The following is a 72,089-nucleotide window of genomic DNA, read 5'->3' as shown; positions in this document are numbered from 1 at the left end:
GAATCAAGACTCTTACATTGCACTATATCCAAAACTTAATTGAAAATAGATCAAAGACTTTAACATAAAATCTAAACTATAAACATCTTACTAGACACGTAAGGAGAAAGTCTTTATAATATCAGATTTGACAGTGACTTCTTGGATATGACACCAAAAGCACAGGCAACAAAAGAAAAACGGATACACTGAATATCAAAATATTTTTCTAGAAAAATAATACTGATGGACCTATTTGCAGAGAGGGAATGGAGATGCAGATAGAATGGACTTGTGGACACAGTGGAGGAAGAAGAGGGTAGAATGAATTGAGAAAGTAGCATTGTCCTTATGCACTATCATGTGTAGAGCGGAGAGCTAGAGCGAAGCTGCTGTGAAACAAAGGGGGCCCAGCTTGGCACTCTATGACAACCTAGAGGTGAGGGATTGGAGGGGGGAAGGAGGCTCAAGAGGGAGGAGATATAAATATAATTGTGACTGATTTGAATTGCTGTACAACAGAAACCAACACAACATTGTAAAACAATTATCCTCCAATTAAAAAATAAAGAAAAAGAAAAAAGTCAAACCATTAGCAAATTTTTTAAAATTGTGTTCATCAAAGGACACAATCAACAGTGATATAAAGGCAACCCACCCAATGGTGGAAAATTTTTGCAAATCATATTTATAAGTAGATAGTATCTCGGATGTATTAAAACTTCTACAACTCAATACTAAAAATCAATCAACCTGATTTTAAAAACTGGGCAAATTACTTAGACATTCCTTTAGAAAATATTTAGTGGCCAATAAGCACATGAAAAGATGTTCAACATCACTAACCATTCAGTTTCAGTTCAGTCGCTCAGTCCTGTCCGACTCTGTGACCCCATGAATTGCAGCCTGCCAGACCTCCCTGTCCATCACCAGCTCCCAGAGTTTACCCAAACTCATGTCCTTAGAGTCAGTGAATCCATCCAACCATCTCATTGGGGAAATGCAAATCAAAACCACAATGAGATATCATCTCACATTCTTTAAGATGGTTGTTATAAAAAAAAAATAGAAAACTGCAAGTGTTGGTAAGGATGTGGAAAAATTGGAATCCTTGTGTATTACTGGTGGGAATATAGTATATTGCAGCTACTATGCAAAATAATATGATAGCTCCTCAAAAGATTAAACACAAAATTATCATATGAGCCAATAATTCCTCTTTGGGGCATATGCTCAAAATAATTGAAAGCAGGATCTCAATGAGATATTTGCACAAGCATTGTTCATTACAATATTATTCATGATAGCCCCAAAATGGAAATAGTACCAGTATCCATTGATAGATGAACAGATAATAATATCCTATAATAGCTTAACCATACAATGGAATATTATTCTGCCTTAAAAAGAAATGAAATTCCGGCCAATGATACAACAGGGATGAACAGTGAAGATATTATGCTAAATAAAATAAACCAGTTATACAACACAAACACTGTATACTTAAATTTATATGAGGTATGCAGTTTAGACAACTTTATCGAGAAAGAAAGGAGAATGGTGGTGGACAGGGGTTTGAGAAGAGGGAGGGAAATGTGAAGTTATTGTTCAGTAGATAGAGAATTTCAGTTTCACAGCATGAAAAGAATTCTAGAGATGGATGATGGTGCACAACAATGTGAATTCACTTGTTATATGAAGTGTACATTTAAAAATTATTGTATAATTCATACTATGTTGTGTTTTGCCACAATTTAAAAGCAAAACAATAATAGTGCTTCTGATATTTTTAGCAGTGCTAAATATTTAAAATCTTATATCCTCTCTTACAAGAGCCATTTCCCATCTATGGTTTGGATTCATGCCTATCAAATTAGATCAGTAATATGCAGAACACTAGAAGGCTTAAATTCGTATTTAAAAAGTTACCATTTTGCTCTGAGGTAAAAAGCAAACCTGTTTATTCTGGTTCTTATGGAAGGATACACTTCAAAGAAGTACTGACATGAGCAAAACCTCTTGAATTTGGGGAAGGATTAGGAAATGAAGGTCATTTCAGAGTAATCAACTGTAACTCTTTTTTGGTGAATGAGATTATGGGAGACCTAAATTGAATTTACTGTCTTATCGTGGCCAGTGTGTGTATGCATGTGTGGTGAGTCGTGTCCAACTCTTTGCAGCCCCTTGGATTGCAGCCTGCCAGACTCCTCGGACTTTGGAATTTTTCAGGCAAGAATACTGGAATGGGGTGCTATTTCCTACTCCAGGAGATCTTCCTGACTCAGGGATTGAACCGGCTTCTCTTGCATCTTCACGCTGACATGTGGATTCTTTATCACTAGAGCCCCCTGAGAAGTGTATATAAAAAGCTACATTCAGATCCAGGGATAACTATCAGGCAGGAACTAGAACACACACACAAATACTTTACAACCCAAGCTTAAGTCAAAATTTTCAACAAGGTATCCAATTAATTATTTGAAGATCTGAAGATAGTTTTATTTCTGTTTAGAATGAGATTGAGAAGTGTAATAGCTCTGAGCATTTGTGGCCTGAAATAACAGACTGTAAGTTCTGAATCAGAGTCTGTCTTAGTTTGGAGTAGCCTGAAAACAGAATCTTAAGATAAGGAATTAGATGCAGATAATTTATTTTTTGGTATTAATCCCAAGAATTAGCAATGAGGGAGTAGGAATAGTAGGATCAGAGAATGAGAAAAATATATAACTAAAGGTGCTTTCTCATTGTCACTCATGTGGGTTGAGGGACTCAGTTCTGCTTGAGACTTCCTGCACAGCATTCTTATCTGAACCTTTTGATCTTTCATGGCATCAGGGAAGGCCTTGGGTCGAGAGAAATCTGGGTGTGCTTGAAGCAGGACTTTATCAGCATAAAGGCAATATGAACTCATGGAAAGCTCCAGAGTTATGGTTAGATCAGAACTGCCCAAAAGATGTGAATGTGAGCAGTAGAGCTTTTCCTACAATCTGCCCCTTGCAATGTTTAGATAAAGTTCTAATTCTTAAGTACCTTCCGTTACCAACTCTTTGAGCTGATAGTTAGCCAAAATATCTATGAAAGATTTGACATCACCATGAGCTACGATCTTACTCACTGCAACTGTTCTCAAGTTTACAACTGACATTCATCATCTCTTCCACTTCCGCTGTAGGGCACAGATCTTCATCCCTGAAGGGGCTGGGTCCTGACAGTCTTGTTGAGTCATGGTTGCTTCAATTGCCCGTTCATGTCATCTCCAGGCATGCATGCACCGACAGATACCGGAACAAATGTCTTAAGTTTATGCATATGCTTCCTTACACCTAGTATATAGCAGCAATCCTAGCTCCTGATGATCATAAGGTTAGTTGAGAACCACCTTTTTTGACTTCTATTCAATCAGCATGAAGAACTCAAAGTGATTACATGAGAGTTGTATCTAATGGCTCAGTGGAAACATTCTTGTACCCTTGGTAGAAACTTACTCTCATGGGAACTAGAACTTCAAATCCAGCAGAACCTAAGATTAGAGTGATGGGAAATAAATTCAGAATTGGGCTGTAGTATGGGCTTCCCTGGTGGCTCAGATGGTAAAGAATCTGCCTACAGTGCAGGTGATGGGGCAGGGGCTGTGGGTTTGATTCCTGGGTCGAGAGGATCCCATGGAGAAGGAAATAGTAACCCAAAGCAGTATTCTTGCCTGGAGAATTCCAGGGACAGAAGAGGTTGGTGGGCTACAGTCCATGGGGTTACAAAATCACCACTGAGTGACTAACACACATGGCCTTGGCAATTTTGTGCTCATGCCAACATATCAAACAGACCAATTTATAAGGCAGGTTCAAATTAATTTCTTCCACCATGGTGAATTTCTCCATGAGGCCAATGGTTTAAGTTGAGGAAGAGGTAAGGTACAGTAGACCTAGGTTCTTATAGCATGGCGCCTTGCTCGTGTTCTCTAGTTCCACCATGCCTAAATCCAGTTGAATCATTTTCATTGTACACTGGGTTGCTGCTACATCCTGCTGATGCTAAGATTTAATGCACATGACATACGCAGTTTGTGATTAGCAGATCTGGTAAATCCTTCAATTCCTGCTGGAGCCCAGTAACTTAACAGGAGCAACTTTTGACATGAAAAGTTGTTTTATGCTACAGAAGTTCAGGAGCTTCCCAAGTGGCACTAGTAGTAAAGAATTTGCCTGTCAATGCAGGAGATGTGGTTTCAATCACTGGGTTGGGAAGGCCCCCTGGAGTAGGAGATGGCAACCTATTCCAGGATTCTTGCCTGGGAAATCCCATGGACAGAGGAGCTTGGCAGGTTACAGTCCATGGGGCTGCAAAAATTCAGACACAACTGAGCAACTGAGCACACAGAAGATATGATGTTGCTCTAGAACTTAAGGGGTCGCCACTGGAACTCTCCAACTTTGGTTTGCCAAAGACTCCACCAAGCATCCATATCTGCCCTAGATTCTCTATTATCATGATATTTGATAATGGCAGAGAAATTTTTGCCACAGCCTTAACCTGTTGTCAAATCTTCTCTTGGATCTTGGTTGAAACTGGGAGTCTTCTGAGTCATCCTATAAATAAGTTTGCACATTATTCCGTGCATACTGTTTTCAAAATTTCAAGATGCCTACTGAGCACTATGCATCTTTCTTAGTGTCAAGGAACACCCTAAGAGGGGATGTTCTGACATACTCAAACCACTGAACTTCTGAACACTTCATCAATAAGATTCTCTTCTGAATATTTGCAGGATTTAGTTCACAATTTCTGACACTCATGTGTTTTATTAGGGCATCATAAGGGCCTCACTTGTCATTTTGTATTTACCAGGTCAGGGTGTGATTAATATAGTGGGCAAAGATTATGTTCTGTATATGTCAAAACAATTAAGATCACTGTAGGCTATATTTTCTCAGAGATTAATTCTAACTCTAATATGAGTTATATACCCTGGATGAGAACTCCATCATATCAATTTTGTTGCTTGATACAATTATACCCAAACAAGTTGTCTGGCTTTCCTCAAATCAGAGCACTTTGGGGCACTTATTTTTCAGTCTTTCAGTCATGTCCCACTCTCTGTGACCCCATGGACTGCAGCACACCAGGTTCCCCTGTCCTCCACTATCTCCTAGAGTTTTTACAAATTCATCTCCATAGAGTTGGTGATGCTATCTAACCATCTCATCATCTGCTGCCCCCTTCTCCTTTTACTTTCAATTTTTCCCAGCACCAGGGTTTTTTTTCCAACAAGTCGGCTCTTCCGATGCAGGTGCCCTGCTGCTGCTGCTGCTGCTGCTGCTGCTGTTGCTTCTAAGTTGCTTCAGTCTTGTCTGACTCTGAGCGACCCCATAGATGGCAGCCCACCAGGTTCTTCTGTCCACGGGATTCTCCAGGCAAGAATACTGGAGTGGGTTGCCATTTCCTTATCCAATCAGGTGCCCACTGAAGGCAATTAATGAATATATTTTGGTCAAAAGAATTGTAGGAACCTTTCATTAAAGCTGCAGTCTCAGCTCTGTTTTAAAAGGGAGTTTGTGCAATAAAATCAGTTGCCAACATAAGCTTAGTTATTTCCCCCATTCCCACTCAGTCACTGTATTCTTTTTCCTTAAAAAGTTCCTTTTTAAAATTACATGTTCCCGTTATGATTGGGAAAAGACTATTTTAAGCAGAAAACGTTTGCTTACTTTCAGTGAGTGATATTTTCTATAATATTTGGAGCAATAAATATTCGTGGGATGCGCTAACGCTTGGATGAGGTTAGAGAAACATTGGGCTTCCCTGGTAGCTCAGCTGGTAAAGTCTGCAATGCATGAGACCCTGGTTCGATTCCTGGGTTGGGAAGATCCCTTGGAAAAGGGATAGGCTACCTATTCCAGTATTCTTGGGCTACACTGGTGGCTCAGATGGTAAGGAATCCACCTGCAATGAAGGAAACCTGGGTTTGATCCTTGGATTGGGAAGATCCCCTGGAGGAGGGCATGACAACCCACTTCAGTATTCTTGCCTAGAGAATCCCCATGGACAGAGGAACCTGGGGGGCCAGAATCCATACGGTCTCAAAGAGTCAGACGTGTCTGAGCAACTAAATACAAATCAACATGAACAAATGTGTCTGCCGTTGTGTGTGTATGCTTAGTCATGTCCAAGTCTTTGCGACCCCATGGACTATAGCCCGCCAGTTTCCTCTGTCCATGGGATTATTACTGGCAAGAATACTGGAGTAGGTTACCATTTCCTTATCTCCTGCATCTCCTGTACTGGCAGGCAGATTCTTTACAAAGGTGCCACCTGGGAAGCCCATTATTCCTACATAAATGTAACTTTCTCTTTATCTTCTTAACATAAAGATTGCAAATAATCTTTTAGATCAGATCATGTGTCAGAGATTCTGGTAATCTTATTCAATAAAACTAGAATATCCAACTTGGAATTTTTCAGGGAGCATGTTAATTAATTGAATAGAGGTAGGATATCCCCTTTCCCAGTTTTGAACCAGTCCATTGTTCCATACTCTGTTCTGTTTCTTCTTGACCTGCATACAGATTTCTCAGGAGGTGGGTAAGGTGGTCTGGTATTCCCATCTCTTTAAGAATTTTCCACTGTTTTTTTGTGATCCACACTGTCAAAGGCTTTAGCATAGTCAGTGAATCAGAGGTAGATGCTATCCTGGAATTCTCTTGCTTTTTCTATGATCCAACAGATGTCGGCGATTTGATCTCTGATTCCTCTGCCTGTTTTAAATCCAGCTTGAACAAAATTGGGAAAGGAGTATTTCAAGGCTCTATATTGTCACCCTGCTTATTTAACTTCTATGCAGAGTACATCATGCAAAATGCTGGGCTGGATGAAGCATAAGCTGGAATCAAGATTGCTGGGAGAAATATCAATAATCTCAGATATGCAGATGACACCACCCTTATGGCAGAAAGCATAGAGAAACTAAAGAGAATCTTGATGAAGGTGAAAGAGGAAACTGAAAAGGCTGGCTTGAAACTCAAATTTAAAAAATGAAAATCATGGCATCCAGGCCCAACGCTTCATGGCAAATGATGGGAAAACAATGGAAACAGTGACAGACCTTATTTTCTTGGGTTCCAAAATCACTGCAGAGAGTGACTGCAGCCGCAAAATCAAAAGACACTTGCTCCTTGGAAGGAAAGCTATGACAAACAGCATATTAAAAAAGCAGAGACATTACTTTGCTGACAAAGGTCCGTATAGTCAAAGCTATGATTTTTCCTTCAGTAGTCATGTATGGGTGTGAGAGTTGGACCATAAAGAAGGCTAAACACTGAATAATTGATGCTTTTGAGCTATGATGTTGGAGAAGACTCTTGAGAGTCTCTTGGACTGCAAGGAGATCAAACCAGTCAATCCTAAAGAAATCAATTTGAATATTCATTAGAAGGATTGATGCTGAAGCTGAAGCTCCAATATTTTGGCTCCAATATTCTTTGTGAAGAGTCAACTCATTAGAAAAGACCCTGATGCTGGAAAGATTGAAGGCAGGAGGAGAAGGGGGTGACAGAAGACAAGATGGTTGGATGGCATGACCGACTCAATAGACATGAGTTTGAGCAAGCTCTGGGAGATGGTGAAGGACAGGGAAGCCTGGCATGCTGCAGTCCTTGGGGTTGCAAAGAGTTGGACATGACTGAACGACTGAACAATAACAACAACAACAACAGGATATTCCCATTCAATGACTTCCTCTGTATCTTGGAAAGTTAAGCTAAGCTTGATAATTCCATTTGTGATGTGATATTGCTTCTGACTTACTATTATGGGTAAAGAAGAAATTCAGTGATTTCTCCTAGCCATTTCTACCTTAGTAACCTCTACCCCACAGATTAGAGAGCCAATGTGATCATAGTTTCTACCAGCTACTAAAAATATCCAACCCGACTGTATACTAAAGGACCAGAGAAACAACTATGGTGTTCTGAATGTCCTCTGAATATACTATAAAACTTGATGTAGAACTTCTTGTCTTCCCCTGCCTTCATAAGTCTCCACCCTAGCCAAAATGGGAGCAGGAATGGGAGCTTGATGGGATTTGAATCCCTGGTTATCAGTTTCAGTTCAATAGCTCATATATTTCTGTTTGCTAGTGTATACCCCATTAAGGTTTCTCCTCAACAGGATCCTGCTCCTGAGTCTAAAAATGTACTCATTTACAAAACTATGAAAGCTATGATTTTCCATTAATCTTTGGTTTACGTATTGTTAACATTGTTGAGTATATATGTAAATAATACCTTTGTTTCCTCCCCATTTATCTTGTCTCTGGTAACACACTGTTTGTATCGCCCCAGATCCCTGTAGTCAGGGTTCCCTAATTACCATCTTAGCTTCCCATTACAATAATTGCATTCATTTTATCTCTGGTGGTTACATGCTGTCACTTGGCTTGTGCCATTCTGGAACTCCATCATCCCACTGACTTCAGGGAGCCTGATATTTAGAAGCATTTCCTACTGTCTCATCTGGCCTACAGAGTATAGTCATGACTGAGATAAACTTGTTGGTATTCCCTGCTCCACAACCGCCATTTATTTCTTGATATAATGACATATCAACAGTGCTACACTCAATTTTATCAGAAAAACTTTAATAGTTCTCTTAGAATTGTCCACCAGAAGGACAGCAGGCTAGAACAATCCTCAGGGGCATTAACTGTCCCACACTTGTGGGCTGAGCTTTTATGTTAAGCTAGAAGGGCTTCAGAGGAATTGAGGAAGATCCTAAAGAGAAAGAAGATGGACACGTGGCACACACTCAAGATGGGATTTGTCAGCAGAAAGTGAGTCTGAACAGCTGTGAATCAAATTAGTCAAAAAGGCTGAAGGCATATGCTTGGAGTCCAAAGATGTCTCCTCTGGAAGTTCTGTCATAGGAGTGGACATCATGATACTGCCGAGGGGATGTCATATATAGGGGTCTGAATCCTGATGCAGGGAGATAAGACCTACAAGGGCACAGAATCACAGATTAAGAAAAACTTCATCAGAGATATGTGGTCAGAAATAGAAAAAAGTTTAGCTTTCTCCTCCTTTTTTTCCAAACTAGAATTTATTGGTAAATGAATAGATGAAATCTGGGAAGCTGAAAATCTGCCAAGAACATGGATAAAGTGGGAGAATCAACTGTGCTTCTTGTTTAAGAACCTCTGAGATGTCACGTGTAAGAAAGAATAAATTGCTCAGGATCATGTGACAGAGTTCAGCCCCCCATTCACACTTTTGCCATAGACAGTGGGGTGAACGGCAGCCTAAGGTTTGGGATTTGTTGATACAGGAAAGGTAACCTTGTTTAATTTCCTGTGTACCTGATTAAAACTTTGTCACATGTTGAAAGAAAATGAAAGTAAATTTGCTCAGTCATGTCTGACTCTTTGCGACTCCAAAGACTATACAGTCCATGGAATTCTCCAGGCCAGAATACTGGCGTAGGTAGTCTTTACCTTTGGGATAGTCTTCATGCTGGCTAGGATGAAGATCTCTAGGGGATCTTCCCAACCAAGGGATTGAACCCAGGTCTCCTGCATTCCAGGCAGAGTCTTTACCAACTGAGCTATCAGGGAAGCCTGTCACATGTTGCTTAATGTTAATTAGAATTGTTTGGAGAAGGTGGTTGAATAACTGTCAATTACACAAGTCCTATATAAATTATTTCTTTAAAAAAACATATTCAGATCATCACAGATGAAGCTTAAGCTGTCATCCCTTTTACTTCTGATCTGGTTCATGTCTGTGTCTTTCCTCCACAGAGGTACCTACTAATGTGAGGTAATGGTGAGTAATACATTTTTCTTACATTTATGCACATTAATGAGCTCACAGGAAATATATAACATTATTATGCTTTTTTATAAGCTTCTTTTCCAAGTACCTAAGCAAGAGTCCCATCCAGAAAGTACATTATGCCTTCTCTTTTGAGTTAGCAATCATCTTGGGAATGCCAGGAGATGGGATTGCATTGGAGAAGACAAAGATCCTGGAAAGCTATCTGGAGAACTTGTAGAAATGAATAATAAATGTATGTTTATTTAATGGATTTTATTAAAATATGAGGTCCAGCCCTGGACCTGGAAAACATGATGCTAAGTAAACTGTCAGACACAGAAAGTCAAATACTGTATGATCTTACTTGTATGTGAAATCTAAACTAGTCAACCTCATAGAAACAAAGAGTAGAATAGTGATTTCCAGAGGCTGACAGAAGGTGGAATCGATGGTCAAATGATATCAGTTTCAATTATGTAAGTTTTGAAGGCTTACTGTATAGCATAATGCCTACAACTATCAATACTGCATTATAAACTTAAAATTTGCTAAGAGGGAGAGTTTATGTTAAGTGTTCCTACCACACAAAATAACGTTAACAAAGAGAATGAGAGAAAACTTTGAAAGGTGATAAATATGTTTATGGCCTTGCTGGTAGTGATGGCTTCATGTGTGCACACTTGTGCTAAAACTTGTGCTTAAAACTCTTTAAGCTTTATATGTTAAATATGTACAGCACTTTCACATGTCAATTTTACCTCACTAAAGATGTTTAAAAGTATTTGAGAACATCTAGAGTTGTAAAAGGCAAAGGAGGAAGGGGTGGAAGAGGATGCTGCTGCTGCTGCTAAGTCGCTTCAGTCGTGTCCGACTATGTGCGACCCCATAGATGGCAGCCCACCAGGCTCCCCCATCCCTGGGATTCTCCAGGCAAGAACACTGGAGTGGGTTGCCATTTCCTTCTCCAATGCATGAAAGTGAAAAGTGAAAGTGAAGTTGCTCAGTCGTGTCCGACTCCTAGCGACCCCATGGACTGCAGCCCACCAGGCTCCTCCATCCATGGGATTTTCCAGCCAAGAGTACTGGAGTGGGATGCCATCGCCTTCTCCGTGGGAGAGGATAAGATGATTCAATAATATCATTGACTCAATAGATATGAATCTGAACAAACTCCAGGAGACAATGGAGGACAGAGGACCCTGGCAGGCTACAGTCCATGGGGTCATAAAGAGTTGAACATGACTTAGCAACTCAACAAAAACAATAGCAACAGGGTTGTAAATAAATTTAGTATTGATGATGTATTGTACATTCATGCTTTGTATTGAGAGGAAAGAATATAACTGGGTAGGTATTTATCATGTTGTGTGATGCAAAGAAGGAATTATGTATATGATAGAAAAACAAGCAAATCCCCCTGACATGAAGGTACATGAGAGTGAGTAGGAAAGATTACCTATCACCATATTAACATTTATCTTCAAAACATGAAAATAAGATTTAACAGAATGTTATTATCCTTTTAGCCCAAATTCATTATTCATATCAGACCAGGTTACATTTCCTCTCAGTTTATTAACAGTGCCTAGTAACTTTTGTTCTTCCTGAAATATTTATTTAGAATCTCATGTGTTCCAGCAATAATTTTTAGACACAGCTCTGCAAACATTATATTCTATAATTACCTCAAAGGGCAATGGGGGGATTTTAATACCTCATAGGAGGCAAAAATATGTGGACATGATTTAAAGCAAGAGTTGGCAAACTTTATCTGTAAGGGCCAGGGAGTAAATATTTTCAGCTTTGTTGGCCATATGAACTCTGTTGCAACTATTCAACTCTGCTGTTGTGGTGTAAAGGCAGCCACAGACAATATATAAACAAATAAGCACAACTATGTTCCAATAAAACTTATTTAAAAAACATTTGCCTCACAGGCCATAGTTTGCCAACTCCTGTTCCCTCTTTCTTCCACAAACTCTCCTGATAATTAACACTTCACAGTAATGAATTTACTTGTTTAATCTGGGAGTTTTCCCCTTTCTGATATCCCTTTATGAATATGAGGTAACAAATGAAAGGAAAAGAGTGTTCTGTGAGTTCTCAACTTCACACAATTAATTCCTTTAGCAATTACATGCCAAGAAGCATTCTAAGTGCTGACAGAAACTAAAGATTCATTACTGTTCTCAAGAACCTTCTAGTCATGTGATGACAGGTAAACAGAAAATGAAATTATCACATGCTAATGAGAGAGGTATGTTAAGGGGATTCAGTAGTGACTGCAGACAACTAGTAAAAGCTCTTTGACCTGAATTACTCCACACTTTAAAATGACTACTTTTGAGTGCTAAAGGGGTACACATAGAAGAGATTCACAGATTAGGAGAAACAGTCAAGAATAAAATTCATGTAACATATATGAGGCACTTTCACTTACAATGTCATGTGCAATCCCTACCACAACCCCATGAGTTAGTAGTAATTCTTTTTGATAAATGATGCTTTTTAGGCCCAGAACAGGCCACCCCAAAATGTATCTCAAATACACTGGCAATGGCATAATCAATGGCATCAAATAATCAATGGCATATTGATTATTTTAACTTAAAGTTATTTAAGAAATAGATCACACAAGAAGGACACTCTGGCTCTCCTTTCTGTCTCCCTGAAAGAATGAAATAAATATCTCAAATGAACCGTACAGTTTTTTGAATTTGGAAGTAGAACGACGTGCTTATCACCAAAGACTGGGGATTTGGAATGAGAAACCTATATAAATATATCCCAGGCCCAGACTCATTTCACTAGCTAAGCACTCAAAACCTAAGGTGCTTTGTCCTATGAATTCCTCAGAAATTTATTGGATTTTTATTCGAAAATTATAAGAGCTTCTGCTTTGGCCACTTCTTTGGTCCCATTTTTATGGGACCTCCAAGTACATGAAATTAAAATTTGCTTCTTTTTCTATTAATCTGTCTTTGTGGTCATTTTATTATTAGTGCAGCCACAAAAACCCAAGAAGGGAAGAGGAGCAAATTTCCCTATACCCAACAAAGCTGAGTCTCAGAGGTTAAACAACTTAGCTAATATCTGAAAGTCGAAATTCAACTTTAGATCTTTACCTTCTTCCTATGTGGCTGTTATCTCCGTCAAGTATATAACATCCAAAGACATATGTTGTGTTCAGTGTTCAAATACTGATAATTATACGAAGAAAATAGTAAAAGGACCTAAATAACAATGTAAAAGATGGCACAAAGATTTACATATTTAAGTGGGAAATAAACAGGAAAAAGGAGGGTAAGATATCAGTGAGCTGTGCTGTTAAGAAAGCATAAGAAAGAGTATATTTTAATTGTATCATAGAAGGGTAGTTTCAGTGAGAAAGACAGAGAAGGGGAAAGACAGACAGACAGACAGATCATCAGTAATTCAGGTCTTAATAAGAGGCTTAAGAGACTGAAATTTATCTATTTTGTATATTCCCTGGAACCCATAAGTAATATTCAGCCATAATACACTGACTGGATAAACAGTCTTTCATTAGACAAATGTGAATTTCAGTCTTTACTACCTTACTCACTAACAATGAGATTCAGCAATTTTGAGCCTTATTTTCTACATCTATAAAATTGGAGTCATTATTTGATTTAATTTATAATTAATTTTTTTTTCAAAGATCCAATCACCTTCTGCACAGGTCAAACAGGGAAATTAAAAGAAGATATGTTAAGAATCACCATCCTTGCATCTTTCAAGTTGCTAATAATGATATGTTTCTTTATTTTTTAAGATTGTTAAGTTTTTTATTGAACTATAGATTCCAGTTGAGCTACTTCAAATCCTGAAAGATGATGCTGTGAAAGTGCTGCACTCAATATGCCAGGAAATTTGGAAAACTCAGCAGTAACCACAGGACTGGAAAAGGTCAGTTTTCATTCCAATCCCAAAGAAAGGCAATGCCAAAGAGTGCTCAAACTACCACACAATTGCACTCATCTCACATGCTCGTAAAGTAATGCTCAAAATTCTCCAAGCCAGGGTTCAGCAATATGTGAACCATGAACTTCCAGATGTTCAAGCTGGTTTTTGAAAAGGCAGAGGAACCAGAGATCAAATTGCCAACATCTGCTGGATCATCGCAAAAGCAAGAGAGTTCCACAAAAACATCTATTTCTGCTTTATTAACTATGCCAAAGCCTTTGACTGTGTAGATCACAATAACCTGTGGAAAATTCTTCAAGAGATGGGAATCCCAGACCACCTGACCTGCCTCTTGAGAAATCTGTATGCAGGTCAGGAAGCAACAGTTAGAACTGGACATGGAACAACAGACTGGTTGCAAATAGGAAAAGGAATATGTCGAGGCTGTATATTGTCACCCTGCTTATTTAACTTGTATGCAGAGTACATCATGAGAAACGCTGGGCTGGAAGAAACACAAGCTGGAATCAAGATTTCCGGGAGAAATATCAATAACCTCAGATATGCAGATGACACCACTCCTATGGCAGAAAGTGAAGAGGAACTAAAAAGCCTCTTGATGAAAGTGAAAGAGGAGAGTGAAAGAGTTGGCTTAAAGCTCAACATTAGGAAAACGAAGATCATGGCATACGGTCCCATCACTCCATGGGAAATAGATGGGGAAATAGGGGAAACAGTGGAAACAGTGTCAGACTTTACTTTTTTGGGCTCCAAAATCACTGCAGATGGTGATTTCAGCCATGAAATTAAAAGACGCTTACTCCTTGGAAGAGATGTTATGACCAACCTAGATAGCATATTCAAAAGCAGAGACGTTACTTAGCCAACTAAGGTCCATCTAGTCAAGGCTATGGTTTTTCCAGTAGTCATGTATGGATGTGAGAGTTGGACTGTGAAGAAAGCTGAGCACTGAAGAATTGATTCTTTTGAAGTGTGGTGTTGGAGAAGACTCTTGAGAGTCCCTTGGACTGCAAGGAGATCCAACCAGTCCATTCTGAAGGAGATCAGCCCTGGGATTTCTTTGGAAGGAATGATGCTAAAGCTGAAACTCTGGTACTTTGGCCACCTCATGCAAAGAGTTGACTCATTGGTAAAGACTCTGATGCTGGGAGGGATTGGGGGCAGGAGGAGAAGGGGACGACAGAGGATGAGATGTCTGGATGGCATCGCTGACTCAATGGACGTGAGTCTGAGTGAACTCCAGGAGATGGTGATAGACAAGGAAGCCTGGCGTGCTGTGATTCATGGGGTCGCAAGGAGTTGGACAGACTGAGCGACTGAACTGAACTGAACTGATAGATGATTTAGGACTTCCCCGGTATATCAGCTGGTAAAGAATCTGCTTTCAATGTGGGATGCCCCAGTTAGATTCCTGGGTCAGGACAATCTCCTGGAGAAAGGATAGGCTACCCACTCCAGTATTCTTGGGCTTCCCTGGTGGTTCAGATGATAAAGAATCTGACTGCAATGCGGAAGATCTGGTTTAGATCCTTGGGTTGGGAAGATTCCCTGGAGGTGGGCATGGCAACCCACTGCAGTATTCTTGCCTGTAGAATTCCCATGGACAGAGGAGCCTGGCAAGCTACAGTCCATTGGGTCACAGAGAGTCGGACACAACTGAATGACTAAGCCCACACACATAGGTGATTTACAATGTTGTGTTAGTTTCAGGTGTATAGCACAGTGATTCATATATGTTGGTTATCTATTTTATATATAGTGTATGAATATGCTAATTTCAAACTCCTAGTTTATCTCTCTTTCTCTTTCCCTTTGGTAAAACATAAGCTTGCTTTTTATATCTGTGGATCTTCTTATACTTTGTATATAAATTCAATTGTGTCATAATTTAGAATCCATATATAGGTGATATCATATGATGTTCATCTTTCTCTAACGTACTTTATTTAGTAAAGTATATTAATCTCTAGGTTTATCTGTGTTGCTGCAAAAGGCATTATGTCATTCTTGTTTATGGCTGAGTTATATATACCACATCTTCTGTATTAATTGATCTGTTCATAGACATTTAGTTTGCTTCTCTGTCTTTGCTCATGTAAATAGTGCTGCAATGAACATTAGGGTGCATGTATCTCTTTGAAGTTTCTCCGGATCCACGCCCAGGAGTGGGATTTGCAGTAACTTTATTTTCAGTTTTTTAAGGAACTTTCAAACTGTTCTCCATAATGACTATACCAATTTACATTCTAACAACAGTATAGGAGTATTCCTTTTTCTCCACACTATCTCCAGCATTTATTATTTGTAGACAATTAAAAGACGTTTACTTCTTGGAAGAAAAGTTATGACCAACCTAGATAGCATATTCAAAAGCAGAGACATTACTTTGCCAACCAAGGTCCATCTAGTCAAGGCTATGGTTTTTCCTGTGGTCACGTATGGATGTGAGTGTTGGACTGTGAAGAAGGCTGAGTGCTGAAGAATTGATGCTTTTGAACTGTGGTGTTGGAGAAGACTCTTGAGAGTCCCTTGGATTGCAAGGAGATCCAACCAGTCCATTCTGAAGGAGATCAGCCCTGGGATTTCTTTGGAAGGAATGATGCTAAAGCTGAAGCTCCAGTACTTTGGCCACCTCATGCAAAGAGTTGACTCATTGGAAAAGACTCTGATGCTGGGAGGGATTGGGGGCAGGAGGAGAAGGGGACGACAGAGGATGAGATGGCTGGGTGGCATCACTGACTTGATGGATGTGAGTCTGAGTGAACTCCGGGAGATGGTGATGGACAGGGAGGCCTGGCGTGCTGTGATTCATGGGGTCACAAAGAGTCAGACATGACTGAGCGACTGAACTGAACTGAACTGATTCTGACTGGAGTGAGAAGATGCCTCATTTTAGTTTTGGTTTGCATTTCTCTAATAATTAGTGATTTAGAGCATTTTCCTGTGTCTGTTGGCCGGCTGTATGTCTTCATTGGAGAAATATCTTTTTAGATTTCCTGCCTATATTTTTGTTGTCTTTCTTTTATTTGAGGTTATGAGCTATTTTATGTGGAGAAGGCAATGACAACCCACTCCAGTACTCTTGGCTGGAAAATCCCATGGGCGGAGGAGCCTGGTAGGCTGCAGTCCATGGGGTTACTAAGAGTCAGACACGACTGAGCAACTTCACTTTCACTTTTCACTTTCATGCATTGGAGAAGGAAATGGCAACCCACTCCAGTGTTCTTGCCTGAAGAATCTCAGGAATGGAGGAGCCTGGTGGGCTGCCGTCTATGAGGTCTCACAGAGTCGGACAAAACTGAAGTGGCGTAGCAGCAGCAGCAGCAGCAGCAGCTATTTATGTGTTTTGGAAATTAATCCCTTGTTGGTTGCATCATTTGTAAATATTTTCTCTCATTCTGTAGATTGTATTTTTTTTTTTTTTTGACATTGCATTGTTGACTTTGATTTACTATTTTGGAATGGAGACAAAGCTTCTAGTATTCTATTTGGTCTTTCTTCTCCAATATGTCCCACTTTCATTGATCACTGAGCTTCAGTGACAATTCAGCCAGTTTTACAATGTATTTGTACCAACCATGCATTAAGAAACTGGAGGAAATAAATCATGACTCTGCAAAACCTCTGTACTCATCCAGAGCTAATTTTAGGTCAAATTTCCATTTTTTAATGTATCTTCATCAGTCTGCACTCTAACCAGAGGAGAATGGTATTATCTTAGATCTCTAGGATTAGCATCACCCTCTTGGTAGGGTCTAATATTTCTTGAATTATCTGATATTTTCTGTTTGATCAGCACTCAGACGTATTCCTTATGACACAGATCTCATTTGAGAGTCTTCTGAGTATAATTAACAGTATTTAACTGTGGCTGCATCATAAGTTCCTTACTCAAGTGCTCTAGCTTTATCTTCATGGAGAAGGATATACGTCTGTAATGACTTAGTTCTGGGAAACAGCTGAGAAGTATGATACTCCACTGTGGAAATTCAAATCTTGTCTCTACATACCAGATCTAAAATTTTTCTGATTTTATAAGTCAGTAATACTTTGTTAGGATACCTATCTACTTGATTCCTAGTGACACCATGATAAGTTGACAGAATAACATATCTAAAAGTAATTATTACTCAAGCCTTTTTCCACCTTATGTTATTTGCAATCACCTTCTATCTGTCAATTAGTAGGGAGGCAGGATGGGATTATATTATTCTCACTGAAATCAGGAAGCCTATTCCAATTTTATGGACTTTCCATGTAGCTCAGCGGTAAAGAATCTGCCTGCAATGCAGGAGAGGCTGGTTCAGTCCCTAGGTCCGGAAGATCCCCTGGAGAAGGAAATGGCAACCCACTCCAGTATTCTTGCCTGGGAAATCCCATGAACAGAGGAGTCTGATAGGCTGTAGTCCATGAGGGGTCAGAAAAGAGTTGGAAACAACTTAGGGACTAAGCAACAACAACATTTCAATTTTACCATTCCCAACCCTCATTCCAGCATATGGAGGAAAGCCAATGCTAAGCTTTACAAGGATGCTGATATATTTCTCTCATTAATGTATTTTATGCTCTTAGTGAAATGAATATGCTTTTGACCTATTGGGAGACATGCTAAAGAATGAGGTGAGAGAGGGTGGAGCTTCTTTGAAAAATCAACCCAAATATTTCTTTATCCTTACATTTTAGGATTTCTTCCATCTATCCAAAAAGTTCAGTCACCTAAATTTCATAGACAGTAAATCACCATTGACTTTAACCTTGTTTAAAACTAATCAATAAAACTGTTAGAACTATTTCCAATTTTTCATTATATTGAACTCAAAATCTCCAGGAAGTACATGTATCCCGGTCAACATCATAGCTCAAATCTAACATTATTTCTTTCCTCTTTGGTTGACTCTTCTTAGAATTAACTTCCACATATAAACTACACATTTTATTCATCATATAACTTAATAAAACCTCATTCTTTATAGTATAACCTCATTCTTCATATAACTTAGTAAAACCCTGTAATTCTTTAAGTGTATAAACCATCTTCTCCTGCTCAAATTCTTTGGCTTTTCCGCCTTGAAGTACAATGGGCTCTGACTAAGTATTATAAGGAGAAGTTATAAAAGGATTTAGCATCCCTTTCAGAGACTATTGACTTCCCTGGTGGCTCAGACAGTAAAGCGTCTGTCTACAATGTGGGAGACCCGGGTTCAATCCCTGGGTTGGGAAGATCCCCTGGAGAAGGAAATGGCAATCCACTCCAGGACTATTGCCTGGAAAATCCCATGGACAGAGGAGCCTGATAAGCTACAGCCCATGGGGTTGCAAAGAGTACGACACGACTGATCGACTTCATTTTCACTTTCACTTTTCACTTTCAGAGACTATTGCCTCAAGTGAGATAATTCAGTTCAGTTCAGTTCAGTCGCTCAGTTGTGTCTGACACATTGCGACACCATGAATCGCAGCACGCCAGGCCTCCCTGTCCATCACCAACTCCCAGAGATCACTCAGACTCATGTCTGTCGAGTCAGTGATGCCATCCAGCCATCTCATCCTCTGTCGTCCCCTTCTCCTCCTGCCCCCAGTGACTCCCAGCATCAGAGTCTTTTCCAATGAGTCACCTCTTCGCGTGAGGTGGCCAAAGTACTGGAGTTTCAGCTTTAGCATCATTCCTTCCAAAGAAATCCCAGGGTTGATCTCCCTCAGAATGGACTGGTTGGATCTCCTCACAGTCCAAGGGACTCTCAAGAGTTTTCTCCAACACCACAGTTCAAAAGCATCAATTCTTTGGCTCTCAGCTTTCTTCACAGAGTCCAACTCTCACATCCATACATGACCACAGGAAAAATCATGGCCTTGACTAGATGGACCTTGGTTGGCAAAGTAATGTCTCTGCTTTTTAATATGCTATCTAGGTTGGTCATAACTTTCCTTGCAAGGAGCCAGCATCTTTAAATTTCATAGCTGCAGTCACCATCTGCAGTGATTTTGGAGCCCAAAAAAGTAAAGTCTGACACTGTTTCCACTGTTTACCCATCTATTTCACATGAAGTGATGGGACCAGATGCCATGATCTTCGTTTTCTGAATGTTGAGCTTTAAGCCAAATCTTTCACTCTCCTCTTTCACTTTCCTCGAGAGGCTTTTTAGTTCCTCTTCACTTTCTGCCATAAGGGTGGTGTCATCTGCATATCTGAGGTTATTGAGATTTCTCTGGGCAGTCTTGATTCCAGCTTGTGTTTCTTCCAGCCCAGCGTTTCTCATGATGTACTCTGCATACAAGTTAAATAAGCAGGGTGACAATATACAGCCTTGACATACTCCTTTTCCTATTTGGAACCAGTCTGTTGTTCCATGTCCAGTTCTAACTGTTGCTTCCTGACCTGCATATTGGTTTCTCAAAAGGCAGGTCAGGTGGTCTGGGATTCCCATCTCTTGAAGAATTTTCCACAGGTTATTGTGATCTACACAGTCAAAGGCTTTGGCATAGTTAATAAAGCAGAAATGGATGTTTTTGTGGAACTCTCTTGCTTTTGTGATGATCCAGCAGATGTTGGCGATCTCTGGTTCCTCTGCCTTTTCAAAAACCAGCTTGAACATCTGGAAGTTCACGGTTCACGTATTGCTGAAGCCTGGCTTGGAGAATTTTGAGCATTACTTTACGAGCATGTGCGATGAGTGCAATTGTGTGGTAGTTTGAGCATTCTTTGGCATTGCCTTTCTTTGGGATTGGAATGAAAACTGATCTTTTCCAGTCCTGTGGTTACTGCTGAGTTTTCCAAATTTCCTGGCATATTGAGTGCAGCACTTTCACAGCATCATCTTTCAGGATTTGAAATAGCTCAACTGGATTTCCATCGTCTCCACTAGCTTTGTTCGTAGTGATGCTTTCTAAGGCCCACTTGGCTTCATATTCCAGGATGTCTGGCTCTAGGTGAGTGATTGCACCATCATGATTATCTTGGTCTTGAAGATATTTTTGTACAGTTCTGTGTATTCTTGCCACCTCTTCCTAATACTCTCTGCCTCTGTTAAGTCCATACCATTTCTGTCTTTTATCGAGTCCATCTTTGCATGAAATGTTCCCTTGGTATCTCTAATTTTCTTGAAGAGATCTCTAGTGTTTTCCATTCTGTTCTTTTCCTCTATTTCTTTGCATTGATCACTGAGGAAGGCTTTCTTATCTCTTCTTGCTATTCTTTGGAACTCTGCATTCAGATGCTTATATCTTTCCTCTTCTCCTTTGCTTTTCACCTCTCTTCACAGCTATTTGTAAGGCCTCCCCAGACAGCCATTTTGCTTTTTTGCATTTCTTTTCCATGGGGATGGTCTTGATCCCTGTCTACTGTACAATGTCATGAACCTTATTCCATAGTTCATCAGGCACTCTATCTATCAGATCTAGGCCCTTAAATCTATTTTTCACTTTCACTGTGTAATCATAACGGATTTGATTTAGGTCATACCTGAATGGTCTAATTGTTTTCCTTACTTTCTTCAATTTATGTTTGAATTTGGCAATAAGGAGTTCATGATCTGAGCTACAGTCAGCTCCCAGTTTTGTTTTTGCTGACTGTATAGAGCTTCTCCATCTTTGGCTGCAAAGAATATAATCAGTCTGATTTCAGTGTTGACCATCTGGTGATGTCCATGTGTAGAGTCTTCTCTTGTGTTGTTGGAAGAGGGTGTTTGCTATGACCAGTGCCTTTTTCTTGGCAAAACTCTTAGTCTTTGCCCTGCTTCATTCTGTATTCCAAGGCCAAATTTGCCTGTTACTCCAGGTGTTTCTTGACTTCCTACTTTTGCACTCCAGTCCCCTATAATGAAAAGGACATCTTTTTTGGGTGTTAATTCTAAAAGGTCTTGTAGGTCCTCATTGAACCGTTCAACTTCAGCTTCTTCAGTGTTACTGGTTGGGGCATAGACTTGGGTAACTGTGATATTGAATGGTTTGCCTTGGAAACGAACAGAGGTCATTCTGTCATTCTTGAGACTGCATTCAAGTACTGCATTTCAGACTCTTTTGTTGACCATGATGGCTACTCCATTTCTTCTAAGGGATTCCTGCCCACAGTAGTAGAAATAATGGTCATCTGAGTTAAATTCACCCATTCCAGTCCATTTTAATTCGCCGATTCCTAGAATGTCGATGTTCCCTCTTGCTATCTCTTGTTTGACCACTTCCAATTTGCCTTGATTCATGGACCTGACATTCCATGTTCCTATGCAATATTGCTCTACAGGATCAGACCTTGCTTCTATCATCAGTCACATCCACACCTGTGTATTGTTTTTGCTTTGGCTCCATCCCTTCATTCTTTCTGGAGTTATTTGTCCACTGATCTCCAGTAGCATATTGGGCACCTGCTGGCCTGGGGAGTTCCTCTTTCAGTATCTTATCCTTTTGCCTTTTCATACTGTTCATGGGGTTCTCAAGGCAAGAATACTGAAGTGGTTTGCCATTCCCTTCTCCAGTGGATCACATTCTATCAGACCTCTCTATCATGACCTGTCTGTCTTGGGTGGCCCCACAGGGCATGGCTTAGTTTCCTTGAGTTAGACAAGGCTGTGGTCCTAGTGTGATTAGATTGCCTAGTTTTCTGTGATTATGGTTTCAGTGTGTCTGCCCTCTGATCCCCTCTTGCAACACCTACCATCTTACTTGGGTTTCTCTTACCTTGGACATGGGTTATCTCTTCATGGCTACTCCAGCAAAGCACAACAGCTGCTCCTTACCTTGGACGAGGGGTATCTCCTCACCACTGCCCCTCTTGACCTTGAACATGGAATAGCTCCCTAGGCCCTCTTGCACCCACACAGCCACTGCTCCTTGGATGTGGGGATAATTACATGTCTTTAAAGAAAGAAGACTAGTTTTATCATAAAGCAGTGATAAACTTCTCTGGAAAGAGAGCCTTAGGGTATTCAGGGTTTCAAGGTTGTCAAGTTTATATAAGTGCAATGAAATGTCTCCACCCCAAATGTCAGGTCCCATTTCTGGTTGCTTAGTACACTAAACAGGGATTCCCTGGTGGCTCAGTGGTGAAGAATCCCCCTCCCAATGCAGAAGCTGCAGGTTTGCTCCCTTGGTCAGGAAGATCCCCTGCAGAAGAAAATGGCAACCCATTCCAATAATATTGCCTGGATAATTCCATGGACAAATGAAACCTAGAGTGGCTACAGTCCCTGGGGTTGCAAAAGTGTCGAACAGACTTAGCAACTCAACAAGAACAATGCACCAAACGAAACATGAGAGACTTGGTAAAGATATCCATTCAACTTAGAATACAGAGTCAATTTTTATTCTTATTTGCAACTATATAAATCTACTCTATAAAAAGTATTGTTTGGGGGCCATCATAGGATATATCCAGTTCTGTGTCTTGAGTTGAGAATTTAGGGCTCTAAACATGTCATTTCTTTCTGTAATCTCTCCAGTGTTGGAAGAAATAGCATAAGTCCCATGGCCTTTATTTTAACCATTACTATTAGAATGTCAAGTGCATTAACACTTATTCTCCCAAAACCTTGCCTTCTTTTGTTTGCTTTTTTAAATTAATTTTTTCTAGTTCTGTTGAGATACAATTAACCTATACAATATATATATTTAAGGTATACAATGTGATGGTTTGATATACATGTATATTGTGAAGTGATTACCAGAATCGAGTTAATCCACAGTTTCATCATCTCACATACTGCCTATTTTTTTCTTTTTGGTGTAGTAGGAAGGCTTAAGATCTACTCTCTTATCTGAAAATATGCTCTATTCCAAACCACAAACTGAACTGAACTGAACTGAGCTGAGCTGATGGACAAGAACAAGTATTTGGAATCTACTACTTTCTTTGGATTATCAAAAAACCCATTTTCCAATGTCAATGAGGTTACTGCTACTTAATACAAATCCAATGAGATGAGATAAATAATCTCACTTTCCAATATTTTGAAACTCAGTTATCTGGGATGATTTCTGCTTCAGTTTGGATTCAATGAAGAAAATATGTTCATATTGGGTAGTACAAAGAGAGGATGCTTTATATCAATCAAGGAGGCAAGAAGAGGAGAAAAGTTATTTCTCTGTGTGTCACTTTTAGATCAAGTGATACAGTCACTAACTGGGCTGTTGCCCGTGAGTCTACGTTTTTGGAGGTGCATGAATTTCTAAAATGTTACTGATGCACTCGGTGTCACCTTTCAATTCCTGCCATATTAGGATAAGACCATTTAGCAGTGAGGAGCAGAAGCCTGTCCCTTCCTTTTGCTTTCTAATCTCCTACCAGTGCTTCTCACTGGCATAATTTAACAAGAAGTGAGGGGTTAAAAGAGTCTGGGAAATGAGCTTTTCAATACCGTAGTCTCAGCAGTTTAGATCAGAGTATAGAAGAGTGGGTATATGGCCAAGCAATGATCATTGAATAGCTGACAAATTTAAACTTTAAATATGTGATTTAACACAATAGAGCTTATTAAAGACTCCATAGCCTGGTGGGCTATAGTCCATGGAGTCACACAGAGTCAGACATGATCTAACAACTACACAACAACATCATAATGTGAAATCTATGGGTGTGACTTATACTGCTGCTGCTAAGTCGCTTCAGTCGTGTCCGACTCTGTGCGACCCCATAGATGGCAGCCCACCAGGCTCCCCTGTCACTGGGATTCTCCAGGCAAGCAGACTGGAGTGGGTTGTCATTTCCTTTTCCAATGCATGAAAGTGAAGTCGCTAAGTCGTGTCCGACTCTTTGCGACCCCGTGGACTGCAGCCTACCAGGCTCCTCCCTCCATGGGATTTTCCAGGCAAGAGTACTGGAGTGGGGTGTCATCACCTTCTCCGGTGACTTATACTGAACATACTGATTAAGAATATTAGCTCCCAGACCAATGGGGTAAAATTATGACTACCATATATTTATATTTTAATATGTCCACCACTATGGCACATAATTGGAGAAGGCAATGGCAACTGACTCCAGTACTCTTGCCTGGAGAATCCCAGGGACGGGGGAGCCTGGTGGGCTGCCATCTATGGGGTCGCACAGAGTCGGAAACGACTGAAGCAAATTAGCAGCAGCAGCAGCAGCAGCATGGCAAATAATATTCTCCTGTTAGTGTTGATGCCCATGGTGGTGATGATGATGATGTCGCTGGTGAAAATGGCATGACTGGAGGTAGTCATGATGTTGAATGCTAAATTGATGACTTTTTTTCTAGCGAGAGAATTCATGGTTTTGCTCATATTGTCAAGGTGACCAGACTCTCCAAACATTAATAATCATGTCAAGGGTTAATGCAAGAATATTGAGGCTTTTGAGAAGGTAAGTGACACACAGCCAAAGCAGGGCCAGGGATATGCATCTGATCATTTTGGAGGGATGATGAACATGGGGGAAAGAGAATGGTACAGAAGAAATCACTCTAGTTTACTGACACTAGGTTTGGAACTAGTGAAACAGTTTAATTAAGAAAGTTTCAAACCAAAATATTCCTTACTCTGAAGAAGCTTACTGCCTAATTAGGGTGTCATTGAAATTGTTCATAGAATGCTAATATCATTGAAGTATAAGCAGCAGCACTTGGCTATTGATGTGGAAAATGAAGGAGAGTAGATACCACGCAGGTACTTTAACAGAAAATAGAAGTTTGGGAGGATATAGCCAGTTGGAGAAAGAAATGGCAACCCACTCCAGTATTCTTGCCTGGAGAATCCCAGAGACAGAGGAGCCTAGTGGGCTGCTGTATATGGGGTCGCACAGAGTCAGACACGATTGAAGCGACTTAGCAGCAGCAGCAGCAGCAGCAGCCAGTTGGAAGATGGATTGAAGTGTTAATTTTCATTCCTATTCTGTCTCCTTCCCTTCTGTCCTTAAAAATGAAGATATTTTTGTATTATTTACACTGAAAGGAAGTTTATTTTTGTATCTTTTTTTCTAAATTGAGAAACACAAAAATTTCACGTACTTATTCCAATTTTATAAAGTAAGCATTAAGGTCGCTTTTCTTCTTTATGGGGTTTTAATCTTTCCAGATATTCTATAGGCTAATAAAATTTGGTCTTTGCAGGTAGAATGCCTCCAACAAATAATCATTAGTACAGTTGTCACAATCAAGACTTATATTGCTACCTGACAGCCACATCAAAGGTGGCAATTATCAAATTTTTGTCAATGTAAGCAACATCATTTCCTTTCTTTGAAGAGAGAGTGCAAACCATAAAAATGGCACATTCCAAATGTAAACTTTCTCAAGAACTATAAAGATTCTACCTCAAAAAACCCAAAGTGTCAGAAGCAGAAGTAATGCCCTAAGCAGAGAATATGATGGGTTCATTTTGATCTAGACACTGCTACTCTGGTATCCTCCACTGGATTTTTATTTAATTTAGCCCTTAAAGCATCCTTTGATGTCATGTTTGCTCAGCTCAGAGATCCTGCAAGCAGCAGTGCCTGATTATTAGTGGTCCTTTTCTTGTTGCCTCACAACAATGTGGGTTTCTGAACTTGTCTTTTTCCATTTGTAAGTCAATTCCTGCCTCCATATCAGTCAACAGGTAATTTCTCCTTTTTCTTACACAAACCCTATGGGGGAAAAGGAAGCTGCAACATAGTCAGCACTTAAACTGGAGTAGTCAGGCAGCAAAAAATAGAACACTATTTCACTTCCACTCTTTCGCTTTGACCAAAACTTTGCAGGAAATTCAGCTCTGATTGAAGGTAAAATCACATTAACAGACGCAAAACTGCAAATTCTACACATGCACACATACAATTACATAAAAACGTAACAGATATATAAATACACTTAATCTCCAATTATCTTGCCAATGAAAGTAATCTATATGGATACATCAAACACGAATGCCATACAATGCTCATCCTTAAAAATGTGTGTGTGTATATGTGTGTTTATCTCTGTGTGTGTGTGTAAAATACTGTATTTTTGACTTTCTTATGAGAAACTCACCTACCTTCTTTTAAACAAGCATACAATAAAGTGCTTATTATGACCTTGGGTAGCTTACAAATCAAGGATTTTTAACTCAGTTCATCAATTGCCTAAAATAGAATTTAAAACTACGTTCATATTTTCAGTTCAGTTGCTCAGTCATGTCCGACTTTTTGTGACCCCATGAAACACAGCATGCCAGACCTTTCTGTCCATCACCAACTCCTGGAATCCACCCAAACCCATGTTCATTGAGTCGGTGATGCCATCCAACTATCTCATTCTCTGCCGTCCCCTTCTCCTCCTGCTCTCAATCTTTCCCAGCATCAGGATCTTTTCAAATGAGTCAGCTGTTTGCATCAGATGGCCAAAGTATTGAAGTTTCAGATTCAACATCAGTCCTACCAATGAACACCCAGGACTGATTTCCTTTAGGATGGACTGGCTGGATCTCCTCGTTGTTCCAGGGACTCTCAAGATTCTTCTCCAATACCACAGTTCAAAAGCATCAATTCTTCTGTGCTCGGCTTTCTTTATAGTCCAACTCTCACATCCATACATGACCACAGGAAAAACCATAGCCTTGATTAGATGGATCTTTGTTGGCAAAGAATGTCTCTGCTTTTTAATATGCTGTCTAGGTTGGTCATAACTTTCCTTCCAAGAAGCCAGCATCTTTTTATTTCATGGCTGCAGTCATCATCTGCAGTGATTTGGAGCCCCCCAAAATAAAGTCTGTCACTGTTTCCGCTGTTTTCCCACCTATTTCCCATGAAGTGATGGGACCGGATGCCATGATCATAGTTTTCTGAATGTTGAACTTTAAGCCAACTTTTCCACTCTCCCTTTTATTTTCATAAAGAAGCTCTTTAGTTCTTCTTCACTTTCTGCCATAATGGTGGTGTCATCTGCATATCTGAGGTTATTGATATTTTTCCTGGCAATCTTGATTCCAGCTTGTGCTTCTTCCAACCCAGCGTTTTTCATGATGTACTCTGCGTATAAGTTAAACAAGCAGGGTGACAATACACAGCCTTGACGTCCTCCTTTTCCTATTTGAAACTAGTCTGTTGTTTCATGTCCAGTTCTAACTGTTGCTTCCTAACCTTATACAGGTTTCTCAAGAGGCAGGTCATGTGGTCTGGTATTCCCATCTCTTTCATAATTTTCCACGGTTTCTTTTGATCTACACAGTCAAAGGCTTTGGCATAGTCAATAAAGCAGAAATAGATGTTTTTCTGGAACTCTTGCTTTTTTGATGATCCGGTGATGTTGGCAATTTGATCTCTGGTTCCTCTGCCTTTTCTAAAACCAGCTTGAACATCTGGAAGTTCATGGTTCATGTATTTCTGAAGCCTGGCTTGGAGAATTTTGAACATTAGTTTACTAATGTGTGAGATGAGCCATGAAATTAAAAGACACTCCTTGGAAGAAAAGTTATGACCAACCTAGATAGCATATTCAAAAGCAGAGACATTACTTTGCTAACAAAGGTCCATCTAGTCAAGGCTATGGTTTTTCCAGTGGTCATGTATGGATGTTAGAGTTGGACTGTGAAGAAAGCTGAGCGCCGGAGAATTGATGCTTTTGAATTGTGGTGTAGGAGAAGACTCTTGAGAGTCCTTTGGACTGCAAGGAGATCCAAACAGGCCCTTCTGAAGGAGATCATTGCTGGGATTTCTTTGGAAGGAAAGATGTGAAAGCTGAAACTCCAGTACTTCGGCCACCTCATGCGAAGAGTTGACTCATTGGAAAAGACTCTGATGCTGGGAGAGATTGGGGGCAGGAGGAGAAGGGGATGACAGAGGATGAGATGGCTGGATGGCATCACTGACTCGATGGATGTGAGTTTGAGTGAACTCTGGGATTTGGTGATGGACAGGGAGGCCTGGCGTGCTGCAATTCATGGGGTCACAAAGAGTCAGACACGACTGAGCAACTGAACTGAACTGAACTGAACTGAGATGAGTGCAATTGTGCCATAGTTTGAACATTCTTTGGCATTACCTTTCTTTGGGATTGGAGTGAAAACTGACCTTTTCCCGTCCTGTGGCCACTGCTGAGTTTTCCAAATTTGCTGTCATATTGAGTGCAGCACTTTCACAGCATCATCTTCTAGAATTTGAAATAGCTCAACTGGAATTCCATCACTTCCACTAGCTTTGTTCATAGTGATGTTTCCTAAGGTCCACTTGACTTCACATTCCAGGATATCTGGCTCTAGGTGAGTGGTCACACCATCATGATTATCTGGGTCATGAAGATCTTTTTTGTACAGTTCTCTTGTGTATTCTTGCCACCTCTTCTTAATATCTTCTGCTTCTCTTAGGTCCCTACCATCTGTCCTTTATTGAGCCATAGCAGACTCAAATCTTAGAGCATAAAGTTCCATAATCCTTCCAATTCCCACCTCTGTACAATTGCTAAGCCATGAAGAACTACCTCATGGTTTTACTATTAAAGAAACAAATGGAAGCTTAAAAAAGTCTGATGCTTCTGGGCAGAATATATTACAGAAAATTAAAACAAAAAAGAAATTATACATTTAGCAAGATGCTCTTCTAGAAGGTTAGATGTGGTATTAGAGTATGGTTAGCAACATAGATTGTGAATGGTGATCTGCTGTTTGATTCTTATAAGATGAGCCTACATGCCAAACATCACTGAATAATGGAATCAGACCCTGGGAATAGAAATGGCTCTACTGAAGCGGTAAAATGCATGGTTTCTGCTGATGAGTAAAAGGAAGAGTAGCTTGGAAATGATATACTAGTAAGTGCTTAATAATGAGCTGTCTGGAAAAACAACACAGTTTACAGTGCTTGCTCTTTTCCTTGGTACAAATACTCTGTTATGGCTGATCTCAAGCTACTACATAAACAGTACTGAATGCAACACCAAGAAGAGAAGTATGCAATTGGCTCTTGCCAAGTTGTGTTGAAAAACAAGAGTCAATATGACTTACCAGAGTTAGTGCTGGTACCCCACTGAAGTTTGAACAGAAAGGAACTGAACTAAATTGAAAGACAAGAAAACCCTTTTGATGTTACTCCTGCTCTAACTCTCCTACAGAGAGTTAAAGCCAGATTTCTGAGAATAATCACTTTGCCTTGTTCTGACTGACTGGTGTTTCAGAACTCCATGCTTGCACTGCCCCTCAATTCATGTCAAGCCCTAACACCCCATGTGGTGGTATGTGAAGTGAGGCATTTAGGAAGTAATTAGATCATGAGGTTAAAGTCCTCATGAATGGAATTAGGGCCCTTTTACAAGAGACCCAGAGAATTTCCTAGCTGTCCATTCTACTGTATGAAGATACAGCATAAAGATGACCATCTGTGATTAGGAAGTGGACTCACCAGACATAAAATCTGGATGTCTGGTCTTGATCTTGGATGGTCCAGCCTTCGAAACAATGAGCAATATACATCTGTTGTCTATAAGCCACAACATTTGTAATATGTTGTTGTAGAAGCCCCAAAAGATTAAAACAGTTGGATATTGCTCATTAAGTGCTTATCCAGGAGTCCCTGATGCTAGGAAAGATTGAAGGCAGGAGAAGGGGATGACATAGATGGGATGGTTGGATGGTGCCACGAATTCAATAGACATGATTTTGAGCAAGTTTTGGGAGATGGTGAAGGACTGGGAAGCCTGATATGCTGCAGTCCATGGTGTCTCAAAGAGTCAGACAGGACTGAGTGACTGATCAACAGGAATCAATCCGATGTGTGAAATATAAGGACAGTCCAATAGCAAGTAATGTCTACAGGTCATTAAAAATTCAAATTCAAAAACAAACACTAAGACTTTCCTAATCTGCTATTTTAGGCATAATGTTTTTGAGATATAGGACTTTGTATCAATACAATTGGAAGAAACATGGAAAGACAAACTGGGAAAGACCTTGATCATAACATATTTATGAAAGTTTCTTTCTCTGATTAGAATTTGGTGAAAACATTGCCTATTTGCCATGATGCTGCTGCCGTGAAGACCATAATCTCCCAGAAGTTTTGAGGACATGAGAATGCAGATAGTCTATCCTCAGTGCCAGTGACTAAATACATTGCCAACATGTATCAGGGATATGGGTAAATTCAATGTATGTGACAGTTTCTTGCCCTTAGTATAGAGAATTGACTATACACCATGGTTATAATTTTGTAAAGTGTATATTCAGAGAAGAAACACTGGAAAGCATTATACCAAAATTCTAACCGTATTTCTCTCAACACAGCAGAAAGCAAAGAAGAACTAAAGAGCCTCTTGATGAAAGTGAAAGAGGAGAGTGAAAAATTTGGCTTAAAACTCAACATTCAGAAAACTAAGACCATGGCATCCACTCCCATCACTTCATGGCAAATAGATGGGGAAACAATGGAAACAGTGACAGACTTTATTTTTTTGGGCTCCAAAATCACTGCAGATGGTGACTGCAGCCATGAAATTAAAAGAATCTGGCTCCTTGGAAGAATATGTTCCTATACAGCATATTAAAAAGCAGAGACATTACTTTTTCAACAAAGGTCCGTCTAGTCAAGGCTATGGTTTTTCCAGTAGTCATGTATGGATGTGAGAGTTGGACTATAAAGAAAACTGAGTGCCAAAGAATTGATGCTTTTGAACTGTGGTGTTGGAGAAGACACTTGAGAGTCCCTTGGACAGCAAGGAGATCCAACCAGTCCATCCTAAAGGAAATCAGTCCTGAATATTCATTGGAAGGACTGATGCTGAAGCTGAAGCTCCAATACTTTGGCCATCTGATGTGAAGAACTGAATCATTTGAAAAGACCCTGATGCTGGGAAAGATTGAGGGCAGGAGGAGAAGGTGATGACAGAGGATGAGATAGTTGGATGGCATCACCAACTCAATGGATACGGGTTTGAGTAGGCTCCAGGAGTTGGTGATGGACAGGGAAGGCTGGCGTGCTGCAGTCCATGGGGTCTCAAAGAGTCGGACATGACTGAGTGACTGAACTGAATTAGGTAGAAATTTAGGAACTTAATTTTCTTTTTAAAAACTCTTTTCCAAATTTATATACACAGATTGTATGTTAAAAAATTTTAGCTGAGAGAAATAAAACAGAAATCTTTGAGTTTCTCTAATGGTACAATCAATGCTTAGTTACTTATGATTTATGTCATCTGCTACTCCTGTGTGTGAGTGTGTGCTGAGTTCCTTCAGTCTTGTCTGACTCTTTGCCACCCTACAGAGTATAACCTTCCAGCCTCCTGTGTCCATGGAATTCTCCAGGCAAGAATACTGGATTGCATTGTCATGCCTTCAGGAATTGAACCTGTGTCTCTTATGTCTCTTGCATTGGCAGGTGGGTTCTTTACCATTAGCACCACCTGGGAAGCCCCTTCTTCTCTCTAGCTATTTTTAAATTATTCTTGCAGTTAATCATCCATATGTATTTGTTAAGCATATATTTTGCCACAAACTGTCATTTCCATGAAAGCAGAAAATATCACTATGATGCTGGAAAGAGAAGACTTTCTCAGACCAATTTCCTGTATCTTCTCGTATCTAGAAAAGCACTAAAACCTTGGATGGAGACATTGTTTCTTGTGACTAGGAGTAACTTTCTGTCACACTCTGTATTTGATTGCATGTATACACCCTTCAGTGGATGCATGCATGTTCAGTCACTTCAGTCATGTCTGACTCTTTGTGATCCTAAGGACTGTAGCCCACAAGGCTTCTCTGTCCATGAGATTCTCCATGCAAGAACACTGGAGTAGATTGTCATGCCCTCCTCCAGGGGTTTTCTTCCTGACCCAGATATCCAACCCATATCTCTTACATCTACTGCATTGGCAGGTGGTTTTTTTTTTTTTTTTTTTCTTTTTTACCACTAGTGCCACTTGGGAAGCCCCTGCTCTTCAGTAAAATCACTTATAAATGGAGCTCCCCCACTCCTACCTCTTCAGAATGGATCCTGCAGCTATTTGAGGGGCTATCTCCCAGGTTACATTCCTGAGTCAGTCAGTCAGTTCAGTTGCTCAGTCATGTCCTACACTTTGAGACCACATGGACTGCAGTATGCCAGGCTTCCCTGTCTATCACCAACTCCTGGGGGCCTACTCAAACTCATGTCCATTAAGTCAGTGATGCCATCCAACCATCTCATCCTCTGTCATCGCCTTCTTCTCCAGCCTTCAGTCTTTCCCAGCATCAGGGTCTTTTCCAGTGAGTAAGTTTTGGTATCAGGTGGCGAAAGTTTTTGAAGTTTTGATTTTGAAGTTTCAGCTTCAAAATCAGTCCTACCAATGAACACCCAGGACTGACCTCCTTTAGGATGGACTGGTTGGATCTCCTTGCTGTCCAAGGGACTCTCAAGAGTCTTCTCCAATACCACAGTTCAAAAGCATCAATTTTATAGCGCTCAGCTTTCTTCACAGTCCAACTCTCACATCCATACATGACCACTGGAAAAACCATAGCCTTGACTAGACGACTTTGTTGACAAAGTAATGTGTCTGCTTTTGAATATGCTATCTAGGTTGGTCATAACTTTCCTTCCAAAGAGCCAGCATCTTTTAATTTCATGGCTTCAATCACCATGTGCAGTGATATTGGAGCCCCCCCAAAATAAAGTCTGCCACTGTTTCTACTGTTTCCTGATCTATTTCCCATGAAGTGATGGGACCGGATGCCATGATCTTCGTTTTCTGAATGTTGAGCTTTAAGCCAACTTTTTCACTCTCCTCTTTCACTTTCCTCAAGAGGCTCTTTAGTTCTTCTTCACTTTCTACCCTAAGACTGGTGTTATTCACATATCTGAAGTTATTGATATTTCTCCCTGCAATCTTAATTCCAGCTTGTGCTTCCTCCAGTCCAGCATTTCTCATGATGTACTCTGCATATAAGTTAAATAAGCAGGGTGACAATATACAGCCTTGATGCACTCCTTTCATATTTGGAACTAGTCTGTTGTTCCATGTTCATTTCTCACTGTTGCTTCTTGACCTGCATACAGAATTCTCAAGAGGCAGGTCAGGTGGTCTGGGATTCCCATCTCTTGAAGAATTTTCCACAGTTTCTTGTGATCCACACAGTCAAAGGCTTTGGCATAGTCAATAAAGCAGAAATAGATGATTTTTTGGTACTCTCTTGCTTTTTCAATAATCTAGCAGGTATTAGCATTTTGATCTCTAGTTCCTCTGCCTTTTCTAAAACCAGCTTGAACATCTGGAGGTTCAGTTCACATATTGTTGAAGCCTGGCTTGGAGAATTTTGAGCATTACTTTACTAGCGTGTGAGATGAGAGCAATTGTGCAGTAGTTTGAGCATTCTTTGGCATTGCATTTCTTTGGGATTGGAATGAAAACGGACCTTTTCTGGTCCTGTGGCCTTTGCTGAGTTTTCCAAATTTGCTGGCATATTGTGTGCAGCACTTTCACAGTATCAACTTTTAAGACTTGAAATAGCTCAACTGGAATTCCAACACCTCCACTAGCTTTGTTCATAGTGATGCTTCCTAAGGCCCATTTGACTTCATATTCCAGGATGTCTGGCTCTAGGTGAGTGATCACACCATCATGATTATCTGGGTCGTGAAGATCTTTTTTGTACAATTCTGTGTATTCTTGCCACCTCTTCTTAATATATTCTGCTTCTGTTAGGTCCATACCCTCTCTCTCCTTTTTTGTGCCCATCTTTGCATGAAATGTTCCCTTGGTATCTCTAATTTTCTTGAAGAGATCTCTAGTCTTTCCCTTTCTCTTGTTTTCCTCCATTTCTTTGCACTGATCATTGAGGAAGGCTTTCTTATTTCTTCTTGTTATTCTTTGGAACTCTGCATTCAAATGGGTATATCTTTCCTTGTCTCCTTTGCTTTTCGCTTCTCTTCTTTTCACAACTATTTGTAAGGCCTCCTCAGATAGCCATTTTGCTTTTTTTTTTTCTTTTTTGCATTTCTTTTCCTTGGAGATGGTTTTGCTCTCTGTCTCCTGAACAGTGTCACAAACCTCCATCCATAGTTCATCAGGCACTCTGTCTATCAGATCTAGTTCCTTAAATCTATTTCTCACTTCCATTGTATAATCATTAGGGATTTGATTTACATCATACTTGAATGGTTTAGTGATTTTCCCTACTTCCTTCAATTTAAGTCTAAATTTGGAAATAAAGAGTTCATGATCTGAGCCACAGTCAACTCCCAGTCTTGTTTTTGCTGACTATATAGAGCTTCTCCATCTTTGGCTGCAAAGAATATAATCTATCTCATTTCGGTGTTGGCAATCTGATGAGGTTCACCTGTAGAGTCTTTCTTTTGTGTTGGAAGAGGATGTTCACTATGACCAGTGCATTCTCTTGGCAGAACTCTATTAGCATTTGCCCTGCTTCATTCTGTACACACAGGCCAAATTTGCCTGTTACTCCAAGTGTTTCTTGACTTCATACTTTTGTATTCCAGTCCCTTATAATGAAAAGGACATCTTTTACGGGTGTTAATTTTAGAAGGTCTGTAAGTCTTCATAGAACCATTCAACCTCAGCTTCTTTTTCATGAAGTGTTGGGACATCACTTGGATTACCACGATATTGAATGGTTTGCCTTGGAACGAACAGAGATCATTCTGTCGTTTTTGAGATTACATCCAAGTACTGCATCTCGGACTCTTTTGTTGACTCTGATAACTATTCCATCTCTTCTAAGGGACTCTTGCCCACAGTGGTGGATAAAATGGATAGATATGAATAGATATTCATTTTCACTTCAGTATATTTCATCAATCTTAATCAGTATAAAAAAAACTAGATAAATCCTAATGAAGATGTCCTTTGCAAAGCGAGTTGTTCTCTTTCCAACAAGTATGTTCAGAAAGATTTGATCCACCAGCTACAAAATTTTGTAGTGTCTTAGTGAACACATTTTTGTAACATGAAGCATAAGACAAAGTAAGTTACTTTTAAATTGGATGATCATGTTTGTAATGCCTGAAATAATCCAGAATATTAGATTCCAAAATCATTAACTGATTTAAGAGAAAGATAATTGATTTTAATGTTATTCAGTACCATATATTGGAAAACTCAGTAGTGGCGACAGGACTGAAAAAGGTCAGTTTTCATTCCAATCCCAAAGAAAAGCAATGCCAAAGAATGCTCAAACTACCACACAATTGCATTCATCTCACACGCTAGTAAAGTAATGCTCAAAATTCTCCAAGCCAGGCTTCAGCAATACGTGAACTGTGAACTTCTAGATGTTCAATCTGGTTTTAGAAAAGGCAGAGGAACCGGAGATCAAATTGCCAACATCTGCTGCATCATCAAAAAGGCAAAAAAATTCCGGAAAAACATCTATTTCAGCTTTATTGACTATGCCAAAGCCTTTGTGTGGATCACAGGAAACTAGAAAATTCTGAAAGCAAATGGAATACCAGACCACCTGACCTGCCTTTTGAGAAATCTGTGTTCAGGTCTAGAAGCAACAGTTAGAACTGGACATGGAACAACAGACTAGTTCCAAATAGGAGAAGGAGTGCATTAAGGCTGTATATTGTCACCTGCTTATTTAACTTAGATGCAGAGTACATCATGAGAAACACTGGGCTGGAAGGAGCACAAGCTGGAATTAAGATTGCTGGGAGAAAGATCAATAACCTCAGATATGCAGATGACACCACCCTTATGGCAGAAAGTGAAGAGGAGCTAAAAAGCCTGTTGATGAAAGTGAAAGAGGAGAGTGAAAAAGTTGGCTTAAAGCTCAACGTTCAGAAAACGAAGATCATGGCATCCAGTCCCATCACTTCATAGCAAATAGATGGAGAAACAGTGGAATCAGTGTCAGACTTTAGTTTTTTGGGCTTCGAAATCACAGCACATGGTGAATGCAGCCATGAAATTAAAAGATGCTTACTCCTTGGAAGGAAAGTTATGACCAACATAGACATCATATTAAAAAACAGAGACATTACTTTGTCAACAAAGGTCTGTCTAGTCAAAGCTATGGTTTTTCCAGTAGTCAGGTATGGATGTGAGAGTTGGACTATAAAGAAAGCTGAGTGCCAAAGAACTGATGCTTTTGCACTGTGGTGTTGGAGAAGACTCTTGAGAGTCCCTTGGACTGCAAGGAGATCCAACCAGTCCATCCTAAAGGAGGTCAGTCCTGGGTGTTCATTGGAAGGACTGATGTTGAAGCTGAAACTCCAATACTCTGGCCACCTGATGTGAAGCCCTGACTCATTTGAAAAGACCCTGATGCTAGAAAAGATTGAGGGCAGGAAGAGAAAGGGACGACAGAAGATAAAATGATTGGTTGCCATCACTGACTCAATGGGCATGAGTTTGGGTAAACTCTGGGAGTTGGTGATGACAGGGAGGCCTGGCGTGCTGCGGTCCACGGAGCTGCAAAGAGATACAGCTGAGCAACTGAACTGAAGTACCATATATTGCACAGTTCTTAATGGAGAGGGAAATTCTCCCTTTATCAAGGCTAAACTTTGGGAAACTCTAAGTATTTTCTTATTCAAAAGCTTGGTGTGTAATTTTAAACCTGTCCTTCTGAGTTCCAAATGTATCTCTCAGTTTCTATATCATTTAAATTTAGTGAAAATATTTTTCCCAATGACTAAGTGGGCAAATAATCCACCTTCAATGCAGGAGATGCTGGTTCAATCCCTGGGTCAAGAAGATCCTCTCGAGGAATAAATTGCAACCCATTCTAGTATTCTTGCTTGGGAAAGCCCATGGACAGAGGAACCTGGTGGGTTACATTGCAAAGTGTCACAAAGGGTCAGACACAATTGAATGACTGAGCATTGAAAACAATTTTTCAGTATAATTTCTGATTAAATTTGAAATCCCCATGATGCTGTTGCTGCTGCTGCTAAGTCACTTCATTCATGTCCAACTCTTTGCGACCCCATGGACTGCAGCCTACCAGGCTCCTCCTTTCATGGGGTTTTCCAGGCAAGAATACTGGATTGGGATGCCATTGCCTTCTCTGTGAAATCCCCATGCTGCTGCTGCTGCTGCTAAGTCACTTCAGTCGTGTCTCACTCTGTGCAACCCCATACACATCAGCCCACCAGGCTTCCCCATCCCTGGGATTCTCCAGGCAAGAACACTGGAGTGGGTTGCCATTTCCTTCTCCAATGTATGAAAGTAAAAAGTGAAAATGAAGTCACTCAGTTGTGTCTGACTCTTAGCCACCCCATGGACTGCAGCCTACCAGGCTCCGAACAAATAAAAAGGAAATCAGATGTTATTTACAGATATGAATACAACAGTATGAAATAACACTTATGACCAAAATCAGTGAATCATACTCTAATACACAACTGTGACAGAAACTTTTGGTATACAATAAAATTTCAGTTCTTGGGAATCATAAAACAGAAAGCTTCATTCTCCATTTCTCCTGCTTCCTTACTTTTGTAGAAAGCAGCAACAAAAGTTGTTCAAAGAGGCTGAGATTATGGAATTTTGACTGAAAAACAAGTTCACCATTATGTCTCCTGCTTAGTCCATATTAACCCTGTATCCTGGAAGGCATGTCACAGATGTCTCTTTGCTGAATTTTCTTCTCTAGGTTGTATCTGGATTCCTTCTGATCATTCATATATGGTGATTTTATGTACTCCTCCACTCATCAGTCATGAGGAATGAGAAGGAAGACTCAAATTGATGAGAACTAATCCTGGTGAGCCTCAGGCCTCAAAGAGCACCAGACTCTCCCCAGAGTGCCCTAAAACTCAGGCAGGATATTTTTTCATAACCATTTTAACAAAATGCCTATCTTTTGTTGTTGATCTCACTCTACATTTCTCAGTAGACTTATTGAATAATTATGTTCTTATGAAAATAAATCTTTCCTGTCAAGAATTAAGGTAGGGTGGAGCAGGGAAATAATTTTTAATCTGAAAGGCTATGACTGATGACCTGGGTTGCTTTGTTGTTTCTCTCATAAATGATCACTGTGATTTGGGACAAGAGACTTTACCTTTCAATGTCTTTGCTTATAAAAAAATGAGAAAAATAATAGGTACCTCAGAGTATTGTTATCAAAATTAAATTGCATAATGCTTGTGAGAAATCCTAGCTTAGTAGGCACTCAGTAATGACTGCTGGATTCTGAGGTGAACTTCTGGAGAACTTTGAGATATAAGCTTCCAAGCACAGTAAGGAGCTACCTTAATTCCTGTGAAGATTCTGATCTCGCCTTCCTGTTCCTGTCAGTTTAAAGAGATGGAGAGAAAGGCACAACCAGATACAAAAATCCTGGTCCTGTGGGGAACATCTAGACAAGGATTCATGGATTTTCCATCAGCTGTATATTACTAATTAAAAAGGCTTAAATGAAAGATAGTTAAACAGATTGCTAAAGGAAACAATGTGCAGTGTTGTACATTTTATGAATTACTTAAAAACAAGAATAGGGCCACAGATGTAGAAAATGAATTTATGGTTACCAAGGGAGAAAGGTGTGGGAGGGATAAATTGGGCAATTAAGAATGACAAGTATACACTACTATATATAAAATAGATAACTAATAAGAACCTACTGTATAGCACAGGGAACTGTACTGAATACTCTGTAATGACCCATATGAGAATAGAATCTAAAAAACAATGGATATATGAATATATGTAACTGATTCACTTTGCTGTACAGCAGAAACTAATACAAAACTGTGAATCAGCTACACTCCAATAAAAGTTAAATTTAAAGAATTCTGCTCCCTAAAGAATAAATGCAGTTATTTTTGAAATAGGAAAATATTAAATCTGATGGTAGATCAAAATGGATAAAAATGATGTGGTACATATATACAATGGAATATTACTCAGCCATAAAAAGGAGGAAATTTGAGTCAGTTGAAATGAGGTGGTCTTACCTAGAGCCTGTTATACAAATAAAGTAAGTCAGAAAGAGAAAAGCAAATATTGTATATTAACACATATATGTGGAATCTAGAAATATGATACTGAGGAACCTATTTGCAGGGCAGCAGTGGAGATGCTGACAGAGAGTACAGACTTGTTGACACAGTGGGGAAGGAGAGGGTGGATAAAATGAGAGAGTAGCATTGAAATATATCCATTACCATATATAAAAGATAGCTAGTGGGAAATTGCAATATAAACAGGGAGCTCAGCCCAGTGCTCTGTGATGTTCTAGAGTAATAGGATAGAGCTGGCATTGGAGAGAGGCTTAAGAGGGAGAGTGTGTATGTGTATTTATGGAAAATTAATATTGTATTGGAGAAGGAAATGGCAACCCACTCCAGTATTCTTGTCTGGAAAATTCCATGTATGCAGGAGCCTGGTAGGCTATAGTCCATGGGGTTGCAAAGAGTCGGACATGACTAAGCAACTAACACACACACACACACACACACACGTGTTGTTGTATGGCAGAAACCAACATAAAATTGTAAAGAAATTATCCTCCAATTAAAAATAAAAAATAAACATAAACCTGGAACAAGAAAAAATACATGGAAAAAATTGAACATTTAAGTAAAATTATTTGTGAGGGTCATTGACAAATGGACCATAGAATAAAGACTACTAGGCATTGTAGAAGATCATTTTACTAATGAAAATAAGCAAGTATGGTTTAGTTTACTGTCTTCTGCCAAGTTCCTTTTGTGGTTTAATTAAAATTTATAAAGTAGGTTTAAGGTTGAAAATCTAAGGCCAGAATTTTGCATCAATCTCCTTTGAGGGTTAATCATCTGTCAGTGAGGTATGGGAGAAATTATCAGGCCCTCTAAGTGATCCAGCTATATTCTCTCATCACCACTTTACACCATCCTCAAGCTAATAGAAGCATGAGAAGGCTCTCACCTTGTTACAGCCATTCAATCCATGTTCCCTTCATGTGATGTTTGGCAATCTAAACCTATGGTTGAAACTTCAGGAAAAGAGTTCACCTCAAAATCCTTACCACATATCTTATGGTCATATTTTTATGCAATATAATATCAAGAATTTTTTTTCTTCCAATTTGTTGAGTTAGAGGCATCATGACAGAGTACAGGGAGGCTCATCTCTGCCCTGGATCAGTATCCACAATTGTACCATTTGTGGTTTTCAAAATATGCATAATTCTCTACTTTTTCCTCAACCTAAGATATGTCAATCAAAGGGCTTATATATGTGAATTTTAAAAATATTTTGAGGCAATTATCTTTATACTCCAAGTATGAGAACCATTGCCACACAAAAAACGGTTCACAAGAAACAAATATTCCTTGCTGGTACTGACACTCACATACACATCAAAAATTGAGAAACACTGCTAGTTTTATGTAAAAAATTATTAAAAAATCCTTGTGATTCATTTTTTAAAACAATTTAAAAAATATTTTCCAACTTTATTGAGCTATAGCTGACATATAATCATGTACTAATTTAAGGTGTACATGTGATGATTTTATAAACATATATCTTGCAAAATGATTGCCACAATAGGTTAAGTAACTATTTCTTTATCTGAATAATACAGTTAGTTATTGAAGGGATATTGTGAGGATTGAAACATGAAAAGGAAACTGACACAAAGCAGGTGTCCACTACATGATGCTTACTCTTATTTTTGACAGTATGAGAAATATTAATTATACAAACTAAGCAAAGCAGCATTATCCAAGATACATAAAGGGCAAGAGGAATGGAAATTTATGTCCAGATTCTAGCAAGTTTCTCTGGGTATAGCATCTACCTGAGGGTCAGCTTATTTCTAGACTGAGTCATTTATAGAAGGATAAACTATCTTAATTATAGGAGACTGTGGAACTCATTTGATATAGTTTCCTTTCCCATGCAGGAATCACCTTTTAAGTAATAGTTCCTTGGGCTGAGGGTCAGTAGGTCTCTTCCGGAGATGATCTGGAGAGATCTTGTGTATTCTTTTTGTTGTTGTTGTTGTTAATTAATTTATTTTTTATTGAAGGAAAATTGCTTTACAGAATTTTACTCTTTTCTGTCAAGCCTCAACATGAATCAGCCATAGGTATACATATATCCTTTCTCATATACCTCCCCATCCAACCCCTCTAGGTTGATACAGAGCCCCTGTTTAAATTTCCTGAGCCATACAGCAAATTCCTGCTGGCTATTTTACATATGGTAATGTTTAACTTATATGCAGTGTACCTCATGAGAAATGCTAGACTGGAAGAAACACAAGCTGGAATCAACATTGCCGGGAGAAATCTCAATAACCTCAGATATGCAGATGACACCACCCTCATGGCAGAAAGTGAAGAGGAGCTAAAAAGCCTGTTGATGAAAGTGAGAGAGGAGAGTGAAAAAGTTGGCTTAAAGCTCAACATTCAGAAAATGAAGATCATGGCATCCGGTCCCATCACTCCATGGGAAATAGATGGAGAAACAGTGGAAACAGTGGCAGACTTTATTTTGGGGGGGCTCCAAAATCACTGCAGATGGTGACTGCAGCCATGAAATTAAAAGACGCTTACTCCTTGGAAGAAAAGTTATGACCAACCTAGATAGTATATTCAAAAGCAGAGACATTACTTTGCCGACAAAGGTCCGTCTAGTCAAGGCTATGGTTTTCCCTCTGGTCATGTATGGATGTGAGAGTTGGACAGTGAAGAAGGCTGAGAGCCGAAGAATTGATGCTTTTGAACTGTGGTGCTGGAGAAGACTGTTGAGAGTCCCTTGGACTGCAAGGAGATCCAATCAGTCCATTCTGAAGGAGATCAGCCCTGGGATTTCTTTGGAAGGAATGATACTAAAGCTGAAACTCCAGTACTTTGGCCACCTCATGTGAAGATTTGACTCATTGGAAAAGACTCTGATGCTGGGAGGGATTGGGGGCAGGAGGAGAAGGGGACGACCGAGGATGAGATGGCTGGATGGCATCACGGACTCGATGGACGTGAGTCTGAGTGAACCCCGGGAGGTGGTGATGGAAAGGGAGGCCTGGCATGCTGTGATTCATGGACTTGCAACTGAACTGAACTGAACTGAACTGAATGTAAGTTTCCGTGTTACTCTTTCCATACCTCTCACCCTCCCCTCCCCTCTCCCCATGTCCCTACGTCTATTCTCTATGTCTGTTTCTCCATTGTTGCCCTGTAAATAAATTCTCCAGTACCATTTTTCTAGATTCCATATATATGTGTTAGAATATAGTATTTATCTTTCTCTTTCTGACTCACTTCACTCTGTATAATGGTTCTAGGTTCATCCATCTCATTAAAACTGATTCAAATACATTACTTTTTATGGCTGAGTAATATTTCATCATATAAATATATATATATAACAACTTCTTTATCTATTCATCTGTCGATGGACATCTATGTTGCTTCCATGTTCTAATTATTATAAATAGTGCTGCAACGAACAATGGGATGTGTCTCTTTTTCAATTTTGGTTTCCTCAGAGTATATGCCTAGGATTGGGATTGCTGAGTCATATCGTGGTTTTATTCCTAGTTTTTTAAGGAATCTTCATATTGCCTTCCATAGTGGCTCTACCAATTTACATTCCCAACAACAGGGCAAGAGCATTCCTTTTTCTCCACACCCTCTCCAGCATTTATTGTTTGTAGACTTTTTTAAAAGGGCCATTCTGACTGGTGTGAAGTGATATCTCAGTGTAGTTTTGATTTGCATTTCTCTAATTGTGAGTGCATATAGAAAAGCAGAGACATTACTTTGCCAACAAAGGTCCATCTAGTCAAGGCTATGGTTTTTCCAGTGGTCATGTATGGATGTGAGAGTTGGACTGTGAAGAAAGCTGAGTGCCAAAGAATTGATGCTTTTGAACTGTGGTGTTGGAGCAGACTCTTGAGAGTCCCTTCGACTGCAAGGAGATCCAACCAGTCCATTCTAAAGATCAGCCCTGGGTGTTCTTTGGAAGGAATGATGCTAAAGCAGAAACTCCAGTACTTTGTCCACCTCATGCAAAGAGTTGACTCGTTGGAAAAGACTTTGATGCTGGAAGGGATTGGGGGCAGGAGGAGAAGGGGACGACAGAGGATGAGATGGCTGGATGGCATCACTGACTCGATGGACGTGAGTCTGAGTGAACTCCGGGAGTTGGTGATGGACAGGGAGGTCTGGCGTGCTGCAATTCATGAGGTCGCAAAGAGCTGGACACAACTGAGTGACTGAACTGAACTGAAACAAACCGAATAATGAGTGATGTTGAGCATCTTTTCATATGCTTGTTAACCATCTGTATGTCTTCTTTGGAGAAATATTTGTTTAGGTGTTTTTCCCACTTTTTAATTGGGTTGTTTGTTTTTCTGGTATTGAGTTGTATGAGCTGCTTGTATATTTTGGAAATTAATCCTTTGTCAGTTGTTTCATTTGCTATTATTTTCTCCCATTCTGAGGGTTGTCTTTTCACCTTGCTTGTAGTTTCCTTTGCTGTGCAAAACTTTTAAGTTTAATCAGGTTCCACTTGTTTACTTTTGTTTTTTTTTGCCATTATTCTAGGAGGTGGGTCATAGAGTATCTTGCTTTAATTTACATCATTGAGTATTCTGCCTGTTTTCTGCTAATAGTTTTATAGTTTCTGGTCTTACATTTAGGTCTTTAATCCATTTTGAGTTTATCTTTCTGTATGGTGCTAGGAGGTGTTCTAATTTCATTCTTTTACATGTAGCTGTCCAGTTTTCCCAGCACCATTTATTGAAGAGGCTGTCTTCGCCCCATTGTATATTCTTGCCTCCTTTGTCAAAAATAAGGTACCCATAGGTGAATGGGTTTATTTCTGGGCTTTCTATCTTGTTCCATTGGTCTATATTTCAGTTTTTGTGCCAGTGCCTTGCTGCATTGATGACTGTAGCTTTGTAGTATAATCTGAAGTCAGGAAGGTTGATTCCTCCAGCTCCGTTCTTCTTTCTCAAGACTGCTTTGGCTATTCAGGATCTTTTGTATCTACATATAAATTGTGAAATTTTTTGTTCTAGTTCTGTGAAAAATGCCATTGGTAATTTGATTGCATTGAATCCGTAGGTTGCATTCAACAGAATAGTCATTTTCACAATACTGATTCTTCCTACCCAGGAACATGTAATATCTCTCCATCTGTTTATGTCGTCTTTGATTTTTTTTTCATTAGTGTCTTATAATTTTCCGTGTACAGTTATTTTGTCTCCTTAAGTAAGTTTATTCCTAGATATTTAATTCTTTTTGTTGCAATGGTGAATAGGATTGATTCCTTAATTTCTGTTTCTGATTTTTCATTGTTAATATAAAGAAATGTAAGTGATTTCTCTGTATTGATTTCATATCCTGCAACTTTGCTAAATTCACTGATTAGCTCTAGTAATTTTATGATACTATGTTTAGGGTTTTCTATGTGCAGTATCATGTCATCTGCAAACAGTGAGAGCTTTACTTCTTTTCTGATCTGGATTCCTTTTATTTCTTTTTCTTCTCTCATTGCTGAAGGTAGGACTTCCAGAACTATGCTGAATAATATTGACGAAAGTGGACACTCTTGTCTTGTTTGTGATCTTAGGGGGAATGCGTTCAGGTTTTTGCCATTGAGAATAATGTTTGCTGTAGGCTTACTCATACATGGCCTTGAGGTAGGTTCTTTCTATGCCCATTTTTTGAAGAGTTTTAATCATAAATGGGTGCTGAGTTTTGTCAAAGACTTTTTCTGCATCTATTGAGATGATCATATGGTTTTTATCTTTCAGTTTGTTAGTGTGGTGTATCACATTGATTGATTTGTGTATATTGAAGAATCCTTGCATCCCTGGAATAAATCCCAACTTGATCACGGTGTATGAGCTTTTTGAAGTATTGCTGGATTCTGTTTGCTAAAATTTTGTCGAAGATTTTTGCATCTATGTTCATCAGTGATATTGGCCTGTAGTTTTCTTTTTTGTGTTGTCTTTGGCTTTGGTATCAGGGTGAAATGAATTTGGAAGTGTTCCTCTGCAATTTTTTGAAAGAGTTTTAGAAGGATAGGCATCAGCTCTTCTCTAAATGTTTGATAGAATTCTCCTGTGAAGCCATCTGGTTCTGGGCTTTTGTTTTGGTGAGATTTTTGATCACAGCTTCAATTTCAGTGCTTGTATTTGGATTGTTCATAATTTCTATTTCTTCCTGGTTCAGTCTTGGAAGATTGAACTTTTCTAAGAATCTGTCCATTTCTTCCAGGTTATCTATTTTATTGCCATAAAGTTGTTCATAATAGTCTCTTATAATCCTTTGTATTTCTGCATTGCCTGTTGTAACCTTTCCTTTTTCATTTCTAATTTTGTTGAGTTGATTCTTCTCTCTTTTATTCTTGATGAGTCTGGACAAAGGTTTGTCAATTTTGTTTATCTTCTCAAAGAAACAGATTTTAGTTTTGTTAATCTTTACTATTTCTTTCATTTCTTTTTCAGTTATTTCTGCTCAGTTCTTTATGATTTATTTCCTTCTACTAATTTTTTTTCTTTTTCCAGTTGTTCAAGTGTAAAGTTAAGTTGTCTATTCAATGTTTTTCTTGTTTCTTGAGGTAGGATTGTATTGCTTGTATAAACTTCCTTCTTAGAATTGCGTTTGCTGCATCCCATAAGCTTTGAGATGTCATGTTTGCATTGTCATTTGTTTCTAGAAATTTTTTTATTTCCCTTTTGATTTCTTCAGTAACCTGTTGGTTATTTAGAAGCGTGTTGTTTAATCTCTATGTGTTTGTGCTTCTTACACTACTTCTCTTGTAATTGAGATCTAGTCTCATAGGATTGTGGTTGGAGAAGATGCTTGATATGATTTCAGTTTTCTTAAATTTACTGAGGTTTGATTTGTGACCCAAGATGTGGTCTATCCTGGAGAATGTTCCATGTGCACTTGAGAAGATGTATTCTTCTGCATTTGGATGGAATGTCCTAAAGATATCAATGAGATCCATCTCACCTAATGTATCATTTAAGACGTGTTTCCTTATTAATTTCCTGTTTTGATGATCTGTGCATTGGTGTGAGTGGGGTGTTAAAGTCTCCTACTATTATTGTGTTACTGTAAATTTCTCCTTTTATGTCTGTTAGTGTTTGTCTTATGTATTGAGGTGCTCCTATGTTGGATGCATAGATATTTACAGTTGTTATGTCTTCCCCTTGAACTGATCCCTTGATGATTATGCAGCATCCTTCCTTATCTCCTGTAATCTTCTTTATTTTAAGGTCTATTTTGTCTAATATGAGGATTGCTACAACAGCTTTCTTTTGCTTCCCATTTGCATGGAACATATTTTTCCATCCTCTCATTTTCAGCCTACATGCGTCTTGAGATCTGAAGTGGGTTTTTTGTAGACAGCATATATATGCATCTTGTTTTGTATCCATTCAGCCAGTCTGTCTTTTGGCTGGAGCATTTAATCCATTTACATTTAAAGTAATTATTGATATATATGTTCATATTGCCATTTTCTTAATTGTTTGGGGTTGATTTTGTAGATCTTTTTTCTTCTCTTGCATTTCTTGACTATATAAGTCCCTTTAACATTTGTTGTAAAGCTAGTTTGGTGATCCTGAATTCTCTTAACTTTTGCTTGTCTAAAATGGTTTTTAATTTTCCATCAATTCTGAATGAGATCCTTGCTGGGTACGAGTGATCTTGGTTGTAAATTTTCCCATTTCAATATTTTAAATATATCCTGCCATTCCCTTCTGGCCTGCAGAGTTTCTGCTGACAGATCAGCTATTAAGTGTATGGGGTTTCCCTCGTATGTTATTTGTTTCTTCTCCCTTGATGCTTTTTAATATTCTTCCTTTGTATTTAGTCTTTGTTAGTTTTATTAGTATGTGTTTTGGTATGTTTCTCTTTGGATTTATCCTGTATGGGACTCTTTGTGCCTCTTGGATTTGATTGACTGTTTCCTTTTCCCTGTTGGGGAAATTTTCAACTATAATCTCTTCAAAAATTTTCTCATACTTTTTCTTTTTCTCTTCTTCCGGGACCCCTATAGTTTAAATGTTGTTGTGTTTGATATGGTCCCAGAGGTCTCTGAGACTGTCCTCAGCTCTTTTCATTCTTTTTACTTTTTTCTGCTCTTCAGAAGTTATTTCCACCATTTTGTCTTCCAGCTCACTGATTCGTTCTTCTGCTTCAGATATTCTGCTATTGATTCCTTCTAGAGTATTTTTAATTTCAATAATTGTGTTGTTTGCCTCTGTATGTTTATTTTTTAATTCTTCTAGGTCTTTGTTAATTGATTCTTGCATTTTCTCCATTTTGTCTTCAAGGCTTTTGATCATCTTTATTATCATTATCCTGAATTCTTTTTCAGGCAGTTTGCCTATTTTCTCTTCATTTGTTTGGACTTCTGAGTTTCTAGTTTGTTCCTTCATTTGTGCAGTATTTTTTTGCCTTTTCATTATTATTTTTTTAAGTTATTATGTTTGAGGTCTCTTTTTCCCAGGCTTCAAGGAAAGTTGAATTATTTCCTTGAAGAAGGTTGAATTCTTTCTTCGTTTTGGTTTCTGCCCTCCTAAGGTTGATCCAGTGGTTTGTGAGCTTCCTATAGGATGATATTGTGCTGAGTTTCTGTCTGTTTGTTTGTTTTTCCTCTGATGGATAAGGCTGAATGAGGTGGTAATCCTGCCTGCTGATGGCTGGGTTGGTATTTTTGTTTTGTTTGTTGTTTAGATGAGGCATCCTGCACAGGGTGCTACTGGTGATTGGGTGATGCTTAGTTTTGCATTCAAGTGGAAGCCTTTGTGTGAGTTCTCACTATTTGATAGTCCCTAGGGTTAGTTCTCTAGTACTCTAGGGTTCTGGGGTCTTGGAGTCAGTGCTCCCACTCCAAAGGCTCAGGCCTTGATCTCTGGTCAGGAATGAAGTGAGATTAAAACAAATATCCAAAAATGAGAACTCAAAGATGAACCCCAGACAAATGGCAGTTATAAAATCAGGCAAATAATAATTAAAATAATGGGATATACACATATACGTACACCCATGAGCAAAGTGAAAACAGTCCAACAAAAATAAAGTACAGTAGATTGACCCATCGAACAAAGGAAATCAAAAAGTATATTTACCAGTTAGGAACAAAACTAGCTGAAGCACTAACTGGAAAACAAAACTAAAGCAAGGTGTCAAGTGGGGAATAAAGCAATGAAACTAATAAATATGTTGAGAGGAAAGGAAAGAAAGAATAGATATGAAAAGTTAAATAGAGGAAGATGAAGAAAATTTATATACATTAATGATTAACTGCAAGGGGAAAAGAACAGTAGTAAAGGCAAGCAAAGGAAAAATGTGGAAAAAATATAATAGGTTTAAATAATTAAAAATATAAAGAAAAGACAAGAAAAAATTAGAAGAAAGGAAAAAAAAAAAAAAAAAAAAACCAGGAAAACTCCACAGAACTGCAAAAGCCCAAGGCAGAGGCAAAGGTTTATAACAACAATATAAAGTGTGACTGAATACACACGTATTTATATACACTCATAAGCAAAATCAAAACAGTCCAACAAAAATAAAGTACAATAGATTGACCCAGCAAACAAAGGAAACCAAAAATCATATCTACCAGAACAAAATTAATTAAAGCACAAACTGGAAAACAAAACTAAAGCAAGGTGCCAATTGGGGAACAAAGCAATGAAAATGAAACTAACAAATATGTTGAGAGGAAAGGAGAGAAAGGAAAGAAAGAAAGAATAGATATGCAAAGTTAAATAGAGTTAGATAAAGAAGATTTTTATATATTGATGATTAACTGTAGGAAAAGAACACTAGGAAAAACAAAGGAATAAATGTAGAAAAAATAATAATAGGTTAAAAAATTTTTTATTAGAATTAAAAAAGAGAGAAAAGAGACAAAAATAGAGAAGAAAACTCCACAGAACTGCAAAAGCCCAACGTAGAGGCAGAGGTTCATGACAGCAATAAAAATAAATGTTACTGAGAAAAAAAAAAAAGCTCAAAGGGTTCTACAACAGAGGGGGGTTGGGGGGGGGGAGAAAAAGAAAAAAATCCTCAAGAATCTACAGGACAAATAAAAAACTAAGAATAATAAATGTTTTTCTTCAGTCACTGCTGTCAGAGTCCTTTCCCTAGCTGGGAGTCACAGTCTACCTTATCTGCCTAGGATGCCCTCCACCACTGTGCTGATCTCTGGACCTGCTATGGGGGCAGTTTAGATTCTAACCTGGTCCTACTCCTGTGTATTCTTGCCTCCAATGTCCACAGCTATCAGAGCTAGTGTGTTTTCTTTTGTGGGAGCTCTCTATGGCCTTTTATATATTCCATAGACATAGAGTCTGCTTAGTTGATTGTGTGGATTTAATCTATAGCTTGTACAGATGGTGGGAAAGTTTTGGGTCTTCTTCCTTAGCCACACTACCCCTGGGTTTCGATTGTGGTTATATCTCCACTGGGACATGTGGGTCGTTCACTGGGGTTAGCTCCTGAGGTTGCCCTGGAGGGCCTGGGTTAGCCCGTGAGGGCCAGGTGTGGAGGTAGTGAAGCTGCTTGGGTTGCAGGAGTTCTGGCAGCATTAGCTACTCAGGGGGTTGGCGGCTAGGGCAGAAGGAAATATAGTGCTCTAGAAGGGTATGGCAACCAGTATTGGCCAATATGCTCCAGTATTCTTGCCTAGAGAACCCCCTCTCTGACAGAGAAGCCTGGCAGGCCACAGTCTACAGGGTGGGAAAGAGTCGGACACGGCCAAAGTGACCCTGTGCACATAGAAGCAAGACTTTTGCCTGTGGCAGCTCTGCCCTAGTGAGAGTTGAGCATGAAGGTGGCATAGCTGCTTGGCTTGCAGGGACCCTGCTGGCACCTAGTGTGCAGGGACACGGACTGCCTCTGCTGCAGTTGTTAGGCCCTGTCAGAGTCTTTAAGCAGGCGATCAGAAGGCCTCTTTGGCCAGCCTTTCTCTGTAGCTTCACCTATTCAGGCACTTAGAGGCCTCCCTTGCCTGCAGGTCCTAACTGTAGATAGGTGCATCAGGCACTTAAAGGGGCACCCTGGGTGGGGTACTACTCTGTAATTCAATGCATCAGTCATTTTTATGGGCTAGCCTCTCTGTTGAGCTACTGATGCTGGCCTGTGGGGAGAGAGAGGCTATGGTGTTGGCTCTACCTGCTACGTGTGACTCAGCAATATCGCCTTGCTTCCATGGTTTTCCTCCACCAGCATTTCCCACCATGATCTCCTCCCTTACATCCCCTCAATCTTTCTCTCTGCAGTCAACAGCAGCCCTTGCCCTGGGATTGCTCCACAATCCCTAAACTCCAGCTCCCAGCTGCTGTGCCTTCCAGGAGACCAGCATTCCTGTCCAGAGTACACATGGCTGCAGCAAAGATGGTCTGATTCTCATTTTATTTAGGCTGCCACAGATTAGCTGTTTCCCTCTCAGCCTTAAATGTTTCTCCTCTGACTCAGACAATTGTCCAGCTGTGGGGATTGGATCCCTGCTTCATTTCTCCCACCTGCTCAGGGCAGGTCCAGTCCTCCTAACAATCCTCTTTTTCTCCCTAGTTCTTTCATCCTATCGAGTTTTACTTGGTTCTATATATTCTTTTCCACTGGTCAGGTACTCCTGTTTGCTCTCAGCTGGTGTTCTGCATGCACTTCTGTGTCTGAAGGTGTATTCCTGATGTATCCCTGGAGAGAGATGTACTCCATCCACATCCACCCACTTCTCCACCATCTTGTTCTTCCAAGATCTTGCTTCAGTTCAGTTCAGTCACTCAGTTGTGTCTGACTCTTTGCAACCCCATAGACTGAAGCATGTCAGGCCTTCTTGTCCATCACCAACTCTCAGAGTTTTCCCAAACTCATGTCCATTGAGTTGGTGATGCCATCCAACCATCTCATCCTGTCATCGCCTTCTGCTCCTGCCCCCAATCTTTCCCAGCATCAGGATCTTTTCATATGAGTCAGCTCTTCACATCAGGTGGCCAAAGTATTGGAGTTTTTCAGTTTCAATATCAGTCCTTCCAATGAACACCCAGGGCTGTTCTCCTTTAGGATGGACTGGTTGGATCTCCTTGCAGTCCAAGGGACTCTCAAGATTCTTCTCCAACAGCACGGTTCAAAAGCATCAATTCTTCAGCTCTCAGCTTTCTTCACAGTCCAACTCTCACATCCATACATGACTACTGGAAAAACCATAGCCTTGACTAGACAGACCTTTGTTGACAAAGTAATGTCTCTGCTTTTTAATATGCTGTCTAAGTTGGTCATAATTTTCCTTCCAAAGAGTTAGTGTCTTTTAAGTTCTTTATTATTCTTTATTTATTAGTTCAATAAAACATGGCTTGGTGTGTTTCAACAGGGTATGCCAAAAATGCTATAGGGATATGAAGAAATGAATGCTTGCTTTTACAATAGTTCACAATCATGTTTAGGGATTCCCTGGTAGCTTAGATGGTAAACAATTTGCCTGCAAGGTACCTTGGTTCAATCCCTGGGTCGGAAAGATCCCCTGGAGAAGAGGATGGCTACCCACGCCAATATCCTTGCCTGAAGAATTCCACGGATGGAGGAGCCTGGTGGGCTACAGTCCATGGAGTTGTAAAGAGTCAGACATGACTGAGATACTAACACACACACACACACACACACACACACACACACACACACAGAAACATGTTTAAAGTTGGGATTTTATACTTGTAACATAATCAGGGAAACTAATTGTAGTCCTAGGTGATACTTTATGGCAGTATCCCCTTCCCTATTCATAAAGCCATGTGCTATGTCTTTTTAAGGTTCCTATTCTTCCCAATTAAACATGGTGTCTGGATAGAATTTTGTTTGTTATTTAACCAGAGGTGCATATTTTGAATGGAAGCTCAGTGCATTTCCTTTCCAAGGTAACTATAAGTAATTCTCCAATGACTCAGCAGGTAAAGAATCTGACTGCAATGAAGGAGACACAGGAGATGAGGGTTCAATATCAGGGTGGGGAAGATCCCCTGGAGAAAACTGCAACCCACTCTAGTATGCTTGCCTGAAAAATTCCAGACAGAAGAGCCTGATTTGCTACAGCCCAAAGGGTCACAAAGAGTCAGACATGACTGAGTGAGCACATAAACACACATACACAAGCAATAAAAATAAGATTTTCTTAGGAAAAACACCTATGAAAGAGGCTCTTTTTACTCCCACACAGGGAAACAATAAAGATGTTTTTAATTCTAGCTTTGATTCAATCCTGGTTTCACTATTTAGCAACTGTAAGACAAGGAGCAAATTTTTAAACTGCTATAAGCCTCAGTTTTCCCATCTGTAAAGTGAGGATAATAAAATAAGCTTTCTCACAGTGATATAGAATTAAATGGAATGATATATGTAGTTAGTATCTGGTACAAAATACAGAATATACTTTGCTATTACAAAAAGTCCACTAGGTAAATAATGAATTTTTTTTTTTTTTTAATTTCAGTCAGCCCTGTGTATTCACAGATTCCATATCATTCCACAGTGTGAGCCAACTGCATGGCACCATTTTGTGTAAGGAACTTGAACATCTGAGGATTCTGGTATCTGCAGCAGGCCAGGAACCAATTCCCCATAGATGCTGAGGGCTGAATATATTGTGTGCACTTATTCTCCCTGCTCTTCAGGCTATCTATTGACCATATATTTTGTGGGGATGTGGAAGACTGTAATCTCCCAGTCAAGCTGTAGAAGCCCAGATAGCACAAGCCTAGCAAGCCTGCAAGGAGAAGAAACACATAAATTCAAGAGATTGCAAGAGGATCTCACTGAACTGAGCTTGAAATTACATGAAAAGAAACTTTTAAGAGTTATTTCCTATTCAAAAAGGACTTTCTGCATTATTAAATTCCACCACACTGGGAGCTTTGCTCCTTCACATTTGTGCTTTCAAATCTTACTTGTTACAGTTCCAGCCTAGATGGGGCAAAGGAAGCTGAGAAGGGAACTGCTGGGCAATAGATCAGAAAGGAGATATTTGTAGAGATGAGAATAGCTCCAGCTTTCTACCTACACTTGTGGGTTGCTTTTAACTTTTCAAAACACTTTCATTTCCACCTTCTATTGGGGTTGGTAGCAAGGAGTTGGCAGACAGTGAGCCCATAGATACAAATCTAGGTAATAAAACAACTATGCTCCTGCTTACTCAGGTTGTCCCTTTAAAATCTTCAGAATAATATGAGCACTGTGAGTATTTTATAACAGCATATTAGTTTACTATATATCCACCATGTGCATAATATCTGACAAATATCTTACATTCACTTTCTACCTGATTTTTAAAATAACACTTTGAAGTAACTGATTTTGTTTGTTTCATATCAGTTACTTGCTCAGGGTCCTATAATTAGTAAATAGCAGACCTGGAATTTAAATGCAGAAATTTAATACCAAAACGTGTTTTTTAGCTAATCTACTTAAATGTAGAGCAATTAGTCCTGTGCTTGGAAATAAATTTATAGAAAAGGTGGAAGATTCTATCCTAAGGAAAATTAAGAGAGCAGACCCTTGGAAGGAGAATGGCAGTTTACTGTCAGTGAAAATTTAAATGGTTAAACTTGATTCCAAGAGAAAAAGAGGTCTTATATTTAGGCCTTTAATCCATTTTGAGTTTATCTTTGTGTTTGGTTTTAAGAAGTTTTCCGATTTCATTCTTTTGCTTGTAGTTGTCCAGTTCTCCCAACATCACTCATTAAAGAGACTGTCTTTTCCCCACTATATATTATTGCCTCCTTATTACTTCTCAGCCTTTTGGCTGAGATTGCAGATGGTAAAGCGTCTGTTTACGATGTGGGGGACTCGGGTTCGATCCCTGGGTCGGGAAGACTCCTTGGAAAAGGAAATGGCAATCCACTCCAGTACTATTGCCTGGAAAATCCCATGAACAGAGGAGCCTGGTAGGCTACAGTCCATGGGGTCACAAAGAGTCGGACACGACTGAGCGACTTCACGTTCATGTTCACGTTCACATTGTCAAAGATAAGGTGCCCACAGGTGCATGATTTTATCTCAGGGGTTTATATAGGCAGAACACTGTATGACAAAATGACAAAAATTATAGCAATATCCTCTATGACCCACCTCCTACGATAATGGAAATAAAAACAAAAATAAACAAGAGGGACCTAATTAAACTTAAAAAGTTTTTGCACAGCTAAGGAAACTATAAACAAGGTGAAAAGACAGAATGGGAGCAAATAATAGCAAATAAAACAAGTGACAAAGGATTAATTTCCAAAATATACAAGCATCTCATACAACTCAATACCAGAAAAATAAGCAACCTAATCAAAAAGTAGGCAAAAGACCTAAACAGACATATCTCCAAAGAAGACAAACTGATGGCTAATAAGCATATGAAAAGATATTCATCATTGCTCTTGTTAGAGAAATTTAAATAAAAACTATGAGATATCACCTCACACTGATCAGAATGGCCATTATTAAAAAATCCACAAATACAAGTGCTGAAGAGGGTGTGGAGAAAAGGGACCCCTCTTGCACTGTTGGTGGGAAGTATGTTGATTCAGCTACTATGGAAGATGGTATGGAGAGTGCTTTAAAAACTAGGAGTAAAACTACCATATGATCCAGCAATACCACTTATAAGCATATAACTTGAGGAAATCAAAATTGAAAAAGAAAAATGTACCCCAATGTTCACTGCAGCACTATTTACAATAGTTAGGTCATGGAAGTAATCTAAATGTCTAACAACAGATAAATGGATAAAGAAGTTGTGTTACATATATTCAATGGAATACTACTCAGCCATCAAAAGGAATGCATTGAGTCAGTTCTAATGAGGTCAGGAAGCAACAGTTAGAACTGGACATGGAACAACAGACTGGTTCCAAATAGGAAAAAGAGTACATCAAGGCTGTATATTGTCACCCTGCTTATTTAAATTACATGCAGAGTATATCATGAGAAACACTGGACTGGAAGAAGCACAAGCTGGAATCAAGATTGCCAGGAGAAATCTCAATCACCTCAGATATGCAGATGACACCACCCTTATGGCAGAAGGTGAAGAGGAGCTAAAAAGCCTCTTGATGAAAGTGAAAGAGGAGAGTGAAAAAGTTGGCTTAAAGCTCCACATTCAGAAAACGAAGATCATAGCATCTGGTCCCATCACTTCATGGGAAATAGATGGGGAAACAGTGGAAACAGTGTCAGACTTTATATTTTGGGCTCCAAAATCAGTACAGATGGAGACTGCAGCCATGAAATTAAAAGACGCTTACTCCTTGGAAGAAAAGTTATGACCAACCTAGATAGCATATTGAAAATCAGAGACATTACTTTGCCAAGAAAGGTCCATCTAGTCAAGGCTATGGTTTTTCCTGTGGTCATGTATGGATGTGAGAGTTGGACTGTGAAGAAAGCTGAGCACTGAAGAATTGATGCTTTTGAACTGTGGTGTTGGAGAAGACTCTTGAGAGTCCCTTGGACTGCAAGGAGATCCAACCAGTCCATTCTGAAGGAGACCAGTCCTGGGATTTCTTTGGAAGGAATGATGCTAAAGCTGAAACTCCAGTACTTTGGCCACCTCATGTGAAGATTTGACTCATTGGAAAAGACTCTGTTCTGGGAGGGATTAGGGGCAGGAGGAGAAGGGGACAACAGAGGATGACATGGCTGGATGGCATCTCCGACTTGATGGACACGAGTTTAAATGAACTCCGGGGGTTGGTGATGGACAGGGAGGCCTGGCGTGCTCTGTTTCATGGGGTGGCAAAGAGTCAGACACGACTGAGTGGCTGAACTGAACTGAACTGAATGAGGTAGATAAACCTAGAACCTATTATACAGAGTGAAGTAAGTCAGAAAGAGACAAACAAATATCATATATTAACACATATATATAAAGTCTAGAAATACGGTACTAATGAACCTATTTGCAAGGCAGCAATGGAGATGCAGACATAGGGCATGGGCAGAGGGAGGAAGGAGAGGGTGAGATGAATGGAGAGAGTAGCATGGAAGCATGTGCACTACCGTGTGTCAAATAGTCAATGGAAATTTGCTGTATGACTCAGGGAACTCAAAACAGGGCTCTGTAACAATCTAGAGGGTGGGAAAGAGTGGCAGGTGGGAGGAAGTTTCAAGAGGGAAGGGACATAGGTGTACCTGTGGCTAATTCATGTTGATGCATAGTAGAAATCAAACCAATATTGTAAATCAATTATCCTTCAATTAAAAATAAATAAATTAAAAAGCAAGGGACAAAGAAGGCAGAGAAAGTGCAGAAAGTGTGATTTTTCAGGACCTAGAGGACAGGAAGCAAATGAAACTAGCACATGTAGGACAGAGAGATGGTTTATTATAGTACTGGACAGCTGTATGGTCAGCAAAGGTTATATAGAAAGAAGGAATCTTAGTAAAAATTTGATTTGTAACCTGTTTCTGTAACCCCATACATATCTTGCTGAGTTAAATAGATCTCAGTGTCTGTCAGCTGGCACCCATTTAGAAAAACATATAAACAAAGATGTAACCATTAATGAATTAGTTCTAAATTTGCAGAGCCCTTCAGCATGAAGAAATTTCAGATTATGATGAAGGAAAAAAATGGAGAAACGAGGCACAGTCAATCAGACATTTTAGTTGACTTGCCTAAGATAAAAAATTCTTTGGGGACTAGCTCAGATTACCGGGTTCACTGCTTTTTGTCCTGCCCTAGAATTAACCAAAGGTAACATATGTTCTCTAAGTTGAAAGTTTCTCATTTATTTATAATCATTTATTTATAAACATTGGTCCAGAGCAATGGGAATCCTTTATGAATAATGGACATGGCAAAGGAACTGGTGGCCTCCCTGGACCTGGGTTAACAGGAATCACTTATAACCCTTCTTCAGGTGCTCTCTGATGCTTCTGTACTAAAGAGAGACATTTTGATATTTTCTGTCCTCTTCTTATCTGGGCTTCATGTATTTTTGTCTCTGTGCCTCTTTGTAAACTGCATGTATCTCTCTATTTGTGCTCCAAATCCATCTATCCTCTGCTGCCTTGGCTGGCTTCAGCAAGCCTTCTCTACATGTGATTCTGCCTGTCCATCAGGGCTGACCTGCTCCTCATCCTAGTGTTGATGAAAGCCTCCTCTCCCCATTAAGACCGTGACCTCCCTGAAAGGTAGTAACCAAGTTTTGTGCCTCTCCTTCATCCCTCATAGCACATCAAGGATATGCTCAGTGAACCTTTGCTGAGTGATGACAGCATTAACATTACTTCAATGACAAATTATTAGAAATCTTGATTTTATTAAAGTATGATTGATTTATAATCATATTAATTTCAGGGGATGTTGAAACTGAAACTCTAATACTTTGGCCACCTGATGCAAAGAACTGACTCACTGGAAAAGACCCTGATGCTGGGAAAGATTGAAGGTGGGAGGAGAAGGGGACGACAGAGGATGAGATGGTTGGATGGCATCACGGACTCAATGGACATGGGTTGGGGTGAACTCCAGGAGTTGCTGATGGACAGGGAGGCCTAGCATGCTGCAGTTCATGGGGTCACGAAGAGTCAGACATGACTGAACAACTGAACTGAACTGAAAATGAAATAAAATTTAAGATTCAGTTTCTCAGTCTCACTGGCCACATTTCAGGTGCTCAGTCACTATATGTGGAAAGTGGCTGCACTATTGGAATGTGCATGTATAGAGCATCTCCATCACTACAGAGTATATTGGACAGCACTGGCTTAGACCATCAACACTGATCACTTAGAGGTGAGCACATGGCCACTCAAAACAAAAATCAGAGTTTCTTAAGCTAAGAGAAATGGAATATAACTATAGAGCATTCTTTAGAAAGTGTAAGATATCCTGATCCCTAACGATATGGATCTGCATATTCAATATATATCTCCTGAAGATGCATAGAATTTTCCCAAGGGAAAAGCTGGGGCAGGGGGTGAGTGGGAGGCCAAAATTCTAGATCAGGGATTGGCAGTCTTTTTCTGTAAAAATTTAGATGCTAAATATTCTTGGCTTTGCTTCAATATGGTTTCTGTCATAACTGTTCAGCTGTGTCATTTTAGTGAAAAAGCAGTCAGAGACAGTATATAAGTTAATGGGCTATATTCTGTTCTAATCAGACTTGATTTATAGAAACAGGTTGTGGGCTGAAGTTGGCCCATGGACCATGTTTTGTGAGTAACATTACGTAGAAAAGTATGGGGGTTAACAGAGGCCTACCATGCTGCAGTGGGTGGAGTGGTAAGATGTTTGGTATGCCAAGAAAATAGGGTTTAAGGATAATGGTATATCAAGAAGGCTAGGAAGAGAGACAACCAGATCATAGCTATAGATCCTCAATGCATATGAAGCTTGTTTTGTTTTGTTCTGGTATTTTTGTTTTTTTTTTTAAATATTATATGTGACAAGAAGTCATCAGAGCTTTTCAAGTTGGAAATTATGCAGTTATGTTGGCTTTTTAGACAACCTTCTGGCAACATTGTGAAAAGTAGATTGGAGCAAGGGAGGCCAGAGGAAGAGAAGACCAATTAAGAAGCTGTTGAAGAGCCTGAACAAAAGCAGTAGTATAACCCAGCTCATTCTGTTGATGAATATACACATGTATGTCTCTAATCATGTCAGTCAGTCTGTTTACAGTACACCAATGATAGTGACACAGGTTAAGCCTCTGTGTCTTGGGTACACATAAATATCTGCTAATCATCATGTTAATTGCCATCAGTATAGATATTAACAACCAAGCTGATAACTTGTCCCTACTAACCTCTTTACTGTGAACTGGGCAAGAAGTGATATCGATTTAAATGAAATGTGAAGAGTGGGACTTGGATGTATTCTTTTAATGTCCCAGGAGAGTGACTTTGAATTCCAGAGAAATGGTGCTGAATATTACTCTGAGACTGGAGAAGGAAATGGCAATCTACTCCAGTATTCTTGTCTGGGAAATCCCATGGACAGAAGAGCCTGGCGGGCTACGGTCCTTGGTGTCACCAAAGAGTTGGAGTTGACTTAGCAACTAAACCACCACCACCATTAATGCTGAGAACATTGGTGACCTTTGGAAGCTGTGAGGCTGGAGTTGAGTGGAGAGACATGGTGGCCTTGGAAGAGTTATTTCTAAATGGGGACATGAGCTCATCCTCTATGGCTCAATTCTGAAAGGACCCCTGAAGGGGACATGGAAAACTTGATGAACTCCTCATTTATGAAGTTAAATCCAGAGTTAACCACAATATGGAGGCTTACCCGGGACTCTCTGCCATCAGTGAAGATGAATTATCCATATGGACTCTGAAAATAGCAAATGCAAGTTATGTGTTCATGGATTTTTTTTTTAAAACATAGTAATCCCGTGTAGTCAAGGCTATGATTTTTCCAGTGGTCAAGTATGGATGTGAGAGTTGGACTGTGAAGAAAGCTGAGCACTGAAGAATTGATGCTTTTGAACTGTGGTGTTGGAGAAGACTCTTGAGAGTCCCTTGGACTGCAAGGAGATCCAACCAGTCCATTCTGAAGGAGATCAGTCCTGGGTGTTCTTTGGAAGGAATGATGCTAAAGCAAACTCCAATACTTTGGCCACCTCATGTGAAGAGTTGACTCAGTGGAAAAGACTCTGATGCTGGGAGGGATTAGGGGCAGGAGGAGAAGGGGACGACAGAGGATGAGATGGCTGGATGGCATCACAGACTTGATGGATATGAGTTTGAGTGAACTCCGGTGATGGACAGAGAGGCCTGGCGTGCTGCGAATCATGGGGTTGCAAAGAGCCGGACATGACTGAGCAACTGAACTGAACTGAATTGAACTGATAGAACACAGTAATTCAATATTTTTATAGGTTATATTCCATTTAAAGTTATAAAATATTGACTGTATTTCCTGTTCTGTGTGATATATCCTTGTAACTTATTTATCTTATACTTACTAGTTTTTACCTCTTAATCCCCTACCTCTACTTGCCCCTCCCCCTTTGCTCTCCCCATTGATAATGACTACTTTGTTCTCTATATCTGTGAATTTGTTTTGTTATATTTATTCATTTGTTTATCTTTTAGATTCTATGCATAAATGATAATGTACAGTATTTGTCTTTCTCTGACTTATCTCATGAAGCATAATACCCTGTAAGTCCATACATGTTGTTGCAAATAGAAAATGAGAACATTTCTTTCTTTTTTATGGCTGAGTACTATTCAGTTTTATAACTACAGGCACATACATATACACAGAGGCATATCTCAGGAGATATTGGGAATTTTTTGTTTCAGACTACTACAATAAGGTAAATATTACAGCAGAGTGATTTACACAAATTTATTGCTGTTTATCATTGCATATAAATTTGTTGCGTGTGCTTAGTCGTTCAGTCATGTCTGACTCTTTGTGATCCCATGGACTGCAGCCGGCCTCTGTCCATGGGGATTCCTCAGGCAAGAATATTGAAATGGGTTACTATGCCCTCCTCCAGCGGATCTTCCCAACCCACTGATTGAACCCAGGTCTCCTACATGCAGGTGGGTTCTTTACCAACTGAGCCACCAGGGAAGCCCATGAAATATGCTTACAATATACTATAATCTGTTAAGTATGCAGCAGTATTATGTCTAAAAAATTGTACAAATTTTAATTAAAAATACTTTCTTGCCAAAAAAATGCTAACCATCATCTGAGCCTTCAGCAAATCATAGCAGTTACATCAAAAATCACTGATAACCATAGCAAATATAATAATAATGAAAAGGTTTAAAATATTTTGAGAATTACCAAAATGTGACACTACGAGACTGAAGTAAGCAAATGTGTTTGGAAAAATGGAGCTGATAGACTTGCTTGATGCAGAATTGCAACAAACCTTCAATTTGTAAATAATGCAATTTCTTCAAAGCACAGTAAAGTGAAGCACAATAAAATGAGGTATGCTTTTATAACTATAAATATAAATCTATATTGAGCTTCCCAGGTGATGCTAGTGGTAAAGTATCTGCCTGTCAAGGCAGAAAACATTAGAGACGCAAATTCTATCTCTGGGTCAGGAAAATCCACTAGAGGAGGGCTTGGCAGCCCACTCCAGTATTCTTGCCTGGAGAATCTCATGGACAGAGGAGCCTGGCGGGCTACAGTCCATGGGATCAAAAGACTCGGACACAACTGAGCACATAAACGCATAAACCTATATCTGTATCTGTATATATCCTACTGGTTTTGTTTCTCTACTGTGACTAACACGATAGGGAATTGCAGTGTAGCTAGAGATGAGTAGCTTGGGATGATTTTCTTTTCCCAATGTGGTTACGTAGCTGCTGTGGTGCACTAAAATCTCCCTTCAGAAAAAAAGACATTAGTACCTTGGCAGGTAAGAAATCCACTTAAGACAATCCTCAGGTGTTAATCCCCTCAGGCATTATCTCAGCTGAAGAGACCTATGTCACTCAAGGTCATATCCTTTCCCCATGTCCAGTAGCTGATTAACATATGGGTATAAAGTACAGCTCTCTCACTCCAAACTGTGACCATCCTACCTCCATAGCAGCTTAGGGGTTAGTGGAGACTCTTTGAATCTCACCTCCTCCATCTGTCCAGTCATGCTTCTTCCACCATGATTCTTCAGACATTAATCCCAAGAACATGCCATAATAAAATTCCTGAATGCTAACGTCCATCTCAGAGCTGGGTTTCAAGGGAACCCGGCCTGCAGCAGAATCCAGCTACCATCCCACATCTCCTAAGACATCTTGCTTGACACTTCCCAGTTCACATTTAACATTTTGTGACACCAGCGGTCTTTATCATATCATTTAATACATACTTCAGTTATTGTAAACCCATGGCCTGCTAAGTTCATCTTGTCCTCAAATTTGTTTTTATTCCCATGCACATTATTTTGTGACATTTTAGGGTTAAATGGCTTGGGCTTGATACGCCTTCCAGTTCGAGATGAATTCCACTCGTCATATCTTCTTATATTCATCAGCTTCACTAATTTTTTTATCACTTGCACTACTCAGAAGACATTCAGTCTGTAACCCCCATACTTACTTCTGTGCCTTCTTTTATTTGTATATTTGTGCCCATCTGTCTACAGGTAGAAGTTCCTAGAAGGCATGTGACTGTCCAGTATCTTGTGGTGAGTGAGTGAAGTTGCTTAGTTGTGTCTGACTCTTTGCGACCCCATGGGCTGTAGACTACCAGGCTTTCCTGTCCATGGGATACTCCAGGCAAGAATACTGGAGTGGGTTGCCATTTCCTTCTCCAGGGGATCTTCACGACCCAGGGATCGAATCCAGGTCTCCCACATTGCAGGCAGACGCTTTATCCTCTGAGCCACCAGGGAAACCCTAAACATACAGTACTGGATTTTTTTTTTTTTTAAATGCATAGGCGCATGTGGTTTATGTGAGATCAGCTGTATGTTTAGCATCTTTTCTGTTGTAGCTGATGAGTGTCTAGTTGGTACTCAAAAAAGATGTATTGGCAAATCAAGAATTCCATTCATACAGCAAATGAACCAATCATGGTTCAATGTTATTGTGTTTGTGGGGATTATCTGAAAAAAAATTCTAGAATACTTGGATCTGGAAACTATATTTATCTAGCAATAATAACATTTATTGAGTAGCCTACACTCCCAAATACAACCAACATTCACTAACCGTTTTAAACTGTAGCCTTTAAACAACAGTAATAACCCAGAAATAGGATGAATTGTAGGACTAAATATAGTAAAATCAACTCTTAATTTGTTGGTGTATCTTGTGTGTAGCTAATGACTATTGTGTATTTCAGTTTTCTCATTCTTAAATGTTGCTAGTTATACCATATAATAACACAACATCATTAGGCTTCAGTTTACCAAACAGGAGTTGATGGTAGCTAATGCAAATTCTAGCTCTAGGAAAGCTTGATGATAAAGGAGATGTTTGTGTTATATATATGGATGTGCTCAACCAAGCTCATGTGTTCATGTAGTGTTATTCTAAAACAACAATGAGTGAATGTAGAAATGTTTAGAAAAAGTTAACAAGTACAAAATGTTCATTTCTGTCTGTTATGTACAGTAGGGAAAGGCAAACTTCAAGCAAAATTCCCAAACTAGGGAAAGGTGAATTATGGTACATCAACTTTATGGAACATTGTGCAGCTATTAAAAGATATATAAAACATATGTAGAGCAATGCAAAATTGTGTTTAGGATGCAACATTAAGAACAAACATTCAACAAAATCGGGTGCTAGAATTACAACTATAAAAAACAGGTATACATTTGGACAAAGAACGCATGAGAATACATGAAAATCAAAATAACTGCTTTAAAGTGACAGAATTATGGATAATTTTTTCTTCAAAATTTTCTTTAATGTTATATTGTTTTTCTGATACAAATACTATGCATATGAAAAGAATTACAATGAATAAAACAATCAGAGATTGTCTTAAAGAAAAACAGAGACATTAAATCAAGACAACCTAGATGAGACATGTATTACATTTTCTGGAATCATTCATGCATATGACATTTCCCAGAAGCCTAAAAGGGCTGGTGTTGACAACAAGATATTGGAGAGAGATGGGGAAGGGAAATGAGGGTTGTAGGTCTACCACAAACTCCTTTGAAGACCGTTCCTTTTTTCTGACTTCTACATTAACTCATGTAGCTTTGTACATTGTTAACATACTTACCATCTGTCTCCTTCCATTGTCTCCTTTGCTCCAAGAACAAGTTCATGTGCAGCTTCCCTCAAACCACCTAAGAATTAACAGGCATACTGGAGGAAGGCCAGGAGGAAGGCTCCTATCTAGACTTTTAGAGAAGTTTTGTACTGTGGTTTATCAAGATTGCAGAGAGTCAAAAGCAAAAGAATAAGAGGAGAGAGGAGAGAATCTTTGAGACTGACTCTATAACTACAGAAATTTGTCTGACTAGGATTCAGGATAGGGACATTCTCTTTCACATGGTTATAAATATTCTTCCTGCAAAATAGTTTTTGACTTTTTACTGGTGGAGGCAAATCATGAATCATTTTAAGTTATAAAATATTTTTAAAGTGTAGGCCTGTGTTTTATAGTATGGTAGTACAGTGACTTCAGTTATACTTCCATGTGTATATTTATTATTTTTTAAATTAATTTTGATTGGATAAATGTTAGTTTCTGCTGTAGAGCAAAGTGAATCATATATATATATATATATATATATATATAAAACCACTCTTTTTTAGATTCTGTCTCCATGTAGGTCATTACAAGTATTGAGCAGAGTTCCCTTTGCTATAAAGTAAGCCCTTATTATCTATTTTATATATAGTGTATATATCAATACCATTCATGTATATTTAATGACTGTGTTTCAAAATAGGCTTTTGGGCATGAATAGGAGTATATTGTCACACTGGTCTAACAGTGTTAAATTGAATCAACATCTTCACACTGATACCAACTTATACAACTATCAGATAGTATTTCACCTAGAATTTTCATAGTAATCTTTTCCTGGCCCTATAAAGTTAATCTGTTACCTTTTCTTCACCTTTGAAACCAGGAGTCATGCCTCCCCTACCCAGTGATCTTAAATTTCAAGGCAGGGTCATTAACTATTATTTTAATATCTATAGTATATTTCCTAAAACTGTTATTTGAATTTCACAAGACTGCTAGTTGGTACCCTACATATGCAAAAATATTACATACCATGTGTTTTAGATAGAAAGTGAAAGTCAAAGTGAAGTCGTGCCCAACTCTTTGCGACCCCATGGACAGTAGCCTGCACCAAGCTCCTCTGTCCACGGGGATTTTCCAGGCAAGAGTACTGGAGTGTGTTGCTATTTCCTTCTCCAGGGAATCTTTCTGACCCAGGGATTGAACCCAGGTCTCCCGCATTGTAGACAGATGCTTTACCGTCTGAGCCACTAGAACCCATGTTTAAACCTTCATACTGATGAAGGAAGTGCCAAATATTTGGTGCCTGGAAAGGTGGACTATGAGAAGCATTAAAGATTCTTCACAAAATACTTGTGATGTTTTACTTGATAGTCACATGCAAAAATTATGCCTCTGTATTCTTTTTTATTTTTTTTTAATTTTTAATTTTACTTTATTTTACTTTACAATACTGTATTGGTTTTGCCATACATTGACATGAATCCACCACGGGTGTACATGAGTTCCCAAACACGAACCCCCCTCTCACCTACCACCCCATATCATCTCTCTGGATCATCCCCGTGCACCAGCCCCAAGCATCCTGTATCGTACATCAAACACAGACTGGCGATTCGTTTCTTACATGATAGTATGCATGTTTCAATGCCTTTCTCCCAAATCATCCCACCCTCTCCCTCTCCCTCAGAGTCCAAAAGTCTACTCTACACATCTGTGTCTCTTTTGCTGTCTTGCATACAGGGTCATCATTACCATCTTTCTAAATTCCATATATGTGTTAGTATACTGTATTGGTGTTTTTCTTTCTGGCTTACTTCAGTCTGTGTAATCGGCTCCAGTTTCATCCATCTCATTAGAACCGATTCAAATGTGTTCTTTTTAATGGCTGAGTAATACTCCATTGTGTATATGTACCACAGCTTTCTTATCTATTCATCTGCTGATGGACATCTAGGTTGTTTCCATGTCCTGGCTATTATAAACAGTGCTGCAGTGAACATTGGGGTACATATGTCTCTTTCTATTCTGGTTTCCTTGGTGTGTATGCCCAGCAGTGGGATTGCTGGGTCATAAGGCAGTTCTATTTGTAATTTAAGGAATCTCCACACTGTTCTCCATAGTGGCTGTACTAGTTTGCATTCCCACCAACAGTGCAAGAGGGTTCCCTTTTCTCCACACCCTCTCCAGCATTTATTGCATGCAGACTTTTGGATCGCAGCCATTCTGACTGGTGTGAAGTGGTACCTCATTGTGGTCTTGATTTGCATATATGGACATGGCAAGGTGATTTATTTTGGCCAATAAGATGTGGGCAGAAGTGACATGTGTCTTTTCTAGCAGTGAACACTAAAAGCAAGTGTCCCGTTTGTCTCTCTTCTCTTTTCGTTGCTTCAGTGAATCAAAATCACTTGGCAAAACAAAGCCTTGGTCAGTTTGAAGATGTGAGAAATTACACAAGCAGAGCTGCCCACTGACCTATGTTGAAAAGGTAGTATGAATAAGAAATAAACATCTGCTTTGTTAAGCCACTGAGATTGTTGAAGCTGTTTGTTACCACAGCATAATAGAGCTATCCTAACTGAATTACAATGAGTAAAGATCGGAGAGGTTTTCTAAGTTTTATTAATAGTCTTTGGAAAAAAATGTATTCTTTAGCATTTGACACAAAAGATGTATGAATTGTGCATGTAAGTTACTAAGCATAAAAACAAAGCAAGCACCCATGAGCTTAACACTCAAATCAAAAACTAGAACATTCCTGTATTGTTGAAGACTTTTCTTTTAGATTTCTCCTCCATCTGAACATCTCCTCTTTGGATATAAGCACTGTCCTGCATTATTCTTTGTTACCATTGCCTTATACTTGCCTGGAAAATCTCATGGACGGAGGAGCGTGATAGGCTACAGTCCATGAGGTTGCAAAGAGTCAGACAAAACTGAGCGACTTCACTTCACTTATGAATGTATGCATGCAGATATCTATGTTTCATTTACCTATCTACCTATCTATCTGTCTATTTGCATGCAGGTTCAGCTGCTAAGTCATGTCTGACTCTTTGTGACCCCATGAACTGCAGCCCACCAGGCTCCTCTATGTATTGGATTCTCCTGGAAAGAATGAATACTGAAGTGTGTTGCCATTTCCTCCTCCTGGGGATCTTCCTGACCCAGGGGTTGAACCCTTGTCTCTTTCATTAGCAGGCAGAATCCTTACTGCTGAGCCACCTGGGATGCTATCTAATATTAAAACCAAACAGGATGCAGGTGATTATGTAGATGAAATTTTTGTAAAGTGTTCATTACCTTTTTAATCACATTCTTTGTATAGACAAATAGTTACTTCTACTATACTAATAGTTGACTCTTAGCAAATACTTAGTATTTACCTAACATTGTTTTAATAGCTTTATATATGTTGATTTCTCTCTATGAGGTAGGGAATATGCATAATATTTTGTAAAAGATAAATTCCTTGTTCAAGTCTAGGTATACTATAAATATCAAAGCTGGAGTATAGACTCTGAACATTTGGCTTCTGTATTAGATTTTTACTGTGGCTATAAAAAATCACCACACATTTGGTGGTTTAAAGCAATAGAAATTTATTACCTTACAGTTCTGGAGGGCATAAATCCAAAATAGGTCTTACTGGGCTAAAATAGAAATGTAGGCATGGCTGAATTCTTTTTTGATGTTTTTAAGGAAAGTCCACTTTCTTGCCTTTTCCAGGTTTTAGAGGCCATTTGCTTCCTTTGGCTTGTGGCTCCTTCCTCTGTGTTCAAAGTTAGCAGCACTGCATCTTCAAATCTCTAATTCTGACTCTTCTTCATTACTCTTACACATAAGGACCTTAGTTTTTACATTGGGCCCACCAAATAATCCAGAATAAGCTCCCCATCTCAAGATCCTTAATTTAATTATATCTACAAATTTCCTTCTGCTTTCTGTAAACTAACATATTCACATGTTCCACACATTGGAACATAGACATCTTTCCGGTGCCACAGCTCCAAAATCCCTAGGATTAGTCACTATTCTATACTGTCTCTCAGGGTAAAGAAGCCCAAAGATAACCTTGGAACAACTCTACTGTAATATGCAAAATGACATCAATAGCTATCATAAAAAGTACATTCTAAAACTGTGTGCACACTGAATTAGCCAAATAGAGAAAACTGTGAGCTTCTACTTTGGATCCAAGCTATCAGTTCTTCAAGATATTTTATGATAATTTTATTATTTTTTTCTTTCTTTTTTAAAAAAAATTTTTATTTTTACTTTATTTTGCTTTACAATACTGTATTGGTTTTGCCATACGTTGACATGAATCAGCCACGGGTGTACCTGAGTTCCCAATCCTGTTCCCCCTCCCACCTCCCACCCCATATCATCTCTCTGGATCATCCCCATGCACCAGCCCCAAGCATCCTGTATTTGGGCTTCCCTGGTGACTCAGTGGTAAAGAATCCATCTGCCAATGCAGGAGACACAGGTTTACTCCCTGGTCAGAGAAGATCCCACATACCACAGAGTGACTAAATCCATGCACCAAAACCACTGAGCCTGTGCTTTAGAGCCCAGGGACTACAACTACTGAGGCCAAGTGCTGCAACTACTGAAGCCCACATGCCCTAGAGCTCCACAACATGAGAAGCCACTGCAATGAGAAACCCATGCACCACAACTAGAGAGTAGACCCCAACTACTGCAAGTAGAGAAAAGCCGTGCACGGAAATGAATACCCAGCACAGTCCAAAATAAAATTAATTAATTAATTAATTAAAGACAAAATAAGAAGACAAGCTTTGGTCCTTAGGACCCAAGGAACAACACAGTTATGAGTTCCTGAGTGTTTTTAATCCTAAAATGGAACTGAATAAGCTGGAATCCCAGAAATGCCAGCAGGGATAAATGAACAAACAAACAAAAAGCCAAATCAAAAGCTTGTTCCAAAAAATGACAATCTGGCAAATATAAAATTTAGACAAAAATCACTTGCTCCAGCCAGACAGATAAGACAGTATGCCCACTCACACTCATACTAGAGAATCCAGAGTAGGGAGCTTGGCCTTCCATTTTGTGAGGCCAATGAGGTGCTTCGATACCCCTTTGAGGAGCTGGCAGAGAAGGTTGAGAAGGGACTCAGAATCCCCATCCCTACTGGGTAGGCACACAGCACTTCTGGCAGTGTCACTGGAACCTACATAGCGAGTCTGCACTTCCACCCATATATGTCAATAACAAAGCAAACCCTCTCTACTCCTTTGGAGTAGAGTTGGAAGATCAGAGGAGCCTAGTGGAGAGTCAGGACTTTCATCACTTCCAGTGAGGCATGCTTTGCTCCCCTTCCACTGTGGTCAATGGAGGTCATGAAGTTCTAAGTTCAGTCACTCAGTCGTGTCCAATTCTTTGCGACCCCATGAATTGCAGCATGCCAGGCCTCCCTGTCCATCACCAACTCCCGGAGTTCACTCAGACTCACATCCATCGAGTCAGTGATGCCATCCAGCCATCTCATCCTCTATTGTCCCCTTCTCCTCCGGCCTCCAATCCCTCCCAGCATCAGAGTCTTTTCCAATGAGTCAACTCTTCGCATGAGGTGCGCCAAAGTACTGGAGTTTCAGCTTTAGCATCATTCCTTCCAAGGAAATCCCAGGGCTGATCTCCTTCAAAATGGACTGGTTGGATCTCCTTGCAGTCCAAGGGACTCTCAAGAGTCTTCTCCAACACCACAATTCAAAAGCATCAATTCTTAGGCACTCAGCTTTCTTCACAGCCCAACTCTCACATCCATACATGACCACTGGAAAAATCATAGCCTTGACTAGATGGACCTTAGTCGGCAAAGTAACGTCTCTGCTTTTTAATATGTTATCTAGGTTGGTCATTACTTTTCTTCCAAGGAGAAAGCGTCTTTTAATTTCATAGCTGCAGTCACCATCTGCAGTGATTTTGGAGCCCCCCAAAATAAAGTCAGCCGCTGTTTCCACTATTTCTCCATCTATTTCCCATGAAGTGATGGGACCGGATGCCATGATCTTCGTTTTCTGAATGTTGAGCCTTAAGTTAACTTTTTACTCTCCTCTTTCACTTACATCAAGAGGCTTTTTAGTTCCTCTTCACTTTCTGCCATAAGGGTGGTGTCATCTGCATATCTGAGGTTCTTGATATTTCTCCCAGCAATCTTGATTCCAGCTTGTGTTTCTTCCAGTCCAGCATTTCTCATGATGTACTCTGCATAGAAGTTAAATAAGCAGGGTGACAATATACAGCCTTGATGTACTCCTTTTCCTATTTGGAACCAGTCTGTTGTTCCATGTCTAGTTCTAACTGTTGCTTCCTGACCTGCATACAGATTTCTCAAGAGGTAGGTCAGGTGGTCTGGTATTCCCATCTCTCTCAGAATCTTCCACAGTTTATTGTGATCCACACAGTCAAAGGCTTTGGCATAGTCAATAAAGCAGAAATAGATGTTTTTCTGGAATCTCTTGCTTTTTCCATGATCCAGCGGATGTTGGCAATTTGATCTCTGGTTCCTCTGCCTTTTCTAAAACCAGCTTGAACATCAGGGAGTTCACGGTTCATGTATTGCTGAAGCCTGGCTTGGAGAATTTTGAGCATTACTTTACTAGCATGTGAGATGAGTGCAATTGTGCAGTAGTTTGAGCATTCTTTGGCATTGCCTTTCTTTGGGATTGGAATGAAAACTGACCTTTTCCAGGCCTGTGACCACTACTGAGTTTTCCAGGTTTGCTGGCATATTGAGTGCAGCACTTTCACAGCATCATCTTTCAGGATTTGAAACAGCTCAACTGGAATTCTATCACCTCCACTAGCTTTGTTCGTAGTGCTGCTTTCTAAGGCCCACTTGACTTCACATTCCAGGATGTCTGGCTCTAGATGAGTGATCACACCATCGTGATTATCTGGGTCGTGAAGATTTTTTTGGTACAGTTCTTCTGTGTGTTCTTGCCACCTCTTCTTAATATCTTCTGCTTCTGTTAGGTCCATACCATTTCTGTCCTTTATAGAGCCCATCTTTGCATGAAATGTTCCCTTGGTATCTCTAATTTTTTTGAAGAGATCTCTAGTCTTTCCCATTCTGTTCTTTTCCTCTATTTCTTTGCATTGATCGCTGAAGAAGGCTTTCTTATCTCTTCTTGCTGTTCTTTGGAACTCTGCATTCAGATGCTTATATCTTTCCTTTTCTCCTTTGCTTTTCGCCTCTCTTCTTTTCACAGCTATTTGTAAGGCCTCCCCAGACAGCCATTTTGCTTTTTTTCATTTCTTTTCTATGAGGATGGTCTTGATCCCTGTTTCCTGTACAATGTCAATGAAGGGAGCAGTTAAGGAGACATTTTAGTGTTTTCAACCAAAATGTAAGTGTAGGCCTAGTGGGGAGCCAGAATTTACACTCCAACTGAGTGAGAATGTGAACTTCCTCCTTTGAGTGTCACTGTGTGCCACAGGTTACATATTGTGTGATGTCATTTAGGTAACATTTTGAAATGCCAAAATTATTGAAATGAATAGCTGATTAGTAGTTACCAAGGGTGAAGCAGTCATACTTCTCTTTCATTTTCATTTTCAGGATAGAAATGTGTGGGACTGTAAAAGAGAACCAGATGGGATTCTTATGGTAATGGGAATCTTCTGTACCGTGATTTTATCAATGTCAATATCCAATTTGATATTGTAGGTTTAAAAACGTTTCTATTGGGGGAAACTGTTTAAAGAGCATGCCAGATCTCTCTATTATTCCTTAAAATTACATGTGAGTCCATAATTATCTAAAATATAAATATAAATTAAATTAAATTATAAATTATTATAATTATCTAAAAATGAAATGTTAATTAAAAGATTTATT

Source organism: Budorcas taxicolor, chromosome 11 (assembly GCF_023091745.1).
Source record: "Budorcas taxicolor isolate Tak-1 chromosome 11, Takin1.1, whole genome shotgun sequence".
In the NCBI taxonomy this organism is placed as follows: Eukaryota; Metazoa; Chordata; class Mammalia; order Artiodactyla; family Bovidae; genus Budorcas; species Budorcas taxicolor.
Note: the sequence above shows the minus strand (reverse complement) of the source record.